The sequence below is a fragment of the Lampetra fluviatilis genome, chromosome 58, assembly GCF_964198595.1.
Source record: "Lampetra fluviatilis chromosome 58, kcLamFluv1.1, whole genome shotgun sequence".
Classification (NCBI taxonomy): Eukaryota; Metazoa; Chordata; class Hyperoartia; order Petromyzontiformes; family Petromyzontidae; genus Lampetra; species Lampetra fluviatilis.
This window is the reverse complement of record NC_136332.1, coordinates 4,402,269-4,462,022: the sequence shown is the minus strand read 5'-3', so window position 1 is coordinate 4,462,022 and position 59,754 is coordinate 4,402,269. Positions and strand designations below refer to the sequence as shown.

The 59,754-nt window shown below is 50.2% G+C and overlaps 1 protein-coding gene across 1 annotated transcript; it reads right to left on the bottom strand.

Moving 5' to 3' along the window:
• Positions 1–7,598: 7,598 nt before the first annotated feature.
• On the bottom strand, positions 7,599–55,899 carry LOC144950507 (heparan sulfate glucosamine 3-O-sulfotransferase 6-like). The gene is made up of 5 exons (XM_078880645.1): positions 55,854–55,899; positions 45,594–45,730; positions 44,766–44,876; positions 44,356–44,543; positions 7,599–8,741 (listed from the first exon to the last, which is right to left on the bottom strand). Exons 1-5 carry the CDS (start codon positions 55,897–55,899, stop codon positions 8,117–8,119), a joined length of 1,107 nt encoding a protein of 368 aa, XP_078736771.1. The 3' UTR covers positions 7,599–8,116.
• Positions 55,900–59,754: the final 3,855 nt, after the last annotated feature.

The window sequence follows — 59,754 nt, the reverse complement described above, 5'->3', positions numbered from 1 at the left end:
TACATCCTCCACCCCCCCCCCCACATCCTCCACCCCCCCCCCCACATCCTCCCCCCCCCCCCCCACATCCTCCACCCCCCCCCACATCCTCCACCCCCCCCCACATCCTCCACCCCCCCCCCCACATCCTCCCCCCCACCCCACCACATCCTCCACCCCGCCCCCCCACAGTCCTCCACCCCCCCCCCCACATCCTCCACCCCCCCCCACATCCTCCCCCCCCCCCTACATCCTCCACCCCCCCCCCCACATCCTCCACCCCCCCCCCCACATCCTCCCCCCCCCCCCACCAACATCCTCCACCCCCCCCCCACATCCTCCACCCCCCCCCCCCACATCCTCCACCCCCCCCTCCCACATCCTCCACCCCCCCCCCCACATCCTCCACCCCCACCCCCACATCCTCCACCCCCCCCCCCCTACATCCTCCACCCCCCCCCCCACATCCTCCACACCCCCCCCCCACATCCTCCACCCCCCCCCACATCCTCCACCCCCCCCCTACATCCTCCACCGTCCCCCCCCACATCCTCCATCACGTGACAGCCTCAAAGTGCACCTAGCCTGGCACGAGCGATGTTGCCGCTGCTGCTAAACAGCACCGCGGGTTCGATTCCCGCTCAACGGCTAATTAAACATATATTTGATGATTTTACATTTTGATTTAAAAGCTTTCGTGACTGCAGGGATTCATATTCTTGGTTCTTTCGGTGAAATCACGTGTTGCAGTCGAAACAGTCGTGAGAGTTTGTATAGTTTTGTATAATTTTATTATTTTATTTTATAATGTTTTATTTTTATTATTGTATTATTTCCCTTCTACGTGACTTTACCGTAAGAACCAAGAATATGAATATCGGTGATGATGATTCAATTATCGGCGATGATTACGTAAACCCAACCCTACCCGCCCCCCCCCCCTTGGAACCTAGATCGACTCCGCTCTTAAGTGACTCGGAGGTTCTTTAAAATAATAACGGGTGCAGGAAAACATCAGCATTTGGTGGAGACAAAGGCGGCCGGGCGTGATGCAGGGCCACCCACCCCCTCGTGTGCCACAGGCGATGCCGCTCTTAGCTCACAGCACTTGCCCCAACAGCCTTGTCGAGGCTACACGGGGGACCTTTGTCTTTGTGATGCTCGCTACCACACCCCCTCGTGTGCCACAGGCGATGCCGCGCCTCGCTCACAGCACCTTGCCCCAACTGCCTTGTCGAGGCTACACGGGGGACCTTTGTCTTTGTTATGCTGGCTGCCCACCCCCTCGTGTGCCACAGGCGATGCCGCGCCTCGCTCACAGCACTTGCCCCAACAGCCTTGTCGAGGCTACACGGGGGACCTTTGTCTTTGTAATGCTGGCTACCCACTCTCCTCCTCTGTGTGTGTCACCGTGGCGGTCTTCACAGATGATGGTGGTTGTGCTTATTGCGTGCAATCCCTTTTGTTGTTGTTGTTGTCATTGTTGTTGTCGTTGTTGTTGTTGTCGCCGTTGTTGTCGTTGCATTGACCTCGGCTGGGCATTCGGCTTTGGCAGTGCAATCAGAAATGGTGGGGGGGGGAGGGTGGAAATTTCGCACACAAAACCGAGTGGATGAAATCACACTGAATAACACGAATTGGTCTCGTCCTGTTGACGTGACGAACCTCTCTCAGTTGGCCGTGTCGGGTGGTGGCGGGTTTCAACGACACATTTATTACGGATGATATTGGTCGCGAAAAGCCCAGCCACACGTGGTGTCAAAACTGAAAAAAACTTGCCACACTTCGATGCTTGTTCCGCTCACTTGAATAGCAAATCGATGGGATTACACTGGTCAACACACTTTTTCTGGCATGAGGTATTCCAACGGTTTGGGGTGCTGATTCCAAATCTGGCATCAGTTTTTGTCTATCACATCAGGTTTTTGAGATATCAGATATTGCATTTTCAATAAAAACTGCAGAAGAAAAATATTAAGTAAATGTGGATATCTACATAAAATGATATTATAAACACACTGTCCTAAAAATACAGCACCATATTTTAACACTAAAGCAGTCACCGACTCGCAACAACTTGCAATCATAAGTGACAGAGTTCATTTCGGGTAAGATCAATGAAAATGGGGGTATGCCGATAGCATTAAAATGAGATGTGATGGAGCAAATCTGAGATCAGATTTTGAATCAGCACCCTGAAATTAGTCTAAAACAGCCTCAAAAGTCCAGGCCAGAATTTATATTTTTTTGTTGACAAGTGTTATCAACCACTTGAATTGGAGCTTCCGTGACTGCAGCAATTACTCGTTGGTAATAAATTAAATACGTGACTTTACCGAAAGAACCAAAAATGTAATGATCTGTTGATATGCAAATTCCTTTGTCAAGGCGCCCTTCCTCCCCTAACCCAGCAGCTTAAATATACGCTGCCAAGCTTGGTGGTGTTCATTCAGACGCTGTCTTTCCGACAGACCTGTTCTTCACCCGAGGGCGGCTGCTTGCGTTGTGGCCGAAACGTCGTGAGAATTGTATTTTATTATGTTTTATTTTTATTATTTTATTATTTCCCTTCTACGTGACTTTACCGAAAGAACCAAGAAGATGGAATGATCGTTCTGCCTTTTGACAGAGGGAGGGTTTTTTTTTTTTGGGGGGGGGGGTGTGATGCGGGTGGGATATAATTGCGTTGATAATTAAACAAGTATAACCCGTAATAACAAAGTTTTTCACTATAAATCCTTTATATGCGTGGCGGCTAGAGTCCTCTCGTCCTCTGGCTTGAGATGGCTGCCACCTATGGGTCAGATGATTGCATTGCACCATTAAGCAATTGGTAATTAAATATCATATTTTTGTCCTAAGAAGTGTAAAATTTTAGAAAAAAAATTTCACGAACATTCATTGTCACGCACAACGAGTCTGTGTGGAAAATGTCAGCTCGATTGGATCACGGGAAGTGGGTTAAAAAACGACCGAAAGATTTGCACGGTCCTAAGCAAGCAAGCAAGCGAACTTAATATAAAGGATTTAAAAATAACGCGAACAAACCAAGAAAAAAAATTGGCTGGGAATTTAAAAATGTCAATGACGGCCCCTTCCATCCACTGCCTCTCGCGGGTTCGATTCGTGCCGTTGTCATGCGTTCCACCTCTTCCTAAGTAGCGCTGCGCAGTCGACCACGAGGTTTTAAATTTCGATTTAAAGCTTTCGTGACTGCAGGGATTCATCTTCTTGGTTCTTTCGTGAAAGTCACGTAGAATGGAAATAATAAAATAATAAAAATAATACATAATAAAATAATTTTAAAGCTTTCGTGACTGCAGGGATTCATCTTCTTGGTTCTTTCGGTAAAGTCACGTAGAAGGGAAATAATACAATAATAAAAATAAAACATTATAAAATACAATTCTCACGACGTTTCGGCCACAACGCAAGCAGCCGTCCTCAGGTGAAGAACAGGTCTGTCGGTGGTGGTAGTGGTGGTGGCGATGGTGGTGGTTGTGGCGGTGGTTGTGGTTGTCGTGGTGATCGTGTTGGTTGTGCTGGTGCAGTGGTGGTGGAAGTGGGGGTGATGATGCTGTTGGTGGTAGTAGTGGCGGTGGTAGTGATGGTGTTTTTTTGTGCTGGTGCAGTGATGGTGATAGTGGTGATGGTGTTGGTTGTGCCGGTGCAGTGGTAGTGGTGGTAGTGGTGGTGATGATGACGGTGGTAGTGGTGGTGGCGATAGTGGTGGTGGCGGTGGTAGTGGTGGTGGCGATGGTGGTGGTGGCCGGATCGAGGGGGCTAAACAGGCGCGGCACGGGCTAGAGAAGAGATGGAGTGATGTGGTACAGGAGGACGTGGAGCTGAGTGGACTTGCCGATGACTGGTACCAGCGGTGTCAAGATCGGCCTCAGTGGAGGAGGCTCGTGAAGGACGCTGCTACTGGGCAGTTGGAGGCAGTCGCCCTCCAACAACAACGGAGGGCGGAGGAGCGACGCTCACAACAACGAGCGGAGCGCCGGGTGATAAAGCACAGCAAGTTGGCACAGTAGGGGGCACAGGTGGTGCATCAGCCAGTCATCTCAGTCGTCTCAGTCAGACGACCCATGGCACCTGCTGGGTCTGCCCCGTGACCTCCTGCCAGCGGGCGTTCGACATTTCACGTGCCCTCAAGGTGCACATGGCCTGGCACAAGCGTCGTGGTGACGTCACCGCCACTTAGTGGCGAATAGCGGTTGTTGGTGGCGGTGGTGGTGGCGGTGGTGGCGGTGGAAGTAGTGGTGGTGGATCGTGTTGATTGTGCTGGTGCAGTGGTGGTGGAAGTGGGGGTGATGATGCTGATGGTGGTAGTAGTGGCGATGGTAGTGATGATGTTGATTGTGCTGGTGGAGTGGTGGTGGTTGTAGTGGTGGTAGTGGTGGTGATGGTGTTGGTGGGGCTGGTGCAGTGATGGTGGTAGTGGTGGTGATGATGACGGTGGTGGTGGTAGAAGTGGTGGCGATGGTGGTGGTTGTGGCGGTGGTAGTGGTGGTGGCGATGGTGGTGGTGGCAGTGATGATGACGGTGGTGGTGGTGATGGTGGTGGCGATGGTGGTAGTGGCAGTGATGATGACGGTGGTGGTCGTGGTAGTGGTGATGGTGGTGATGGCGGTGGTGGTAGTGGTGGTGATGGTGGTAGTGGTGGTGGTTGTAATGGTGGTGTTGGTGGGGCTGGTGCAGTGGTGGTGGTAGTGGTGGTGGCGATGGTGGTGGCGGTGGTTGCTATGTATAGTGGTGTGCGTGTGTCACCCTTCTCACCACGAGTAGATTTCCGTCACTTCAACCACTCACGGTTCACTCTCTGTGTGTGCATCCTTTTCTTAAATAACTCACAAAAATAGCTTCTGTAACAAGAGCGATAATAACGACTTTACACATTTTATTTTGCCTTTTTAAGTGTCCCGTTTCATTCCGTCCATTATTTCCCCCCCCCCACGTCTTTGTTATCTTAAAAAATAGTGGTTTTGGGGGGTGGGGGTGGGGGGTGGTGGTGCAGGCGGTCACAATCTTCAGTCTCGCCAAGGTATTTACCGGCACGCTCACAACCAATGGGGGGGTGGGGGGGGGGGTGGTTGGGGGTGGGGGTAATGGGGGACCGGGGGGAAGGGGGGGCGAGCAATTAAGGGGGGGGGGTTCAATCGGTGATTGCGCAATCGCCCCTCCCATTACCCCCCCCCCCCCCACTTCCCCACCGCTCCGTGTCGCTCTCTCTCCCCGGGGACAATCGTCGGCCATGCGCCAGACGCGTGTGCACGTGACGAGGCGCGTATCACGTGACGACGACACGCGCACGTGACGACGCGCGTGCACGTGACGACACGCGCACGTGACGACACGCGCACGTGACGACACGCGCAAGTAATGACGCGCGCACACGTGACGACGCGCGCGCACGTGACGACACGCGCAAGTAATGACGACACGCAACACGTGACGACGCGCGTCCATGCTCCGAGGCTCGACTCGCGTGGCTCGCGTGACGACTCTGGCAGGCCGCGTGCTCGTTCGCTCGCTCGTTCGCTCGCTCGCTCAGTGCGCTCGGGGCGCAGCAGGACCCCCAGCGGAAGATGCAGACCGCCCCAAGCGGCCCAACAGGCCATTGTCCAGGCCCCCCCTGCCACCCCCAGCCACCCCCCCCCCCCTCCGGCTACCACGTGCTCTCCTCTCTCTTGCCAACCAACGATGGAGGAAAATATATTCCGCGTTCCCGGCGCATCGCGTTCCACCGTCCACCTCTTGCCGGGAGTCGAGCGCCACCTCTGCCTCCGGACTGTTGTTGTTCCGGCAGGGGTGGAGGCCCCTTCGTCGATTTTTCGACCGGAGCCCGCGTGGAAAAATAATGATAATGATGATGATCTGTCGATAACAAACCACCGGGGGAGCGGCCGTTTAAAGTCCAGGATTCTTACGACGGCGTGAAGGAGTTGATCTCCCTCTCTTTCCCTCTCGGGGTGAACTTGGGGGGTAGGGTGAGATATTGTTACTCTTAGGTTTTTTTCGGTAAAGTCACGTAGGTAAAAAATAAAATTAAAATCAATAAAAGTAAAGTAAAAACATCACGACGTGATTTAACTTTACCGAAAAAAAGAGTACGAATCCTTGCGGTCACGAAAGCTTCAAATCTAGAATGTGATGTTGTTGTTGCCGTGAAGAATCGCCGAGAGATGGACATTCGTAACTCAGCAGCGGGGAGGGGGGGGGGGGGACGTGAAGTCGCGTTTATCCCAAGCGTCTGGTCGCCAGGGGACAATGAATCCCGCCTCACCCACCCACCTACACCCCAATCCCAAGTCGCGCGGAAGTGGATACCCCAGAACTACTTTCGAGTAGCCTCCGCGGTCCATGCAGCAGGTAGGGGGTTGGTGTGTGGGGTGTGGGAGGAGTGTGTGGGGTGTGTGTGTGGGGGGGGGGGGGCACGGCACAAGAACAGAAAAGTGTCCCCGACGACCCCAGAGTTAGGTGAAAGCGGCGATGTCGCGCTGCCAGGATCAATCCGCTGCTGGACTGGAGCCTCCTCCGAGAGCAGCCGCGGCGTTTGCCGCTCCGTCTTCGCCTGGGGGGGCGAGCGAGCGCTGGGTGCGGTGCCACAATCCATTACTCGGCCGCCCCTCCGCAACTATTCCAGTCGGCCAATCGAACATCGGCCACGCGTCCATGCCGTGCACGACGTGTCCTGCCCAAAGCCCCGCTCACCCGCTCACCCATCCAGTCACTCACCCGCTCACCCAGTCTCCCACTCACCCATCCTCTCAATCACCAAACCACCCACTCACCCGCTCACCCATCCACTAACTCACCCGCTCACCCATCCACTAACTCACCCGCTCACCCAGTCTCTCACTCACCCATCCTCTCAATCACCAAATCACCCACTCACCCGCTCACCCATCCACTAACTCACCCGCTCACCCATCCACTAACTCACCCGCTCACCCATCCACTAACTCACCCGCTCACCCATCCACTAGCTCACCCGCTCACCCATCCACTAACTCACCCGCTCACCCATCCACTAACTCACCCGCTCACCCAGTCTCTCACTCACCCGCTCACCCATCCACTAACTCACCCGCTCACCCATCCACTAACTCACCCGCTCACCCATCCTCTCAATCACCAAATCACCCACTGACCCGCTCACCCATCCACTAACTCACCCGCTCACCCAGTCTCTCACTTACCCATCCTCTCAATCATCAAATCACCCACTCACCCGCTCACCCATCCACTAGCTCACCCGCTCACCCATCCACTAACTCACCCGCTCACCCATCCACTAACTCACCCGCTCACCCATCCACTAACTCACCCGCTCACCCATCCACTAACTCACCCGCTCACCCAGTCTCTCACTTACCCATCCTCTCAATCACCAAATCACCCACTCACCCACTCACCCATCCACTAACTCACCCGCTCACCCATCCACTAACTCACCCGCTCACCCAATCTTGCACTCACCCATCCTCTCAATCACCAAATCACCCACTCGCCCGCTCACCCATCCACTAACTCACCCGCTCACCCATCCACTAACTCACCCGCTCACCCATCCACTAACTCACCCGCTCACCCATCCACTAACTCACCCACTCACCCAACCACTATCTCACCCGCTCACCCATCCACTATCTCACCCGCTCACCCATCCACTAACTCACCCGCTCACCCAGTCTCTCACTTACCCAAGCTCGATCACCCACTCGCTCACTTGCCCACTCACTCATCCAATCACCTGCTCACCCAATCTCTAACTCACCCATTCACACGCTCACCTGCTCACCCAATCTCTCACTCACCCATCCTCTCGATCAACAAATCATACACTCAACCGCTCACCCAATCTCTCACTCAACCATCCTCTCGATCACCAAATCACACACTCACCCCCTCACCCAATCTCTCACCCATCCTCTCGATCACCCAATCACACACTCGCTCACTCACCCAATCCCTCACTCACCCATCCTCTCGATCACCCAATCACACACTCGCTCACTCACCCAATCCCTCACTCACCTAACCTCTCGATCACCCAATCACCCACTCGCTCACCCAATCACACACCCACCCAAATCACATTTTCGCCTCTGCTCCATTACCACCACCGCCGCTGCTACTCCCATCCGAAGTCCTCCCCCACCATCTGGTAGAACTTGAGGTTGAATGGTCGGTAGAAGTCGCGCAGGCGCACGAGGGCGCGCGCGTCGACGCGCGGGTGCGTGCGTCCCTTGGTCTTGCCTAGGCAGTGAGGCCTACCGCTGCCCTCGGCCTTCTTGAGGCACGGGAAGCCCTTGGTGGCGTTGAAGTAGAAGTGCTTGTCCGTGACGATCGTCTTGAGGCCCAGGAACCGCTGTGCGCGCCCGACCTCGCCCGCCGGGTCCGACACGAGCCTCTCCCCGCTCACGAAGAGCATCCGCTCGCGAGGGAAAGCCCTGAGCCACCTGGCCAGGTGGTCCGCGTAGAGGCCGATCCGCAGGGCGCTCCACTGCGGTTCGACGAGTCCCGACGAGCGGTTCCGGAAGGCGAGCGCTTCGAAGGAGGCGGTGCCCAGCGGGCGTTTGGAGAGCGTTTGGGTGTAGTCGGAGATGGCGCGGGTCACGGGGTCGCGCACCACCACGATGAGTCGCGTGCGCCCGCCGTCCATCGCGCGGATTCGCTCCGGGGCCTCTTTCGTGATGAAATAGCTGGGCGTCTTCTCCATCGTGATCTGCCCGTCCAGCGTCAGCGGCATGAGGCCCCTGCGTTCGGTGGGACGGGGGGGTTGAGAGAGAGATGGGGGAAAGCGAGCGATGGGAAATATTTGAGCTGAATTGGCGGTCGCTGTGTGGACGTGTGGGAGGACATCCCCCACACACTCCAAACGAGTCTTGGGGCGCGGTGGAACTTTGCACGATGAACGAGCTCATGCAACAACGACAACAACAACAACACATTTGATACGTGTAGTGAAAATTAAACATTGGTTGTTGTTTTGTTTCAGATGCGCCCACCGTCACGGCAAATGAAGTCCACCCTTCTCCGTTAGGGGCCGTCCATAAATGACGTCACGTGATTTTGGACGTGTTTTGACCCCCTCCCTCCCCTCATCGTCACACGGCGTCACAAAAATCAGACCCCCCCTCGAATATGACGTCACAAAGCTCTGCCCCCCCCCCAAAAAAAAAATTAAACATGCTTCAAATCGCTTTAAACTATTGTCATTGTAGTGCGTATTTAATGTGGCGCTGCACTCTGATGTTGTAGGAGAAAACATGTATTGCAAAGTCGAGGAGGCATCACGGTTGCTCTACGAAGTGAAGATAACTGGTGATTAACCGGAAGACGGAAGCTTGTGTTGCCTCCGAAACGTCGTGATTTTTATTTTATTTTACTTTTATTAATTTTAATGTTTTTACCTACGTGACTTTACCGAAAAAACTTAAGAATACGGTTGAATGCGCTTTGGTTTTAATGACATTACCTTTCATCTCGGCTTACGACGCATTAGCCCGCTTGCTTATTCTGTCAATGGTTGGTGCGACCCTGGGGATGGTGCTGGGTTTGGGGAGAGGTGGCACCCACACCTTACGGAGACATCTCAAGAGCAGCTACATCACGACTAAACTAGTATTTTATTTCTAGATTTGAAGCTTTCGTGACTGCAAGGATTCATATTCTTAGGTTGTTTTCGGTAAAGTCACGTAGGTTAAAAATAAAAATTAATTAAAGTAAAATAAAAAATAAAATAAAAATCACGACGTTTCGGAGACAACACAAGCTTCCGTCTTCAGGTGGAACCGTCACAGCACGATAGCTGTATCAAGTGAGAGAAATTCCAAGAAAACAGTCCTTGTATATATACTGGTTGAGGGTGGGAGGAGCCAAGGTAGGCCCTGAATATTATATTTTTGTGAGGTTCGGTGCGGCTGAAGCACGCTGTTAGGAAAGAGCCTTTGTTGTGTAAACTTGGTGCGGATGATGTAAAGGTGCGTGTATTTCTCTCACTTGATACAGCAATCGTGCTGTGACGGTTCCACCTGAAGACGGAAGCTTGTGTTGCCTCCGAAACGTCGTGATTTTTATTTTATTTTTTATTTTACTTTTATTAATTGAATTTTTTTACCTACGTGACTTGACCGAAAAAAACTAAGAATATTATTTTATTGTTTACCAGGTAAAGGCCCCACCAATGCTCTTTTTGTTCAGAAGCCACGTGGCCATCACAAATGAGAGCTCAACGGAGTGGCACGATCATGGTCGCCGTCGTGTGGACATTTATGGTTTGGTGCAGCGGCTGCGGTTTTTAGCAAGGGCGGACCGCGTGCAGCTCACGTGCAAAAGTCAAACAAAGACCCTCAGGGAGAATTCTGTGCCGAGTCTTGGACCACGACGTTGTAAGGGTCAACCAGCCCCAGGTCATCTACAGCGCTCGCAGGCGCGGAGGGCAATTAGAGACCCGAGCAGCATTTTAAACTCTCTTTCTCTCTCCTTTTTCTCTCTTTTTTTTACGATCAGACGAAACAAGAAGATGCTCGGTGTAGTCGGCACTTTGCTTCGTTCATAATTTCGTTTTTTTTGTTTTTCCAATGCTTTATGTCCCCCCCCCCTTCCCCTGTTTAATAGAAAAATGTCACGAAATATTTCACGCTCTTACCCCTCTCTCTCTCTCTACCCCCTCTCTCTCTACCCCCTCTCTCTCTACCCCCCTCTCTACCCCCCTCTCTCTCTCTCTACCCCCCTCTCTCTCTACCCCCCTCTCTCTCTACCCCCTCTCTCTACCCCCTCTCTCTCTACCCCTCTCTCTCTCTCTACCCCCTCTCTCTCTACCCCCTCTCTCTACCCCTCTTTCTCTCTCTACCCCCCCTCTCTCTCTCTACCCCCTATCTCTACTCCCCTCTCTCACTCTACCACTTCTCTCTACCCCCTCTCTCTCTACCCCCTCTCTACCCCCTCTCTCTCTACCCCCTCTCTCCCTACTCTCCCCTCTCCCCTCTCTCTCTCTATCAATCTCTCCATTGCAACAAAAATCCATCACCTCTGTCCGGCGCTACGTGACATAATTCATTCATACAGAGATTGTTATTTGTCCGTAATCATGTTTTTTTTTTTAGGAGGAGAGGGGGTGGTGGTGGTGAGATCGCGTAAATTTGAATGCGCGTCGTTAAAACCACCAGCCGACACAGCCAATTATTTGAGGTTTGTCACGTGAACAAATCGTGCCAAGGATGTCACATGATGTGCTCAAATGAGTTCATCCTCCAGCACCGACGGCCCGCGTGTTGACCGAGAGATTAAAGCCACAACATTTACGAATTCGAGTACTGAGAAAAGAGAAAAGCTGCTGCTGCTGCTGCTGACGATCGCTTGTGTTGTGATCGGAAGGTCGTCGTAGTTTTTGCTTTGATATATTCTTTCAAACTATCTACGTGGCTTTACCGACAGACCCAAAGAATATGGATGTTTTGTTGTTTTTTCACTTTTCTCTGTCAACAAAACTGAAACCTTTTTACGAGGATTCATGTCTGCATTAACCACAATACTTGCAGTCAAAATGCAAACAAAAAACACTATGATAATTTTCACTGCAAGTATTGTGGCTAATTTAGACATGAATCCTCGCAAAAAGGTTTCAGTTTTGTTGCCAGGAAAAAGGGGAAAAACCCCTATTATTACATTTTGGTACTGGCAAAGGAGGTCTAATGATGTTTTGTTGTTGTTGATGTTGTAAGGGCACCGTGTTATTTTCCTACTAACGTGCTGCGTTGTTGTTGTTGTTAAACACTCATCGTCAAATTGGACGACAACACCTTCCTATAATAGAGGATGGCAGAGCTTGGGGGAGGGAATCGTTCGTGACAGCGGCTCCTCACCAACCACCCACGGGGCCTGCCGAGCGACTTTCCATCATCATCATCATCTCAACACATTTGAAAGGGGCACCTTCTACCCGTGCTCCACAAGTGTAGCTTAGCCTCGGGCACCCCCAGTGGCAGCTACCCCTGTTCGACACGAGGGTGACTCGATCAGCATCGCCGCCGCCGCCGCCACCGCCACATTCGTCACTGGCCCACTGCCTTCTGCGCTGACGTACAAGTCACGTTGTAACCTCACCCCTGCGTAAACAATCACACAATATTTCGATTTAAAGCTTTCGTGACTGCAGGGATTCATCTTCTTGGTTCTTTAGGTAAAGTCATCACGTAGAATGGAAATAACAAAATAATAAAAATAAAACATAATAAAATATTCAGACTCTGTCTCCCCGACAGACCTGTTCTTCGCCTGAGGACGGCTGCTTGCGTTGTGGCCGAAACGTCGTGAGAATAATTGTATTATGTTTTATTTTTATTATTTGTTTTATTTCCATTCTACGTGACTTTACCGAAAGAACCAAGAAGATGAATCATACAATAGACAGCATTCATCTATCTGTTCCACCCCTTCATCATCATCATCCTCACAGCTACACTAGCGGTGGCCGCGGCTTTTGGCTAATCCATCGAACAAAAGCGGTGGTCACCGCATCGCGCGACGCTTTCAGATGCGCTACTGCGGCCGTCTGGAACGCTCTTCCACTCTCGTTGATGCTCCCGGCGTCGTATTATCAGCATCATTCATTCGGTGTAAGTCGAGCAATGCGACGAGCGGGCGAGCAGGATAGTAGGTTTCGTTTGGACCTTTAAAACTGGGAGAAGAAAAAAAACGATCAACTATTTTTATTTTTTATTTTAGCAGGGACATGGGTGGGAAAAAAACCCGATTTTTCCAGCGGCAGGCATCGGGTTTTTTCTTTAATACAATTAAACCCGTTTTCGGGGAATTAAAACCTGGTTTAATGAATACGAAGCTCTGATCCAAGGCTTAGGCTGCTTCCTCGTCGGTGCTGCTATCGTACTCGGGGGGCCGTCGGGCACGGGGCAGTCGTAGAATGCGGCGGGCAGGTTGGTCGTGATGAACACGAGGAGCTCCTCCACAATCGTGGGCACCGCCAGTGAGTTCATTAGCTTGGAATGTATGAAGCCCATCGTTGAGAATTGCGGCTCTGCTAATTAGAACAAATTAAACCGGATTTCTCCCAATCTCAGATGATCGGATTTAATATCAAACAAGTAAACCCGTAAAAACAAAGTTTTTCACTATAAATCCTTTATATGCGTGGCAGCTAGAGTCCTCTCGTCCTCTGGCTTGAGATGGCTGCCACCTATGGGTCAGATGATTGTCTGCCACCATTAAGCAATTGGTAATTAAATATTTAATTTGTTTTCCCTAAAAAGTGTAAAATTTTGGAATTTTCTTTTCACGAACATTCATTGTCACGCACAACGAGTCTGTGTGGAAAATGTCAGCTCGGTTGGATCACGGGAAGTGGGTTAAAAAACGACCGAAAGATTTGCACGGTCGTAAGCAAGCAAGCAAGCACGCAAGCACGCAGGCGAACTTAATATAAAGGATTTAAAAACAATTAAACCCGATTGTAAAAAAAACCCGACTGTGCCACCCTTGGCAGGTGATGACCATTGAGATGCGTAGCTCCTTCTCAGAAGCGACGTGGCCATCACGAACGAGAGCTCAATCGGAGTGGTGGCTCATCATCATCATCATCACGTGGGCATTTATAGCAGCGGGCATATAACTCTAAACACGTGACGTTGAGTCTAAATGTTGGAGGGAAAACCCGGAGGGTCCTGGAGAAAAATCCACGCGACCACGGGGAGAGAGAGAGAGAGAGAGACACCACGAAGTCTAAATATATAAGAGGCGTCAGGGACTGGGATCGAACCCATGACCCTTCTGTGTACCAGGCGAGGTAGTTAACATCTCGGAGGACCCAGAGAAAAATCCACGCGACCATGGGTGGAGAGAGAGCGAGCGAGAGAGTGAGCGAGAGAGAGAGTGAGCGAGAGAGCGAGCGAGAGGTGGGGGTTTACTTAAAGCAAAGTTTAAAAATGTAAAAAAAAATGTTTTACGAAGTGATGAACGAAGCAAAGTGCCGAATACACCGAGCATCTTCTTGTTTCCACTGATCGTAAAAAAAGAGAGAGAGACACGCAAACTCCAAATATACAGCAGGCGTCAGGGGTCGGGATCGAACCCACGACCTCCTGCACAACAGGCGAGGTAGTCAACATCTCCTAGCCACCGTGATGATGATGAGAGAGAGAGAGACACGCAGACTCCAAATATACAGCAGCAGTTGTCAGGGTCTGGATCGAACCCACGACCTCCTGTACACCAGGCGAGGTAGTTAACATCTCCTAGCCACCGTGATGATGATGAGAGAGAGAGAGACACGCAAACTCCAAATATACAGCAGCAGGCGTCAGGGTCGGGATGGAACCCACGACCTCCTGTACACCAGGCGAGGTAGTCAACATCTCTCCGAATATACAGCAGCAGGCGTCAGGGGTCGGGATCGAACCCACGACCTCCTGCACACCAGGCGAGGTAGTCAACATCTCCTAGCCACCGCGGATGGCCAGGAGTTTGAGCACGTGCCCCCATCACAGTGGCAGCTTCAGACACGCGATTGTCTCCTTCAATGCCACAGCAACGCGTTGTCTGGAGGTCAATTACGAAGCGAGAGAGAGAGAGCGAGCGAACGAGGGGGGGACGTGAGGGGGGAGGGATGGGGGGCGGAGATTACGTCACAACGAGCGGCGCCAATTTCCATGTAAGAGACACTGCCTCCCCCCCATCACCCCTAACCGCGCTAATTTATCCCGCTGTATTATCAAGTCCATTTTTTGTCAAATTCTTAAGAGTTACGTGGCTACAGAGAGAGAGCGAGCGAGTGAGCGAGAGAGTGAGCGAAAGAGTGAGCGAGAGAGTGAGCGAGAGAGTGAGCGAGAGAGTGAGCGAGAGAGTGAGCGAGTGAGCGAGCGAGTGAGCGAGCGAGCGAGAGAGCGAGCGAGAGAGCGAGAGAGTGGGCGAGTGAGCGAGCGAGAGAGCGGGCGAGAGAGCGAGCGAGAGAGCGAGAGAGTGAGCGAGAGAGTGAGCCAAGTAAAAAAAAATATTAAATTTTTTTTCTTACGAAATGATGAACGAAGCAAAGTGCCGAATACACCGAGCATCTTCTTGTTTCCACTGATCGTAAAAAAAAGAGAGAGGTGGGTGAGTGGGTGGGTGGTTGAGGTGGAGGGAATTAGCCCGAGCCCTTCCTGAGTGACAGTAATCGGCCCTTAATGTGGCCCGGCCAATTAAACTATTATACCCATAACATTACTGACTCGACTTTGCGCGATTACAATTTGCAAATTGAAAAATCGGAGGGTGGTTGCTGCGCGCGCGTGTGTGCGTGTGTGTGTGCGTGTGTGCGTGCGTGTGTGTGCGTTTATGCGTGTGTGTGTGCGTGTGTGTGTATGCGTGTTTGTGTGCGTGTGTGTGTGCGTGTGTGCGTGCGTGTGTGTGCGTTTATGTGTATGCGTGTGCGTGTGTGCGTGTGTGTCGACCCGTGGCACCTGCTGGGTCTGCCCCGTGACCTCCTGCCAGCGGGCGTTCGACACTTCACGTGGCCTCAAGGTGCACATGGCCTGGCACAAGCGTCGTGGTGACGTCACCGCCACTTAGTGGCGAATGGCGGTTGTTGTGTGTGTTTGTGTGCGTGCCGGCCTTCATAGGTGCTACTCGCTAACAGCACTTGTCCCAACAGTCTGTTAAGGCTACACGGGGGGTCTTTGTCTGTTTCTCACCCACGTGTCAATCCCACCTTGAGATGGTGCTCATAATCATTCATCCATTCTGCGTGGGACGTTCATTCATTCATTCATGCGTTCAATTATTCATTCGGGGTGAGACACCCATTCTTCCATTCATCAATTCATTCAGAGTGAGACATCCATTGCATTATTCGGAGCTAAGGATTTTTTTCATAAATTCATTCATCAATCCATCCATCCATTTCGGGGTGAGATATCCATTAATTCTTCAATTCATTCACCCACACAGCCATTCATTCATTCATTCGGAGTGAGACGTTTTTACTATATCTCACGCAAGGCCTGGTACACAATACTGACAATATTAGAACGATGTACGACTTTAGTTTACCCAGAGATGCCGCACTGAGTCTCATGAAAGCATAGAAGTGCAATTTTTGTTTCATTTTTTTTATATTTCACTTGCGCAAGTTGGTTCTACTCTGATTTCTATTCACTTCATTGCAGTACTTTGTAAAATATGAACGTGTATATATATATACCTTTAATTGTTGTCACTTTTAGTGACCAAGATGAGGGCAACTCCATCCTGGTCGCTACGGCCACACAAAATCCACACTCAGACTCACTCTTTCAAGCGAGACTGCATTCTGATCTGTAGAGGTCTCACCACTGCCACACAGAATCAACCTCAGACTCACTCTTGCAAGCGAGACTCAATCCTTGTCTCTAGAATTCTCACCACGTTCACATAAAATCAACCTCAGGACCACTCTTGCAAGTGAGACTCCATTATGGTCTCTATAAATCTCACCACGTTCACACAAAATCAACCTCAGGACCACTCTTGCAAGTGAGACTCAATCCTGGTCTCTAGAGGTCTTACCACGTTCACACAAAATCCACACCCAGAGTCACTGTTGCAAGTGAGACTCCATCCTGATCTCTAAAGATCTCACCACAGCCACACAAACTCCACACCCAGAGTCACTCTTGCGAGTGAAACTCCATTCTGGTCTCTAGAATTCTCACCGCGGTCACACAGAATCAACCTCAGACTCACTCTTGCAAGCGAGACTCAATCCTGGTTTGCAGAGGTCTCACCAGGGTCACACAAAATCCACACCCAGAGTCACTCTTGCGAGTGAAACTCCATTCTGGTCTCTAGAATTCTCACCGCGGTCACACAAACTCCACACCCAGAGTCACTCTTGCAAGTTAGACTCCATCCTGGTCTCTAGAATTCTCACCGCGGTCACACAGAATCAACCTCAGACTCACTCTTGCGAGCGAGACTCAATTCTGATCTCTAAAGATATCACTACGGTCACATAAACTCCACACCCAGAGTCACTCTTGCAGGTGAGACTCCATCCTGGTCTCTAGAATTCTAACCGCGGTCACACAGAATCAACCTCAGACTCACTCTTGCAAGCGAGACTCAATCCTGATCTCTAAAGATCTCACCACGGCCACACAAACTCCACACCCAGAGTCACTCTTGCAAGTGAGACTCCATCCTGGTCTCTAGAATTCTCACCGCGGTCACACACACACACAAAAACATTCACCTGCCTCTCATCTCTATCGACCAATGTACGTGCACGAACAACTCGTTACATCAAATACTCGCATCATCTGTTCCTTCTCTACGGGGGATTGAGTGTTGCTCCCTCGCACACGTGGTGCTTGTTTTTGTTTTCGTTGTCCTTCCCAGCTGCTCCTCTATCCTCCCGCACGCATAAAAACGCGCTCGTAAATTGTCCGAAAAACATCTTAATAAATATAGAGAGAAGGCCGGGCAGAGCTCGGGGGAAAATTGCTGACAGCGTCGGAAATCCCTCACCACTGCCAGGCCGCTGATGTCAACCTTTTCAGCTGTGAAACAAAACCAAAACGAGCTTCATAGCTCACCGGGAACACCTCCTGCCGTCTCAATAAATTGATTCCGATTCTGAGATCGTGTTCTATGGTTTGCACGCTGCCGCTACCGCTACCAAGAGGTCGCAACCGGGTACCCGATACCCGTACCCTACCCGATACCCGGCTACCCGTACCCGGCCGGGTACGGGTACCCGTTTGCGACCCTGGTGCGGCCGGGTACGGGTACGGGTAGGCCGTGAGTCACTGGTGAGTCACCGTTTGTCACTCATTTCCCAACGTCTTGTCTCTTCTCACAATTCAAGTTCCTAGAATCAACCCACCCGCGCCTGCGACATGGCTTCATCCCAGAGGTCGCAATCGGGTACCCGATACTCGTACCCTACCCGTACCCGGCCGGGTACGGTACGGGTACGGCCGGGTACGGGTACCCGTTTGCGACCCTGGTGCGGCCGGGTACGGGTAAGGAATCAAAACCCGTTTGCGACCTCTGCCGCTGCTTCTGCTGTGGATTAAAAGCGAGAAAGCCTTCAGCGGGACGCGGATCAGCTGAGCGAGGCACGGGTTAAACAGCCGCGGTGTCTCCATTGTGATCATACCGGGCCAGATTATTTACGGCACGGCTCCAAAGGGGCTCTAATCGGCTTAATTAGAGGCAATTAACTGAACGAAACTTTTCTTTTTCACGGGATGAGGACCTCACTGAGCTGCTACGTAGATATTTTTTTTCAGAAGCGACCCGGCTATCAGAAATGATAGCTGAACGAAGTGGGATTACCGTCACGTGGACATTGATAGCAGCCAAATACTCAACACGGGTGAGAGAGATGGTGAATGAATGGGCGAATGAGTGGGTGAATGAATGAGATGGTGAGTGGGTGAATGAGTGAGTGAATGGACGAGAGAGATTGTGAATGAATGGGCGAAATGAGTGGGTGAATGAGTGAGGTGGTGAGTGAATGGGTGAGAGAGATTCTGAATGAATGGGCGAATGAGTGGGTGGGTGAATGAGTGAGATGGTGAGGGAATGGGTGAGAGATTGTGCATGAATGGGTGAATGAGTGAGTGAATGAGTGAGATGGTGAGTGAATGGGTGAGAAAGATTGTGAATGAATGGGCGAATGAGTGAGTGAATGAGTGAGATGGTGAGTGAATGGGTGAGAGAGAATGTGAATGAATGGGCGAATGAGTGGGTGAATGAGTGAGATGGTGAGTGGGTGAATGAGTGAGTGAATGGACGAGAGAGATTGTGAATGAATGGGCGAAATGAGTGGGTGAATGAATGAGATGTAGAATGAATGGGTGAGAGAGATTGTGAATGAATGGGCGAATGAGTGGGTGAATGAATGAGATGGTGAGTGGGTGAATGAGTGAGTGAATGGACGAGAGAGATTGTGAATGAATGGGCGAAATGAGTGGGTGAATGAGTGAGGTGGTGAGTAAATGGGTGAGCGAGATTCTGAATGAATGGGCGAATGAGTGGGTGGGTGAATGAGTGAGATGGTGAGGGAATGGGTGAGAGATTGTGCATGAATGGGCGATTGAGTGGGTGAATGAGTGAGATGGTGAGTGAATGGGTGAGAAAGATTGTGAATGAATGGGCGAATGAGTGAGGGAATGAGTGAGATGGTGAGTGAATGGGTGAGAGAGATTGTGAATGAATGGGCGAATGAGTGGGTGAATGAGTGAGATGGTTAGTGGGTGAATGAGTGAGTGAATGGACGAGAGAGATTGTGAATGAATGGGCGAAATGAGTGGGTGAATGAATGAGATGTAGAGTGAATGGGTGAGAGAGATTGTGAATGAATGGGCGAATGAGTGGGTGAATGAATGAGATGGTGAGTGGGTGAATGAGTGAGTGAATGGACGAGAGAGATTGTGAATGCATGGGCGAAATCAGTGGGTGAATGAGTGAGGTGGTGAGTGAATGGGTGAGAGAGATTCTGAATGAATGGGCGAATGAGTGGGTGGGTGAATGAGTGAGATGGTGAGGGAATGGGTGAGAGATTGTGCATGAATGGGCGAATGAGTGGGTGAATGAGTGAGATGGTGAGTGAATGGGTGAGAAAGATTGTGAATGAATGGGCGAATGAGTGAGTGAATGAGTGAGATGGTGAGTGAATGGGTGAGAGAGATTGTGAATGAATGGGCGAATGAGTGGGTGAATGAGTGAGATGGTTAGTGCGTGAATGAGTGAGTGAATGGACGAGAGAGATTGTGAATGAATGGGCGAAATGAGTGGGTGAATGAATGAGATGTAGAGTGAATGGGTGAGAGAGATTGTGAATGAATGGGCGAATGAGTGGGTGAATGAATGAGATGGTGAGTGGGTGAATGAGTGAGTGAATGGACGAGAGAGATTGTGAATGCATGGGCGAAATGAGTAGGTGAATGAGTGAGGTGGTGAGTGAATGGGTGAGAGAGATTCTGAATGAATGGGCGAATGAGTGGGTGGGTGAATGAGTGAGATGGTGAGTGAATGCGTGAGGGAGATTGTGAATGAATGGGCGAATGAGTGGGTGAATGAGTGAGATGGTGAGTGAATGGGTGAGGGAGATTGTGAATGAATGGGCGAATGAGTGGGTGAATGAGTGAGATTGTGAGTGAATGGGTGAGAGAGATTCTGAATGAATGGGTGAATGAGTGGGTGAATGAGTGAGATGGTGAGTGAATGGGTGAGAGAGATTGTGAATGAATGGGCGAATGAGTGGGTGAATGGGTGAGAGAGATTGTGAATGGGTGAGAGAGATTGTGAATGAATGAGCGAATGAGTGGGTGAATGAGTGAGGTGGTGAGTGAATTGGTGAAAGAGATTGTGAATGAATGAGTGAGATGGTGAGTGAATGGGCGAGATAGAGTGTGCATGAATGGGCGAATAAGTGAGTGAATGAGTGAGATGGTGAGTGAATGGGTGAGAGAGATTGTGCATGAATGGGCAAATGAGTGAGTGAATGAGTGAGATGGTGAGTGAATGGGTGAGAGAGATTGTGCATGAATGGGCGAATGAGTGAGTGAATGAGTGAGATGGTGAGTGAATAGGTGAGAGAGATTGTGAATGAATGGGCGAATGAGTGGGTGAATGAGTGAGGTGGTGAGTGAATGGGTGAGAGAGATTCTGAATGAATGGGCGAATGAGTGGTTGAATGAGTGAGATGGTGAGTGAATGGGTGAAATAGAGTGTGAATGAATGGGTGAATGAGTGGGTGAATGAGTAAGATGGTGAGTGAATGGGTGAGAGAGATTGTGAATGAATGGGCGAATGAGTGGGTGAATGAGTGAGATGGTGAGTGAATGGGTGAGAGAGATTGTGAATGAATGGGCGAATGAGTGGGTGAATGAGTGAGGTGGTGAGTGAATGGGTGAGAGAGATTCTGAATGAATGGGCGAATGAGTGGTTGAATGAGTGAGATGGTGAGTGAATTGGTGAAAGAGAGTGTGAATGAATGGGTGAATGAGTGGGTGAATGAGTAAGATGGTGAGTGAATGGGTGAGAGAGATTGTGAATGAATGGGCGAATGAGTGGGTGAATGAGTGAGATGGTGAGTGAATGGGTGAGAGAGATTGTGAATGAATGGGCGAATGAGTGGGTGAATGAGTGAGATGGTGAGTGAATGGGTGAGAGAGATTGCGAGCGAGTGAGTGGTGAGCGAGTGAGTCGGTAAATAAGTGGGTGAGTGAGTGAGTGAGTAAGGTGGTGAGTGAATGGGTGAGGGAGATTGTGAGTGAACAAGTGAATGAGTGGGTGAGTGGGCATGTGAGTGAGACGTAGAGTGAACGGGTGAGAAATATTGTGAGTGAGTGAGTGAGAGGTGAGCGAGTGAGTGGGTAAATACGTGGGTGAGTGAGTGAGTGAGTAAAGTGGTGAGTGAATGGGCGAGGGAGTTTGGGAGTGAACGGGTGAATGAGTGGGTGAGTGAGTGAGATGGTGAGTAAATGGGTGCGAGAGATTGTGAATGAATGGGCGAATGAGTGGGTGAATGAGTGAGATGGTGAGTGAATGGTTGAGCGAGATTGTGAGTGAGTGCATTTGTGGTGAGCGAGTGAGTGGGTAACTAAGTGGGTGAGTGAGTAATGTGGTGAGTGAATGGGTGAGCGAGATTGTGAGTGAACAGGTGAATGAGTGGGTGAGTGGGTGAGTGGGCGTGTGAGTGAGACGTAGGGTGAACGGATGAGAGAGTTTGTGGTGAGCGAGTGAGTGGTGAGCGAGTGAGTGGGTAAATACGTGGGTGAGTGAGTAATGTGGTGAGTGAATGGGTGAGGGAAATTGTGAGTGAACAGGTGAATGAGTGGGTGAGTGGGCGTGTGAGTGAGACGTAGAGTGAACGGGTGAGAGAGTTTGCGAGTGAGTGCGTGGTGAGCGAGTGCGTGGGTAAATAAGTCGGTGGGTGAGCGAGTGACAATTTCATTTTAAAAAAATGCAAAATCAAAGGAGCTCGATGAAGCGCTCAAACCTTCGGAGGAGGGAGACCCCGTCCTAGCAATGGATTAGCTAAAGGTGGCGGACACTCGTTTCGTTCACGATCTTTGCTTCACCGTTGCTGCGGTGTTTGGCACGAGCCATTCCGTTGTGGTGCGGTGCAGTGTGGTTGTTTGGTTGACGAGGCAGGCCGAGAGACCGTGGGATGGAGGTCACGGAAGGTCACGGGAGAATGTCAGAATGTGTTGCCAAGGGTGAGGAGGCGCGTTGACCGGGGGCCGAGGGTTAAAGTGGCGTCTCCATCCGTGTCGGCCGGCTGACTGGGTCCACTTAAGGCTGGCACGGCATGTGTCACGCGTGGCTAGGAGATGTTAACTACCTCGCCTGGTGTACAGGAGGTCGTGGGTTCGATCGCGACCCTGACGCCTGCTGCTGTATATTTGGAGTTTGCGTGTCTCTCTCTCTCTCATCATCATCACGGTGGCTAGGAGATGTTAACTACCTCGCCTGGTGTACAGGAGGTCGTGGGTTCGATCGCGACACTGACGCCTGCTGTATATTTGGAGTTTGCGTATCTCTCTCTCATCATCATCACGGTGGCTAGGAGATGTTAACTACCTCGCCTGGTGTACAGGAGGTCGTGGGTTCGATCTCGACCCTGACAACTGCTGCTGTATATTTGGAGTTTGCGTGTCTCTCTCTCTCTCTCTCATCATCACGGTGGCTAGGAGATGTGAACTACCTCGCCTGGTGTGCAGGAGGTCGTGGGTTCGATCCCGACCCTGACGCCTGCTGTGTGTATTTGGCGTTTGCGTGTCTCTCTCTCTCCCCGTGGTCGCGTGGATTTTCCTCCGTGTTCCTCCGGTTTTTCCCTCCTACATTTAGAATCAACGTCACACATTGTTACACCTGGTGAAATAAAATGAAAAGCGTTGCGTTCTTATTCTTAGGCTCAATATAACGCGATGCACATTTCAGGCATATGGGATCTTAACTTGGGCACCCTTGCTGAAAAACAAAAATAATCCCCACCCCCCACCCCCTATATATTTTTGTTTAAAGTCCTTTAACAGGTGCTCATTTAAGCCGGTAAATTATTTACGAGTCTCTGCTACGACCCCAGTGGGGTCGGCCAGCCGTAGTACGTAGGCCCTCGCAGCGGGCGTTTAAATAAGCGCCGCATACATTATTGACAATCGTCACGCGAGGAATTGGAGTGGGGAGCTGGTGTCGGGCCAAGCAAAACTCTGTTGACACAGCGCAGGTGAGTGTGCTGTGCGTGTCCGCGGCGTATATGTGTTTGAACGCTGCATTGTTCGTGCGTTGCGTGCCGTGTGTGTTTGTGTGTGCGTTGGATGAATGGAGAGCGGTGGCGCAACGGTTAGCGCGCGATGCGCTACGAACCCGGCCACCCGAATTCGATTCCTGCCCACGGCCACCAACAGGTTATCTGAACGGGTCTTGGGCTTCCCCTAGGTCGACTCAGCCTCAAATGAGTACCTGGTGCGGTGTGTACAATCATCGCCACTGGGGAGACAAAGGCGGCCGGGCGTGGTGTTGGCCACCCACCCCCCTCGTGTGCCGTGCCGGCCTTCAAAGGTGCTCGCTAACAGCACTTGCCACTACAGTTTGTTGAGGCTATACGGGGTATCTTTGTTTGTATTATCTAAAGTACTGTGTGTATGTATGTGTTAGATAACAGACACCACAGACACACAAAGACAAAGATCCCCCGTATAGCCTCATCAAACTGTTGGGCCAAGTGCTGTAAGCGAGTAGCACCTGGGGCACGCGAGGGGGTGGGTGGCCAGCACCACGCCCGGCCGCCTTTGTCTCTCCAGCGGCGATTACTGTACACACCGCACCAGGCAGAGTTGTCATTTGAGGCTGAGTCTACCTAGGGGTTGGCCCAGCACCGTCACTGCTGGCTTAGCCGTGAGCGTCAATCGAACTCGGGACATCTACACACGTTCATAGGCAGTCACGGAGATGAAAATAAAATGTAATAAAAAAAATGTAAAATAAATCAATTTCTTTATTTCTTTTTATTTTCATCTAGGTTACTTTACCGAAAGAACCAAAAAGTATATATATATTTTTTTTTTTATTAAGCATAAACAACATCTTTGGTTTTTCGGTAAAGTCACGTAGGTAAGAAAAAAATTAAAACAAATACATTAAATCACGACGTTTCAGAAGCAACACAAGCATCCGTCATCAGCTGTGACTGCTCCAGCAAAATGACTGAAAGCGGTCACACCTGATGACGGATGCTTGTGTTGCTTCCGAAACGTCGTGATTGAATTTATTTCGGAAAAGTCACGTAAGAGGGAAATAATAAAATAATAAAAATAAAACATTTTTATTTGTCTTTATTTTTTTATTTGTATTACTTTATTATTTCCCTTCTACGTGACTTTACCGAAAGAACCAAGAAGATGAATCCCTGCAGTCACGAAAGCTTTAAATCGAAATATATGATTTTTATTTTTATTACTTTATTATTTCCCTTCTACGTGACTTTACTGAAAGAACCAAGAAGATGAATCCCTGCAGTCACGAAAGCTTTAAATCGAAATTTAATTTATTTGTTTTCATTGAAATTAATTTTATTTATTTATTATTATTTTCTACCCACGTGACTTTACCGAAAAAAACAAAGAGTATGAATCCTTGATGTCACGAAAACTTCAAATCTAAAACGACATTGTAGAAAGACAAATACACCCCGGGTAGGCTCAGCAGACGGCAGGGGAAAGTGCTACTGCTGCTGCTACTGCTGCTGCTACTGCTGCTACTGCCGCCGCTGCTGTTGCTGCTGCTACTGCTGCTGCTGCTACTGCTGCTGCTACTGCTGCTGCTACTGCTGCTACTGCTGCTGCTGCTACTGCTGCTGCTGCTACTGCTGCTGCTACTGCTGCTACTGCTGCTGCTGCTACTACTGCTTCTGCTACTGCTGCTGCTACTGCTGCTTCTGCTACTACTGCTGCTACTGCTGCTACTGCTGCTGCTGCTACCGGTTCGTCGTATTTTGCGCTCCGAAACCGGGGCCATTTGGGTTCCGATCCCCGGCCACGGCAATCATCCGTGGCGATTCATCTGAACCCGCACTGGCACTCCCCTAGGTCTACTCAGCCATAAACGAGTCATTACGGTAAACTTGGGTGGGTTAAGGCCACGACTAAAAATGCCGACGAACAGCGTGGCATTCAATAAAAAAGTAAAATCTGTATTTTATTAATGTTTTCTTGCGTAGCTTGCTGAAGTTAAATCGATCCGTCGACGCTCTCATCGTTTGGAAGACTGCCACGATCTCGATTTGACCAGCAGATGGCAGTACAGCAAATGGGTTTGATTATCCGGGACCCACGAAACGCGGATCACGACGGAAAGGACACCCAGAAGGGTGCACGCAGCACGAACACGGACTTCCCTGCAAGTTCCTGCCCGGGGGTGGAATGGTTCACTCTCTTTTTTTTACGATCAGTGGAAACAAGAAGATGCTCGGTGTAGTCGGCACTTTGTTTCATTTATCATTTCGTTTTTTTTTACTTTGCTTTATGTAAACCCCCACCTCTCGCTCACTCTCTCGCTCACTCTCTCGGTCACTCTCTCGGTCACTCTCTCGCTCACTCTCTCGCTCACTCTCTCGCTCACTCTCTCGCTCACTCACTCTCTCGGTCACTCTCTCGCTCACTCTCTCGCTCACTCTCTCGCTCACTCACTCGGTCACTCTCTCGGTCACTCTCTCGCTCACTCTCTCGCTCACTCTCTCGGTCACTCTCTCGCTCACTCTCTCGCTCACTCTCTCGCTCACTCACACGGTCACTCTCTCGCTCACTCTCTCGTTCACTCTCTCGCTCACTCTCTCGCTCACTCTCTCGCTCACTCTCTCGCTCACTCTCTCGCTCACTCTCTCGCTCACTCTCTCGGTCACTCTCTCGCTCACTCTCTCGCTCACTCTCTCGCTCACTCTCTCGCTCACTCTCTCGCTCACTCTCTCGCTCACTCTCTCGCTCACTCTCTCGCTCACTCTCTCGCTCACTCTCTCGGTCACTCTCTCGCTCACTCGCTCGCCCACTCTCTCGCTCTCTCTCTCGCTCACTCTCTCGCTCACTCTCTCGCTCACTCTCTCGCTCACTCTCTCGCTCACTCTCTCGCTCACTCTCTCGCTCACTCTCTCGCTCACTCTCTCGCTCACTCTCTCGCTCACTCTCTCGCTCTCTCTCTCGCTCACTCTCTCGCTCACTCTCTCGCTCTCTCTCTCGCTCTCTCTCTCGCTCACTCTCTCGCTCACTCTCTCGCTCACTCTCTCGGTCACTCTCTCTCGCTCACTCTCTCGGTCACTCTCTCGCTCACTATCTCGCTCACTCTCTCGCTCACTCTCTCGCTCACTCTCTCGCTCACTCTCTCACTCTCTCGCTCACTCTCTCGCTCTCTCTCTCGCTCACTCTCTCGCTCACTCTCTCGCTCACTCTCTCGCTCACTCTCTCGGTCACTCTCTCGCTCACTCTCTCGCTCACTCTCTCGCTCACTCTCTCGCTCACTCTCTCGCTCTCTCTCTCGCTCACTCTCTCGCTCACTCTCTCGCTCTGTCGCTCACTCTCTCGCTCACTCTCTCGCTCACTCTCTCGCTCACTCTCTCGCTCACTCTCTCGCTCACTCTCTCGCTCACTATCTCGCTCGCTATCTCGCTCGCTCTGTCGCTCACTCTCTCGGTCACTCTCTCGCTCACTCTCTCGGTCACTCACTCGCTCACTCTCTCGCTCACTATCTCGCTCGCTCTGTCGCTCACTCTCTCGCTCACTCTCTCGCTCACTCTCTCGCTCACTCTCTCGCTCTCTCTCTCGCTCTCTCTCTCGCTCACTCTCTCGCTCACTCTCTCGCTCGCTCTCTCGCTCGCTCTCTCGCTCGCTCTCTCGCTCACTCTCTCGCTCTCTCTCTCGCTCTCTCTCTCGCTCACTCTCTCGCTCACTCTCTCGCTCTCTCTCTCGCTCTCTCTCTCGCTCACTCTCTCGCTCACTCTCTCGCTCACTATCTCGCTCGCTCTCTCGCTCACTCTCTCGCTCACTCTCTCGCTCACTCTCTCGCTCTCTCTCTCGCTCTCTCTCTCGCTCTCTCTCTCGCTCTCTCTCTCGCTCACTCTCTCGGTCACTCTCTCGGTCACTCTCTCGCTCACTCTCTCGCTCACTCTCTCGCTCACTATCTCGCTCGCTCTGTCGCTCACTCTCTCGCTCACTCTCTCGCTCACTCTCGCTCACTCTCTCGCTCGCTCTGTCGCTCACTCTCTCGCTCTCTCTCTCGCTCTCTCTCTCGCTCTCTCTCTCGCTCACTCTCTCGCTCTCTCTCTCGCTCACTCTCTCGGTCACTCTCTCGGTCACTCTCTCGCTCACTCTCTCGCTCACTCTCTCGGTCACTCTCGCGCTCACTCTCTCGCTCACTCTCTCGGTCACTCTCTCGCTCACTCTCTCGGTCACTCTCTCGCTCACTCTCTCGCTCACTCTCTCGCTCACTCTCTCGCTCTCTCTCTCGCTCTCTCTCTCGCTCTCTCTCTCGCTCACTCTCTCGCTCTCTCTCTCGCTCACTCTCTCGGTCACTCTCTCGGTCACTCTCTCGGTCACTCTCTCGCTCACTCTCTCGCTCACTCTCTCGCTCACTCTCTCGCTCACTCTCTCGCTCACTCTCTCGCTCACTCTCTCGCTCACTCTCTCGCTCACTCTCTCGCTCACTCTCTCGCTCACTCTCTCGCTCACTCTCTCGGTCACTCTCTCGCTCACTCTCTCGCTCACTCTCTCGCTCACTCTGTCGCTCACTCTCTCGCTCACTCTCTCGCTCGCTCTCTCGCTCGCTCTCTCGCTCGCTCCCTCGCTCGCTCCCTCGCTCGCTCCCTCGCTCGCTCCCTCGCTCGCTCTCTCGCTCACTCTCTCGCTCACTCGCTCGCTCACTCTCTCGCTCGCTCTCTCGCTCGCTCCCTCGCTCGCTCCCTCGCTCGCTCCCTCGCTCGCTCCCTCGCTCGCTCTCTCGCTCACTCTCTCGCTCACTCGCTCGCTCACTCTCTCGCTCACTCCCTCGCTCACTCCCTCGCTCACTCTCTCGCTCACTCTCTCGCTCACTCTCTCGCTCACTCCCTCGCTCACTCTCTCGCTCACTCCCTCGCTCACTCCCTCGCTCACTCTCTCGCTCACTCTCTCGCTCACTCTCTCGCTCACTCCCTCGCTCACTCCCTCGCTCACTCTCTCGCTCACTCTCTCGCTCACTCTCTCGCTCACTCTCTCGCTCACTCTCTCGCTCACTCCCTCGCTCACTCCCTCGCTCACTCTCTCGCTCACTCTCTCGCTCACTCTCTCGCTCACTCCCTCGCTCACTCTCTCGCTCACTCTCTCGCTCACTCTCTCGCTCACTCTCTCGCTCACTCCCTCGCTCACTCTCTCGCTCACTCTCTCGCTCACTCTCTCGCTCACTCTCTCGGTCACTCTCTCGGTCACTCTCTCGCTCACTCTCTCGCCCACTCTCTCGCTCACTCTCTCGGTCACTCTCTCGGTCACTCTCTCGCTCACTCTCTCGCTCACTCTCTCGCCCACTCTCTCGCTCACTCTCTCGCTCACTCCCTCGCTCACTCCCTCGCTCACTCCCTCGCTCACTCTCTCGCTCACTCTCTCGCTCACTCTCTCGGTCACTCCCTCGCTCACTCTCTCGGTCACTCCCTCGCTCACTCTCTCGCTCACTCTCTCGCTCACTCTCTCGCTCACTCTCTCGCTCACTCTCTCGCTCACTCTCTCGCTCACTCCCTCGCTCACTCTCTCGCTCACTCTCTCGCTCACTCTCTCGCTCACTCCCTCGCTCACTCCCTCGCTCACTCTCTCGCTCACTCTCTCGCTCACTCTCTCGCTCACTCTCTCGGTCACTCTCTCGCTCACTCTCTCGCTCACTCTCTCGCTCACTCTCTCGCTCACTCTCTCGCTCACTCTCTCGCTCACTCTCTCGCTCACTCCCTCGCTCACTCTCTCGCTCACTCTCTCGCTCACTCCCTCGCTCACTCCCTCGCTCACTCTCTCGCTCACTCTCTCGCTCACTCTCTCGCTCACTCCCTCGCTCACTCTCTCGCTCACTCTCTCGCTCACTCTCTCGCTCACTCTCTCGCTCACTCCCTCGCTCACTCTCTCGCTCACTCTCTCGCTCACTCTCTCGCTCACTCTCTCGGTCACTCTCTCGGTCACTCTCTCGCTCACTCTCTCGCCCACTCTCTCGCCCACTCTCTCGGTCACTCTCTCGGTCACTCTCTCGCTCACTCTCTCGCTCACTCTCTCGCCCACTCTCTCGCTCACTCTCTCGCTCACTCCCTCGCTCACTCCCTCGCTCACTCCCTCGCTCACTCTCTCGCTCACTCTCTCGCTCACTCTCTCGGTCACTCCCTCGCTCACTCTCTCGGTCACTCCCTCGCTCACTCTCTCGCTCACTCTCTCGCTCACTCTCTCGCTCACTCTCTCGCTCACTCTCTCGCTCACTCTCTCGCTCACTCCCTCGCTCACTCTCTCGCTCACTCTCTCGCTCACTCTCTCGCTCACTCCCTCGCTCACTCCCTCGCTCACTCTCTCGCTCACTCTCTCGCTCACTCTCTCGCTCACTCTCTCGGTCACTCTCTCGCTCACTCTCTCGCTCACTCTCTCGCTCACTCTCTCGCTCACTCTCTCGCTCACTCTCTCGCTCACTCCCTCGCTCACTCTCTCGCTCACTCTCTCGCTCACTCTCTCGCTCACTCCCTCGCTCACTCCCTCGCTCACTCTCTCGCTCACTCTCTCGCTCACTCTCTCGCTCACTCTCTCGGTCACTCTCTCGGTCACTCTCTCGCTCACTCTCTCGCTCACTCTCTCGGTCACTCTCTCGCTCACTCTCTCGCTCACTCTCTCGCTCACTCTCTCGGTCACTCTCTCGCTCACTCTCTCGGTCACTCTCTCGCTCACTCTCTCGCTCACTCTCTCGCTCACTCTCTCGGTCACTCTCTCGCTCACTCTCTCGCTCACTCTCTCGCTCTCTCTCTCGCTCACTCTCTCGCTCACTCTCTCGCTCGCTCTCTCGCTCGCTCTCTCGCTCGCTCTCTCGCTCGCTCTCTCGCTCGCTCTCTCGCTCACTCTCTCGCTCACTCACTCTCTCGCTCACTCTCTCGCTCACTCTCTCGCTCACTCTCTCGCTCACTCTCTCGCTCACTATCTCGCTCACTCTGTCGCTCTCGTTCTACACGCAGCCCTTCTCTTTATTTTTTATTTTTTATTTTTTTTACGATCAGTGGAAACAAGAAGATGCTCGGTGTAGTCGGCACTTTGCTTCGTTCATCATTTCGTATCTTTTTTTTTTAATAATAACTTTGCTTTATGTAAACCCCCACCTCTCGCTCACTCTCTCGCTCACATGTTGGTGATGTGCACGTCTTCTTCGAACGCTGGGGAGCCGGACAAGCCCCTTTCTGCACCAGCGTGGACGGCACCCTCGTGGTGTTCACCTTCTGAAGCGCTCGCTCGTCACCGTGGCGTGCGCGATGACCACCACCACCACCACAACCACCACCACCACAACCACCACCACCACAACCACCACCACAACCACCACCACCACAACCACCACAACCACCACCACCACCACAACCACCACCACCACGTGGCTTTTATTTCGTGTTGTGCGTGGTGCTTTTAGCGCCACAGCGCGTGGATTTGCAGCGTTTATTTTCATTTGTTTGCTGGTGACTTTGCGTATTTCATATTGGAATCGCTTACGGTGCTTTTGCTGCTGGCGGCAATAAAAGTTGTTTAAAAGTCAAAAGCCTCTCCATCTCTCTCTCTCTCTCGAAACAAAGCACCGGCCAACCCCACAAACATTTCCAGTTTGCGAACTCCACCCCAGCTGGACAAACAGCAACATCTGAGAGCGAGATCGCATCAAGATCGCCAGCGATTTCTACTCACAACTTTTCGCCGCCGAAACCGTCACAAGCTGACGGGGGGGGGGGGGCTGTCCGGGGGCTACTGGACGGGGGCCCCTACTTTAGAAGTCCCCAAGAGGCATCGCTTGGACAGCCCCGTCACCCCGCAGCAGGAGCTCCACACCGCTGTCAAAGCGCTCGTAGCTGGTCAAGCCCCGGGGATTGACGGCCTGCCGGTTGAGTTTCACGCGGCCTTCTGGGATGAGCTTGTCCCTCCACTCCTACAACTGTTGACGGAGCAGCCTGCAGAAGGGTGAACTCCCACAGAGCTGCAGGAGAGCGGTGGTCTCACTGCTACCCAAGAAGGGGGACCTGCGCCTCGTTGAGAACTGTCCCTCCCTCTTTTGTGTGCCCAGACTACGAAATCTTCTCCAAGGTGCTGGCAAAAACCGTCTCAAGACAGCGCTGGGTCAGCTGATCTTGCCGGGAAACAGTCGTATTGCATCCCCGGCCGGTGCATATATACGACAACATCGGAAGCGCACAACATGGACTTAGGCCTCCTCTACTTAGATCAGGAGAAGGCCTTTGACAGGGTGAGCCACGAGTACCTGTGTAGTGGAGTAAAATGGGGACGTGACGTCAGGTGTGCCGTTCAGTGCGATGACGTCACGTCTCCTCGGGTACTTAAGGAGGAACCCCCGTGACGTAAGGGGTAGAGTAAGAAGGGTGAAGAGGGAACCAGTGGGTAGAGAGAGGGGATCGAGTGGTGAGTCTGGGGAGAAGCCGGTGGTAGCCGTAGAGGTTCAATCTTAATTTGGAGCTTTCGTGACTGCAGGAATTACTAGTTGGTTCTTTCGGTAAAGTCACGTAGAAGGGAAATAATAAAATAAAAAAATATAACAGAATTAAATAACATAATATTATGTTTTAGTATGTTTTATTTTTATTATTTTATTATTAAAATAATAAAAATAAACCAATAAAATAAAATAATATAATAATATTTTTTATCATTATTTTTTTTATTGTTTTATTAAAATAATAAAAAGAAAAGATAATAAAATAATAAAATAAAATAATAAGACATTTTCTTGTGTTTTATTTTTTTATTTTATTATTTCCCTTCTACGTGACTTTACTGAAAGAACCAAATGGTAGTAGCCGTAGATGTGCTTCTCTCTCTCTCCGCTTGGTGGAGTCGGCAGAGTCCCACGATCCGACACGAGAGAGAGAGAGACCGGAGCTAGCAGGCAGGGACCCGGACTCAGAGTAGGACCCCCTCTAGCCCCTGGGAGTTGTGTACCCTGCTGTGTGTAGTATTGTAACAGCTTTAATAAACCTTGGCGAAAGCCCTTAACTACTCAACACTTGCAACAACAAAAAAGAGTTCATATATAACGTTCGACGTTTCGGCCAATAGCCCTGAATAGAGAGGCCAGAGGGGTAGAGTCTACCTCTTCGGGTCTGCTGTGGCGAAGGCCCATGGCCCGAAACGTCAACTCTTATATATTTTTTGTCATTTGCAGGCTACACATTGTTGTTGACACGGAACGCTTTAAGTTGTTGTTGTTGTTGTTGAGCTTGCGTACCGTACCACGTCGTCGTCCACTCATTGACATGCTCATTTGTTTATCTGCCCCCTCCCTCTCTCCGCCCCGGCCCCCTCTCTATATTTAAGGCCTCGTCACAGAAACGACCTCTCTCTTTGTGCCGATACGTGTTCTCTCTTTCTCTGTGTGTCTTTGTGATGTCTGTCTGCTTGTGTGTCTGTCTATAGTTTTCTGGTTAGATTTTTGTTGCTATTTCTTTTATACCTGATGATGATGATTGCTTGTGTTGCAATCGAAATGTCGTAGTATGCTATTATTTCATTTATTATTTTATCTTTATACGTGACTTTACCGAAAGAACCAAAGAATAATTCCTGCAGTCACGAAAGCTCCGAAATTGAGATTAACGCTATACTTGTTGAAGATTGTGCGCCAACACAGCAGCAGCATCACCACCGAGATAACTTATTTACCAACCTGAAGGTTTCGTCCGCCGAGCGTGAAAGTAAAAGAAAACGAACGGGGAAAAAATTCGAGCGAGCGCGTGTGGATTCATTGCCGCTTCGTACGTTTGGAAGTTCGGGGCGGAAATCCTTTGATGAGTGTTGCGCGGATTTTAATTTTGGCTGAGCCCCCCCAAAAAAACATGAAATTTGCAGTCGTGAATGTGTACGTTCAAGTCCAAGTTCATGTATTAGGTATAGTCCTGTGAGCCATTCGGCTCTTGAATCGGGTGCAACCGCAACAAACAAAAAACTAAAACATGAACAAATAAACATCTTAAAGTGAATATGTGACTTAAGTGCAAACAGAAAATCCAAGAAAAGACAGCAAAATATTGCAGAAAAAGCAACGTACACCAACACTGTGTGCAAAAATCCCAGTGGGATGCAAGGCAAAACATCGCGAAGGGAGATGCGGGGGGAAGGGGGTGAGGAACGTAGCGAAGACTACGATGGCTGTACCACGTCTCTGAGAATGGAACAAAACCCAAGTGCCTGAAAGTGCCCTGAGATGGACAGAATGAGGACCATCCATTAATCAGAATATTTAATTATCCTGGAGGAATCCGATGAGCTAGGAAGCCCCTTCCAACACAGATGTCCAGTAGTTCACGGATGTCCCAACTCTGAACAGCCGGACATCACCACCTCCACCCGACGCAGACAATCAGTAAAGGGTTTGTCACGGGGACACATCGTGCCTGTTTACTAGGTCAGCACCACCGGTGTGTTTGAGTGTAAAAAAAATTAACCCGTAAAAACAAAAGTTTTTCACTATAAATCCTTTATATGCGTGGCGGCTAGAGTCCTCTCGTCCTCTGGCTTGAGATGGCTGCCACCTATGGGTCAAATGATTGCCTGCCACCATTAAGCAATTGGTAATTAAATATAATTATTTTTTTCCTAAAAAGTGTAAAATTTGGAAAAATAATTTCACGAAAATGCATTGTCACGCACAACGAGTCTGTGTGCAAAATGTCAGCTCGATTGGATCACGGGAAGTGGGTTAAAAAACGACCGAAAGATTTGCACGGTCGTAAGCGCGCAAGCAAGCAAGCAAGTGAACTTAATATAAAGGATTTTAAAAAAACATAACGTCAATAATTCGAGTAACGGTGACGTTTCGTCGGTAACTACGACAGCAACGACAACAGCAGAAGCAGCCAGGATTGTTATCGGGCGATAAGCCAGAATCGTGGAGACATCCACCTGCCGTTCCCGTCTTAAATAGACGGAGGGCAAAACACAAAAAATCAAAGAAGAAAAGCGGAGGAGGATGAAGTCACGTAGGTAAAAAAATTAAAATTAAAATTAATAAAATTAATTTAAATTTAAATTAAATTAAAATCAATTAAAGTAATTTTACTTTTATTTTTTTACCTACGTGACTTTACCGAAAAAACTTAAGAATATGAATCCTTGCAGTCACGAAAGCTTCAAATCTAGAAATAATCCCTGGTGGGCAGTGTGGAATTGTTGTTCCTACCTGTAATACGAATGGGTAGTGGAACAATCCTCTACCTGCATGTAGATTGCTTCACTACCGATTTATATTTTTCATGAATCTGGCATGTTTGTGTGTGTTCACCACAAGTCCTCTGTGTGGTTCAATGCCGATTTGATTCCATGCAAAAAGGTATCTCGTTTGGTGTTTGAACATCTTAACACAACTCCTGATGTTTGCCACGAAGGGGAAAACCTATTGTTATTTTTTATATTTTTGATTCGTATCGGATCAACTTACTAAGCTAAAAACTCTTAAAACGATCGGTATCTTACGAGGTAAGGCTCACTGAGCTATGTAGCGTTCTGCAGATGTAGATGCCACTGGTTCTTCACATTCTGCAGATGTAGATGCCACTGGTTCTTCACATTCTGCAGATGTAGATGCCACTGGTTCTTCATGTTCTGTAGATGTTAATGGCACTGATTCTTATTATTCTGCAGATGTAGATGCCACTGGTTCTTCACATTCTGCAGATGTAGATGCCACTGGTTCTTCATGTTCTGCAGATGTAGTGGCCACTGGTTCTTCATGTTCTGTAGATGTTAATGGCACTGATTCTTCACATTCTGCAGATGTAGATGCCACTGGTTCTTCATGTTCTGCAGATGTAGATGCCACTGGTTCTTCATGTTCTGCAGATGTAGATGCCACTGGTTCTTCACGTTCTGCAGATGCAGATGCCACTGGTTCTTCATGTTCTGCAGATGTAGATGCCACTGGTTCTTCACGTTCTGCAGATGTAGATGCCACTGGTTCTTCATGTTCTGTAGATGTTAATGGCACTGATTCTTCACATTCTGCAGATGTAGATGCCACTGGTTCTTCACATTCTGCAGATGTAGATGCCACTGGTTCTTCACATTCTGCAGATGTAGATGCCACTGGTTCTTCACATTCTGCAGATGTAGATGCCACTGGTTCTTCACATTCTGCAGATGTAGATGCCACTGGTTCTTCACATTCTGCAGATGTAGATGCCACTGGTTCTTCACATTCTGCAGATGTAGATGCCACTGGTTCTTCACGTTCTGCAGATGTAGATGCCACTGGTTCTTCACATTCTGCAGATGTAGATGCCACTGGTTCTTCATGTTCTGCAGATGTAGTGGCCACTGGTTCTTCATGTTCTGTAGATGTTAATGGCACTGATTCTTCACATTCTGCAGATGTAGATGCCAATGGTTCTTCATGTTCTGCAGATGTAGATGCCACTGGTTCTTCATGTTCTGCAGATGTAGATGCCACTGGTTCTTCACGTTCTGCAGATGCAGATGCCACTGGTTCTTCATGTTCTGCAGATGTAGATGCCACTGGTTCTTCACGTTCTGCAGATGTAGATGCCACTGGTTCTTCATGTTCTGTAGATGTTAATGGCACTGATTCTTCACATTCTGCAGATGTAGATGCCACTGGTTCTTCACATTCTGCAGATGTAGATGCCACTGGTTCTTCACATTCTGCAGATGTAGATGCCACTGGTTCTTCACATTCTGCAGATGTAGATGCCACTGGTTCTTCACATTCTGCAGATGTAGATGCCACTGGTTCTTCACATTCTGCAGATGTAGATGCCACTGGTTCTTCACATTCTGCAGATGTAGATGCCACTGGTTCTTCACGTTCTGCAGATGTAGATGCCACTGGTTCTTCACATTCTGCAGATGTAGATGCCACTGGTTGTTCACATTCTGCAGATGCAGATGCCACTGGTTCTTCATGTTCTGCAGATGTAGATGCCACTGGTTCTTCACGTTCTGCAGATGTAGATGCCACTGGTTCTTCATGTTCTGTAGATGTTAATGGCACTGATTCTTCACATTCTGCAGATGTAGATGCCACTGGTTCTTCACATTCTGCAGATGACACTGGTTCTTCATATTCTGCAGATGTAGATGCCACTGGTTCTTCATGTTCTGTAGATGTTAATGGCACTGATTCTTCACATTCTGCAGATGTAGATGCCACTGGTTCTTCACATTCTGCAGATGTAGATGCCACTGGTTCTTCACATTCTGCAGATGTAGATGCCACTGGTTCTTCACGTTCTGCAGATGTAGATGCCACTGGTTCTTCACATTCTGCAGATGTAGATGCCACTGGTTGTTCACATTCTGCAGATGTAGATGCCACTGGTTCTTCACGTTCTGCAGATGTAGATGCAACTGGTTCTTCACGTTCTGCAGATGTAGATGCCACTGGTTCTTCACACTCTGCAGATGTAGATGCCACTGGTTCTTCACGTTCTGCAGATGTAGATGCCACTGGTTCTTCACGTTCTGCAGATGTAGATGCCATCACCGTCGTCTACTTGCGCGGTGGTTGAACTCACGAAGATGAACTCACGTTTCTCGGTCCAAACGGGCAATCTGACATAGGGACGGGTTTGTTCGTATCTCTGAAAATGTCATAATCTTCCAGAACAGTTAATATTCTGCACTGCAATTCGCATGGCTCATCGAACACCCGCTCCTGCTGCTGCTGCACACTGCACATGGTTCCCATCTTATCTCGTGCAGATTTATATTTAAAATTACTAAATTGTACATGGGATGATAGCGGTTGAGAGTGGTGAGGTTGTTATTATTATTATTTAAAGTGGCGGTGACCGTTGAAAGAACAGGCAGTGGTTATGGAGTGTTTGGGATAATGATAGGGGTAGGGGTGGTGATAGTGATAGGGGTAGGGATAGTGATAGGGGTAGGGATAGTGGTAGGGGTGGTGATAGTGGTAAGGGTGGTGATAGTGGTAGGGGTGGTGGTAGTGGTAGGGGTTGAGAATAGTAGCAGGATAGGCGAGCGGAGAAGAGATGGATTTTAAGGGAGGATCGTAAGCAAGCCGGCCAATATCGTTAAGTTTAATTGGTCTAAGCAGACATGCAATGGTGGCAATTACGGGGGAGCGGTGGTGCAGCGGTTAGCGCAGTGCGCTACGAACCCAGCGACCTGAGTTTGATGACCTGGGCTACGGCTCACAAATCAGTGGCGAGTGACAGCTGAACGGGTCCAGGCTCATCGCTGCCACCCACTGCACTGACCGGCGTGGTGAAGTATGGTCAAACGATCCTCATGGCCGGTGTGGGGGGTCGGGGGGGGGGGGGAGAGTGATTGAGGGGTGGGGGGGTGGGGATGCCGTTCATCCAACAGTCGATTGACAGAGAGCCTACGAGCTCCACTCTGAAGTAGGGCCGTTGCCCGAAACGTCGTCATCCGAACTACGGTGCACACACATTCATTTTGTTTTCTCATATTCGACAAGGCAATCGTTTGTCATCCCTCCATCTGGCGAAATGTTGCGTGCCCCCGCCGCACGCGGGGCACGTGCTCACGACGGTACGTGCGCAGGAAGGCACGTGGTCACGAGGGCAAAAGACAAAATAGTTCACTACCTTAGCCCACCGGTGTGTTGAAGAGTGAAACCACAACATTTACAATTTTTGAGTTCTCAAAAATTGTAAATGTTGTGGTTTCACTTTTGAGTACTCAAAAAATGGTTATAAGTTGATTGGCATTTTATTGAGGGAAATAAGTATTTGACCCCCTCTGCAAAACATGACTTAGTACTTGGTGGCAAAACCCTTGTTGGCAATCACAGAGGTCAGACGTTTCTTGTAGTTGGCCACCAGGTTTGCACACATCTCAGGAGGGATTCTGTCCCACCACTCCTCTTTGCAGATCTTCTCCAAGTCATTCAGGTTTCGAGGCTGACGTTTGGCAACTGGAACCTTCAGCTCCCTCCACATATTTTTTTATGGGATTAAGGTCAGGAGACTGGCTAGGCCACTCCAGGACCTTAATGTGCTTCTTCTTGAGCCACTCCTTTGTTGCCTTGGCCGTGTGTTTTGGGTCATTGTCATGCTGGAATACCCATCCACGACAACATTTTCAATGCCCTGGCTGAGGGACGGAGGTTCTCACCCAAGATTTGACGGTACATGGCACGTGGTCACGAGGGCACGTGCTCACGAGGGCACGTGGTCACGAGGTCACGTGGTCACGAGGGCACGTGGTCACGAGGGCACGTGGTCACGAGGGCACGTGGTCACGAGGGCACGTGGTCACGAGGGCACGTGCACAGGTGCAAAATGGCCGTGCGGCCCACGTGATATGACCAGCAGGGGTTGGTGAGGTTCCGTGTAACGCCGCGTGAGCGCGGATTTGGGTAAGTTGGGGGTGTTCGCCTATAGGAGTGTAATATTTACATTGTATATATACAATAGTATATACTACAATTTATTACTATATAGAACTATACACTACTATATATTACTATGTTACTACTGTGTACTATTATACCCTACTACTATAATACTATTTACTACTTTGTTACTATTATAAACTACTACACACTACTATATATTACTATATACACTACTATTATACTACTATGTTACTATTATATACTACTACACACTACTATATATTACTATACACTACTATTATACTACTATGTTACTATTATATACTATTATACACTACTATATATTACTATACACTACTATTATACTACTATGCTACTATTATATACTATTATACAATACTATATATTACTATACACTACTATTATACTACCATGTTACTATTATATACTATTATACACTACTATATATTACTATACACTACTATTATACTACTATGATACTTGTAGATTTGAAGCTTTTGTGACTGCAAGGATTCATACTCTTTGGGGGTTTTTTCGGTAAAGTCACGTAGGTTAAAAAAATCTAATAAAATAAATGAAAACAACTAAATAAAATCGCGACGTTTCGGGCGCAACACAAGCGTCCTTCTTCAGCTGGGGACAACGTAGCGAAAGCACAACAACCGCTTCAGTGTTCCTAAGAGATGGCTGTGACAAGGAATTATTATATCATCGCGGGGGATGGAGGTAGAGGCATGGTGAATGTGTGGGCGGGCTGTGGACTGGGAGGCAACGATGTGAAGATAGTAAATGTTTCACTAATCATCGGAAGCATCCGGGTCAGGGAGAACACCAGATTATTAATAACCCTATCATTTTTCGATTTAAAGCTTTCGTGACTGCAGGGATTCATCTTCTTGGCTCTTTCGGTAAAGTCACGTAGAAGGGAAATAATAAAATAATAAAAATAAAAATAATATATTTCGATTTAAAGCTTTCGTGACTGCAGGGATTCATCTTCTTGGTTCTTTCGGTAAAGTCACGTAGAAGGGAAATAATAAAATAATAAAAATACAAATAATATATTTCGATTTAAAGCTTTCGTGACTGCAGGGATTCATCTTCTTGGTTCTTTCGGTAAAGTCACGTAAAAGGGAAGTAATAAAATAATACCTGCATTTCCCATATCCCCTCCCTTTGATGCTGCTAATCCTGCATAATGCACGGGCATAAGTAGTACTAATCACATACCTGCATTTCCCATAAATATGCTGAATTCCTCTTGATATGCAAATTATTTTGTCAAGGCGCCCTTTCTCCCCCTTCCAACCCAGCTTAAACATATGCTCCAAGCGTGGTGTTGTTTCATTCAGACGCTGTCGCCTCGACAGACCTGGTTTTCACCTGAGGACGGCTGCTTGCGTTGTGGCCGAAACGTCGTGAGAATTGTTTTATTATGTTTTATTTTTATTATTTTATTACTTCCCTTCTACGTGACTTTACCGAAAGAACCAAGAAGATAGATACACAACGTAACTGAAGGCCGCGTCCACGTGACGATCGCGCCGGGCGGTGAGGGGTGAACGACAAAGACAAAGATCCCCCGTGTAGCCTTAACAGGCTGTAGGGGCAAGTGCTGTTAGCGAGTAGCACCTATGAAGGCCGGCACGGCACACGAGGGGGTGGGTGGCCAGAACCACGCCCAGCCGCCTTTGTCTCCCCCAGTGGTGATGTTTTTACGCACCGCACCAGGTACTCATTTGAGGCCGAGTCGACCTAGAGGAGGCCCAGAACCGGTTCAGATAATCGACACCGGTGTTGGCCGTGAGCGGGAATCGAACCCGGGTCGCCAGGTTCGTAGCGCAGCGTAGCACTAACTGCTACACTAACGACACACACACAGTCACACGCAGACACACAGACACACACACAAAGACACGCACACAGACACACACACACAGACACACACACAGACACACACACAGACACACACACACAGACACACACAGACACACACACAGACACACACAGTCACAGACACACACACACACAGACACGCACACAGACACACACACACAGACACACACACAGACACACACACACAGTCACACACACACAGACACACACACACAGACACACACACACACACAGACACACACACAGACACACACAGTCACAGACACACACACACACAGACACACGCACACACACAGTCACACGGACACACACAGTCACACAGACACACACACAGACACACACACACAAACACACACAGACACACACACACAGTCACACGCACACACACAGTCACACGGACACACACAGACACACAGACACACAATCTAAAGGTTAATGCTACCCAGTGGGGTAAGAAACCCCAGCCACAAGTATGGATCATTGTAACGGTGACGCAAAAAAGCCCCTACGTTTTATAGAAGGAAGTCAAATTGAAATAAGCGTCACCTACTTAACAGATATATGTATGTATGTTTAAACATGTAAATGTTTAATATATATTACTGTTAAGGCCACGCATGCGCACACACGCGGTGTACTTATTGATACGGAAAGTGTTGAGTTGTTGTTGTTGTTGTTTGTGTACCGCTGCCAACGTAGCAGCAGCAGCCATCACCAGATAAATACTTTGTTTAAAACGACGAAACTCGGCTCCTATTCATTATTCGTGGTAAAGTTACGCAGATAGGAAATAAAAAGTAAAAAATAAATAAAATAATAAATGAAAATAATAAATTATTTCAATTCAAATGATTGAATTTGAATTTATTAAAATGTTTTCTTATTTTATTTGTCTTTTTTTTCTATCTACGTGACTTTACCGAAAGAACCACAGAGTTTGGTAGATACTTGTTTTTCAAAAAAAGCGATCTGGCCCATCGCCCACGGCAGCTCTACAACGGGAGCGAATCGCGTGGCGCATTTTCTCGCAGCTCAAATAACTCTGTGGACGCGTGGACGTTGATTCTAAATGTGTGGGGGGAGAGGGGGAAAACCGGCGGATCCCGGAGGGAAAATAAAATCCACGCGACCACGCGGGCAGAGAGAGAGAGACACGCAAACTCAAAAATAGGGCGTCAAGGTCGGGATCGAGCCCAAGACCTCCTGTAGACCAGGCGAGGTAGTTAACATCTCCTAGCCACAGTGATGATGATGAGAGAGAGAGACACGCAACATCCAAATATACAGCAGGCGTCAGGGTCGGGATCGAGCCCACGACTTCCTGTATACCCGGCGAGGTAGTTAACATCTCCTAGCCGCCGTGATGATGAGAGAGACACGCAGACTCAGAAATATACAGCGGGCATCAGGGTCGGGATCGATCCCTAGAACTCCTGTATACCGAGCGAGATAGTTAACATCTCCTAGCCACCGTGATGATGATGAGAGAGAGACACGCACACTCAGAAATATACAGCAGGTGTCAGGGTCTGGATCGAGCCCACGACCACCTGTACACCAGGCGAGGTAGTTAACATCTCCTAGCCACCGTGGTCATTGGATGATGATGATGACGATGTTGACAAATCTGCTTTGACTTTGACTATCACTGCTTTGGCTGCTGCTGCTGATGATGATGACAATGATGACGATCCGCACAACACGTTTAACGAACGCGTGTAACGACGCGTCTACCAACTTGCCTGATGGTGTACATGAGGCTGCTGCTGCTGCTCCTGATTGTGACTACCAGCGAAACGTCGGACCGCCAAGGCAGTCGCATGAACGCGCCGTGCGGGGCATCGCGCTCCGATGTCACCGGGGTGGTGACGATGGAGCGATGACTAAAAGTGGAACTTTCCGTTCGGCTCAAACGTCGGGTGGCGGAGGGGAGTACGACACACACACACGCACTTGAGTTTTGCCTTACGCAATCACACCTCCATCCCATCCCCTACCAAAAAAAATAAGAAAAAAAATTACGAATGAAAATTTCTGTCTGTCTCAAGAGAGAGACACTGAGAGAGAGAGAGAGCCTACACCTGTTCGACCACGAGAGAGAAATACAAACATAGAGAGAGACACAGAGAGAGACAGCGAGAGAGACACACAGACACACACACACAGTCACAGAGAGAGACACAGACAGAGAGACAGAGACACACAGAGAGACAGAGCCTACATCTGTTCGACCACGAGAGAGAAATAGAGACACACAGAGAGAGAGAGAGAGAGACACAGACACACACAGACAGAGAGAGAGACACACAGACACACACACAGTCACAAAGAGAGACAGAGACAGAGACACACAGAGAGAGCCTACACCTGTTCGACCACGAGAGAGAAATAGAGACACAGAGAGAGATAGACAAACACAGAGAGAGAGAGAGACAGAGACAGACAGAAAGAGACACAGAGACAGACAGAGAGAGAGACACAGACAGACAGAGAGAGGTAAACAGACACAGAGAGAGACACAGATAGAGACAGAGAGAGAGAGAGACACAGACACAGACAGAGACACACACACAGACACACAGAGAGACACAAACACACACACAGTCACAGAGAGAGAGACGCACACACATACATACACACAAGACAAATATAAAGACAAAGATAAAGATCCCCCGTATAGACTTAACAGACTGTAAGGGCAAGTGCTGTTAGCGAGCACCTACGAAGGCCAGAACGGTACACGAGGGGGTGGGTGGCCAACACCACGCCCGACCGCCTTTGTCTCCCCAGTGGCGATGTTTACACACCGCACCGGGTACTCATTTGAGGCTGAGTCGACCTAAGGGAGGCCCGGAACCGGTTCAGATAATCGGCACTGGTGTTGGCCGTGAGCGGGAATCGAACCCGAGTCGCCGGGTTCATAGCGCAGCGCGCTAACCGCTACACCACCGCTCCCCAAGACACACAGACACACACACAGACAGAGACACACACACACAGACAGAGACACACACACACAGACACACACACAGACACACAGTCGCAGAGAGAGGCAGAGAGAGACACAGAGACACACACAGAGACACACACACACAGACACACACACACACACACAGAGACACACACACACAGACACACACACACACACAGACACACACACACACAGACACAGACAAACAGACACACAGACACACACACAGACACACACAGAGACACACACACAGTCACATACACACACACACAGACACACAGACACACACAGACAGACACACAGATACACACACAGACAGACACACACACACAAACAGACACACACACACAGACACACACATATACACACACACACAGACACATACACACACACAGACACACACACACACATACACAGAGCGACATACAGAGACACACACAGACACACACACACACACCGAGACACACAGACACACACACAGTCACACACACACAGTCACAGACACACACACACAGACACACACACAGACACACACAGTCACAGCGAGACACACAGTCACACACACACAGTCACAGACACACACACACACAGACACACACACAGACACACACACATACACCGAGACACACAGACACACACACAGTCACAGACACACACACAGTCACAGACACACACACAGACACACACACACAGTCACACACACACAGACACACACACAGAGACACACACAGACACACACAGAGACACAGACACACACACACACAGTCACACACACACACACAGTCACACACACACAGACACACACACACAACACAAAGACACACACACAGTCACAGCGAGCGAGCTTAGAGAGTCCCCAACACTTTCGCTTGGCCACGACCCGCCGTTGCACCCCGCGCGCGGCCCCGTGCACTCACCGGTACCAGTCGAGACCGCGCTGGTAGTGGCGGTCGAAGAAATGCGGCTCCGATCCGACTGCGCGCACGTCGGGATGGAGCCTCAGGAACTCGAGCAGAGCCCGGGTGCCCCCCTTCTTCACGCCGATGATGATGGCCTGGGGCAGGCGCCTCTCGCCCGGACCGCTCGCCGTCGAAAGGTTTGCGCGCTCCGAAACATCGGGAGATGACTTCACCCGGTAGTCGTCACCACCTCCTCCTCCTCCTCCACCTCCTCCTCCACCTCCTCCACCTCCAACTGCTCCACCTCCTCCTCCAACTCCTCCTCCACCTCCAACTCCTCCACCACCTCCTCCAACTCCACCACCTCCTCCTCCACCTCCTCCAACTCCACCACCTCCTCCACCACCTCCACCTCCTCGCCGCGGCGCCGTCTGCTGGAGCAAGCGAGCGCCATCCCTCGGCCTCGAGTCGTCGTCATCCTCCTGCACCTCATCTCCCCCCTCCTCCACCTCCTCCTCGATCGCCGCCGTGTCCACAGCCTCAGCCGCCGCGAGTCGAACGACATCCACGTCAACCTGCTCCTGCTGCTGATCCTGCTGTTCCTGATCCTGCTGCTGCTGCTGATGCTGCTGCTGATGATGCTGATGCTGCTGCTGCTGATGCTGCTGCTGCTGATTCCTTCTTGATCTCCAAGTTGGCACCAGCCCGACAGAGTTCGACCTCGGAGCTGCGATGGCTCGCGTGAGATCGGCCAAAGAGCCTCCTCCACCACCACCTCCATCACCACCAGCACCACCACCATCATCATCATCATCACCACCACCATCATCCTGGTCCTCCTCAACCTCCTCGTTGTTGTAGTAGTAGTAGTTGTTGTAGTCGTAGTTGTTTTTCGAGCCGTCTCCCTCGTCACCGGCTTCATCATCGTCGTCGTCGTCGTCGTCCTTGTCGCTCCCTCCGACCCTGTTGTAGTAATAGTACGAGTAGTATTCCTGCGCTGCTGATGCTGCTGCTGCTGATGATGATATTGGCAAATCTGCTTTGCCTTTGACGATCGCTCCTTTGGCCGCTGCTGCTGCTGCTGCTGCTGATGATGATGATGACGACAACGACGAAACCCTTCCTGCCGATGCCACTGCTGCTGATGCTGCTGCTGATGCTGCTGCTGCTGCTGATGATGCTGCTGATGCTGCTGCTGCTGCCCTGTAGACGGGGCTGTGTTGACAACACGACTGCCCCGGCCGGTGTAGGCACACGTAGACGCAGAACAGCGCGACGCAGAACAGCGCGAACATCACGCGCCGAGTCGCCGGCCGCTGGGACGCTGCCCTGAGCAGGGGCAGTGAGTCGCCGCGGCCGCTAAAGGGCAGCATGGCTCGCCTGGAGAGGGCAGCTGCGGGAGCAGGGGCAGCGGCTCCGCATGACTGCGTGGAGAGCGAGCGAGCGATGGGGGGGGGGTGGTGGTGTTGGTGGTGGTTGTCGTGAGAGATAGTGTTGGGGGTATGGAGAATGGGCAGAGTGATGAGATGTGAGGATGGGGAGGAGGTGGGGGAGGAGGGGAGACGGGGAAAGATGCGAGAGAAGGGGGGGGAGAGAGAAGGGGGGGGGGGGAGAAGGGGGGGGAGAGAGGGGGGGAGAGAGAAGGGGGGGGGGAGAGAAGATGGGGGAGAGAGGGGGGGGGGGAGAGAGGGGGGGGGAGAAGGGGGGGGGGAGAGAGAAGGGGGGGGGGGGGGAGAAGGGGGGGGGAGAGAGGGGGGGGGGGAGAGGGGGGGGGAGAGAAGGGGGGGGAGAGAAGGGGGGGGGAGAGAAGATGGGGGAGAGAGGGGGGGGGGAGAGGGGGGGGAGAGAAGGGGGGGAGAGAAGGGGGGGGGGAGAGAAGGGGGGGAGAGAAGGGGGGGGGGAGAGAGAAGGGGGGGGGGGAGAGAGAAGGGGGGGGAGAGAAGGGGGGGGGGGAGAGAGAAGGGGGGGGGGGAGAGAGAAGGGGGGGGGGGAGAGAGAAGGGGGGGGAGAGAAGGGGGGGGGAGACAGAAGGGGGGGGGGGGAGAGAAGGGGGGGGGGAGAGAAGGGGGGGAGAGAAGGGGGGGGGGAGAGAAGGGGGGGAGAGAAGGGGGGGGGAGAAGGGGGGGAGAGAGAAGGGGGGGGGAGAGTAGTAGGAGTGATACGAGAGAGAAATGTGGTTGCGGTGTTGGTGGTGGTTGTCGTGAGAGAGAGAGTGTTGGTATGGAGAATGGGCAGAGTGATGAGAGACAGAGAGAGATGTGAGGATGTGGTGGGGTGGAGGAGGAGAGACGGGGAAAGATGAGAGAGAGAAGGGGGGGGTGGCGAGGGAGAGTAGTGGAGTGATACGAGAGAGATGTGTGACCGTGAGAGTGGTGAGAGAGATGCGGAGTGATGAGGTTTCGTGAGATGAGATGAGAGACGCCGGAGTGAACGACGTGGGGTGCAAGACACGAGAGTCGGGAGAGATGGGACGAGATGGGATAGAGTGAGGGACACGATATGCAATGGGTTCGAGAGAGGAGAGAGCAGAGGGCGAGTTGAGCGTTGAGTTCAGGGTGAAGAGAGCGGTCAGTTCAGGGTGAAGGGAGGGAGCGGTGTGAGCGGAGAAGATAGATGAGCAGAGAAAAAAGCCCAGAGAGAGAGAGAGAGACAGGAAGCCGAGTGGAGATAGCGAGAGATAAGGTAGAGTGGGGAAAGAGATAAATGATAGTAGAGTAGAGAAAGAAAGAGAGATGCGATTAGAGTGGAGAGAGCGCAGGAGGAGAGGTTAAGCTATAAAACAGAAAGAGAGGCGAACTGAATTGGGGCGCAGAGGGGGGAGAGCTGAGAGTTGAGTCAACGCAGAGCCGAGAGGAGAGGGGGGAGGCTGGGGAGATGGGGGTGAGAGGGGAGAGAGAGCGGAGAGAGATGGAGAGAGATGGGGGAGATGGGGAGAGATGGGGAGAGATGGGGAGAGTGGGAGAGGTGAGTTGGGGGAATTGTTACCGTGCAAGAAGGGTAGAGAGACGCACTCACTCACAGAGACTCACTCACACAATCACAGAGACTCACTCACTCACAGCAACTCAGAGAGACTCACTCACTCACAGAGACTTACTCACTTACAGAGACTCACGCACAGAGACTCACAAAGACTAACTCGCAGAGACTCACTCACTCACAGCAACTCAGAGAGACTCACTCACTCAGAGACTCACTCACAGAGACTCACTCACACACTCACAGAGACTCACTCACTCACAGCAACTCAGAGAGACTCACTCACTCACAGAGACTCACTCACAGAGACTCACTCACACACTCACAGAGACTCACTCACTCACAGCAACTCAGAGAGACTCACTCACAGAGACTCACTCACAGAGATTCACTCACACACTCACAGCAACTCAGAGAAACTCACTCACTCACAGAGACTCACTCACGCACAGAGACTCACAGAGACTCACTCACAGCAACTCAGAGAGACTCACTCACTCACAGAGACTCACTCACTCACTGCAACTCAGAGAGACTCACAGAGACTCACAGAGACTCACTCACTCACTCACAGAGACTCACGCACAGAGACTCACGCACAGAGACTCACGCACAGAGACTCGCGCACAGAGACTCACTCACTCACAGCAACTCAGAGAGACTCACTCACTCACAGAGACTCACTCACAGAGACTCACTCACTCACAGCAACTCAGAGAGACTCACTCACTCACTCACAGAGACTCACGCACAGAGACTCACGCACAGAGACTCACTCACTCACAGCAACTCAGAGAGACTCACTCACTCACTCACAGAGACTCACGCACAGAGACTCACGCACAGAGACTCACTCACTCACAGCAACTCAGAGAGACTCACTCACTCACTCACAGAGACTCACGCACAGAGACTCACGCACAGAGACTCACTCACAGCAACTCAGAGAGACTCACTCACTCACTCACAGAGACTCACTCACAGAGACTCACTCACACAATCACAGAGACTCACTCACTCACAGCAACTCAGAGAGACTCACTCACTCACAGAGACTTGCTCACTTACAGAGACTCACGCACAGAGACTCACAAAGACTAACTCACAGAGACTCACTCACTCACAGCAACTCAGAGAGACTCACTCACTCAGAGACTCACTCACAGAGACTCACTCACTCACAGCAACTCAGAGAGACTCACTCACTCACAGAGACTCACTCACAGAGACTCACTCACACACTCACAGAGACTCACTCACTCACAGCAACTCAGAGAGACTCACAGAGACTCACAGCGACTCACTCACTCACAGAGACTCACGCACAGAGACTCACTCACACACTCACAGAGACTCACTCACTCACAGCAACTCAGAGAGACTCACTCACTCACTCACAGAGACTCACGCACAGAGACTCACTCACTCATTGCGACTCACGTAGACTCACAGATTTGCTCCTGATATTCCCACGTTGCTGCTGATGATGATATTGCTGCTGCTGATGATGTTGTTGTTGAGCGTACAGAGGCTGTGGTGATGATGAATGTGGAGGTATGTCAACGATCATGATGATGATGCTGCTGATGATGATGCTGGGGCTTAGAGACAATGACCACGAGGAAAGGTGTGACGACGACGACAATGATGATGATGGAGTGAAGAGGCGCTGAAGATTGATGCTGATGATGCTGATGTTGATCCGGCTGATGCCGCTGCTGCTGATACTGCTTTTACTGCTGCTGATGCTTCTAATAATCCCGCTGTCGCTGATGATAATCCTGACGCTGCTGCTACTGCTGCTGCTGATGATGATTGTAGCTGCTGATGATTTTCGCTGCTTCGCTCGAACTATTATCCGTGTCTCTCTCTCTCTCGTTTGTTCCAAAATCTCTCGTCTTCCTCCTGCTGACGATGCTGCAGCTGCTGATGCTGCTGCTGCTGCTGATGCTGCTGCTGATGCTGCTGCTGCTGATGCTGCTGCTGCTGATGCTGCTGCTGCTGATGCTGCTGCTGATGCTGCTGATGCTGCTGCTGATGCTGCTGATGCTGCTGATGCTGCTGCTGCTTCTTCTTCTTTTAAATGCGCAGCGAAACCACGAAAATTGGCGTCACTCACCACCAACCACCACCACCAGCACCACCACCGCCACGTGCTTCGCCTTCATTACGGATCATCAGGATCCCGTCGGCACTGCCTCTCCGCACACCCCACCAGCAGCACCACCACTACCACCACCACCAGCAGTAGCAGCAGCACCACCACCACCACTACCACCAGCACCACCACCACCAGCAGCAGCAGCAGCAGCACCGCTGCCAGCACCGCACGCCGTGTTCTCGGCAGCGCCAAAGTTCCGTGTCGAACGCACGGACGCAACTGAGCTCGACTCGCTCGCTCGCTCTCTGTCTCTCCCACTCTCTCGCTCTCTCTCTCGCTCGCTCCTCCCCTCACCTCCCACCCCCCTCTCTCTATCCCCTCTCGCTCTCTCTCTCGCTCCCCCCTCTCTCTTCCCAACCCCCTCTCTCCTCTCTCCCTCTCGCCTCCGTCTCGCCCATTCATCGCATTCGCGTGCCTCCATCATCAGCAGCAGCAGCAGCAGCGATTTCATAGCCTACCCCTCCTCCTCTACATCCTCATCCTACTCTCCATCACCACCTCCTCCACCACCTCCTCCACCTCCTCCACCACCACCACCTCCTCCTCCTCCTCCTCCTCCTCCACTACCACCTCCACCACCACCACCACCTCCTCTACCATCACCACCTCCTCCACCACCACCACCACCTCCTCCACTACCACCACCACCACCTCCTCCTCCACCACTTCCACCACCATCTGATGATGATAATGATGATCGTAATCATGATGATCCACATCACCATCATGATGATCATCATCATCATGATCATCATGATGACCATGATGATGATGATGATCATTATTATCATCATCATCAGCATCATCAGGGAGAATATGAATAATGCGATGGGTACGTAGCAAGGATTGTGAGTCAAACAAGTTCATTCATTTTACACATCTCGTCAAAAGCACGCACGGCCATTCTAGGAGCGCGTAAAAAAACAACGAATGAAGCTTCGTTTTGTTCAAGGCCAGTAAAGTCTCCGATCGGGTTTTGACATTCAGTGGCTCATAATCATCAGCAACAGCAGCAGAGGTCAGGCTCGCACGAACCAAGGCTCGCATGATCCAACGCTCGCGAAACTGCCCATCTTGAGGCTTGTGTGTGTGTATAGATTTTTGTCTTCTTGGTTTTTTCGGTAAAGTCACGTAGAAGGGAAATAATAAAATGAATAAAAGAAAACAAAATAAAATACAATTCTCACGACGTTTCGGCCACAACACAAGCAGCCGTCCTCAGGTGAAGACAGAGTTGTCTGAAAGACAGCGCTCCAATGAATATTTCGTGAAGAGATACGGATATGTAAAAAAATGCACCGTTTAAATTTCGATTTGAAGCTTTCGTGACTGCAGGGATTCATCTTCTTGGTTCTTTCGGTGAAGTCACGTAGAAGGGAAATAATACAATAATAAAAATATAAAATAAAATAATTCTCACGACGTTTCGGCCACAACGCAAGCAGCCGTCCTCAGGTGAAGACCAGGTCTGTCTCATTCAGACGCTGTCTCCCCGACAAACGCCGAAACGTCGTGAGAATTATTTTATTATGTTTAATTTTTATTATTTTATTATTTCCCTTCTACGTGACTTTACCGAAAGAACCAAGAAGATGAATCCCTGCAGTCACGAAAGCTTTAAATTCTATTTTATTATGTTTTATTTTTATTATTTTATTATTTCCCTTCTACGTGACTTTACCGAAAGAACCAAGAAGATGAATCCCTGCAGTCACGAAAGCTTTAAATTCTATTTTATTATGTTTTATTTTTATTATTTTATTATTTCCCTTCTACGTGACTTTACCGAAAGAACCAAGAAGATGAATCCCTGCAGTCACGAAAGCTTTAAATTCTATTTTATTATGTTTTATTTTATTATTTTATTATTTCCCTTCTACGTGACTTTACCGAAAGAACCAAGAAGATGAATCCCTGCAGTCACGAAAGCTTTAAATTCTATTTTATTATGTTTTATTTTTATTATTTTATTATTTCCCTTCTACGTGACTTTACCGAAAGAACCAAGAAGATGAATCCCTGCAGTCACGAAAGAAGCTTTAAATCGAAAAAAAAAAATGTATTGCATGGACGGAGCGAGCGTCTCTCGCGAACGCCCGTTCATTCGTCTCAAACTTTTGTTTAAAGTAAGGGGTTCATTCAATCTTTATTTGAAGCTTTCGTGACTGCAGGAATCCATACTCTTTGGTTCTTTCGGTAAAGGCACGTGGGTAGAAAATAAATGAAAATAAATCACGACGTTTCGGGCACAACACAAGCTTCCGTCATCAGGTGGGAAAGCATTGATTTGCTGCTGATGCAGACTGTTTTTAAAAGGTTTGAAATGGGTGTAGCCTAATGGTCATGAAGAAGTGGCCGGGGCTAGTGATGTTAATGTGAGAGATTAGAGGGCACGGAAGTGGCTATGTTAATGTGAGAGATTAGGATGATTCTAGATTTGAAGCTTTCGTGACTGCAAGGATTCGTATTCTTGGGTTTTTTCGGTAAAGTCACGTGGGTAAAAAATTAAAATTAGTAAAAGTATAATAAAAAATAAAATAAAAATCACGACGTTTCGGAGGCAACACAAGCTTCCGTCTTGAGGTGGAACCGTCACAGCACGATTGCTGTATCAAGTAAAAAATTAAATAAATAAAAATAAAATAAAAATCACGACGTTTCGGAGGCAACACAAGCTTCCGTCTTCAGGTGGAACCGTCACAGCACGATTGCTGTATCAAGTAAAAAATTAAAATAAATAAAAATAAAATAAAAATCACGACGTTTCGGAGGCAACACAAGCTTCCGTCTTCAGGTGGAACCGTCACAGCCACGATTACTTGATACAGCAATCGTGCTGTGACGGTTCCACCTGAAGACGGAAGCTTGTGTTGCCTCCGAAACGTCGTGATTTTTATTTTATTTTTATTTTATTTTACTTTTATGAATTAAAAAATTTTGCCTACGTGACTTTACCGAAAAAACCTAAGAATATAGATTATGATGATGTTAACGTGAGAAATTAGAGGGCACGGAAGTGGCTATTTAAACTTTTTAAAACAGAAATTAACAAGCAAAGGAGAAAAAAAAACTTGTGTTGGAGGTTCATTCACCTGGACACGATTGATCTTCGTCATTTTCATCACTTTGAGTTGTGGAGCAACGAAGGCGATTACCCCTTCAGACCGCTAACCCAGCTTATTTTCTTTATTTACAAAAGAAAAGGTTTATTAAAAACATAAATCATCGTATGCAAAGCGTAACAAAAAATTACGTTGAGGGTTAATTAATCCGCCGCGGGGAGGGGGAGGGGTGGTCACAAGACATATTGACCACCCATGTACCGCTTAGACACACAGTTGTCAGCGAAGGTTTTTGTCCACGTCAACAAAACTCCGCAAACACAAAACCCGCGGTGATGCACTAAGGCCCCCCCCCCCCACTCGTCACACGACGTCACAAAAAGTCAGACCCCCCCCTCTCTCAAATATGACGTCACAAAGTTCTGACCCCCCCCCCAAAAAATAAAACATGCTTCAAATCGCTTTAAACTATTGTCATTGTAGTGCGTGTTTAATGTGGCGCTGCACTCTGATGCTGTAGGAGAAAACATTTATACAAAAGTCTATTTAATTAAATATACGCTCCAAGCATGGTGGTGTTTCATTCTTCACCTGATGACGGCTGCTTGCGTTGTGGCCGAAACGTCGTGAGAATTGTATTTTATAATGTTTTATTTTAATTATTTTATTACTTCCCTTCTACGTGACTTTACCGAAAGAACCAAGAAGATGAATCCCCGCGGTCACGAAAGAAGCTTTAAATCAAAATTTAAGTAGAACGAGTTGTCTATATTTATTTAAAGTTGCGCATTTTGATGTGACGTCACATTTCTCAACCCCACCCTCCCCCCTCGTCACACATCGTCACAAATGTCTGACACCCTCCCCCCATCCCCCCAGGTGCGTGACGTCATTTATGGACGGCCCCTAAAGTAACGAATTGTCCGACGCGTTTTTGCGTACGAGACAAACCCCTTCGCTAATAGTGGCGTGCGGTTTATATATAAACACGGCATCTCACCACCTCCCCCCCTCCAAAACAAACCCCACATGTTTCGATGTAAAGCTTCTTTCGTGACTGCAGGGATTCATCTTCTTGGTTCTTTCGGTAAAGTCACGTAGAAGGGAAATAATAAAATAATAAAAATAAACATATAATACAATACAATTATCACGACGTTTCGGCCACAACGCAAGCAGCCGTGCTCAGGTGAAGAACAGGTCTGTCATACAGACGCTGTCTTTCCGACAGACCTGTTCTTCACCCGAGGACGGCTGCTTGCGTTGTGGCCGAAACGTCGTGAGAATTATTTTATTATGTTTTATTTGTATTACTTTATTATTTCCCTTCTACGTGATGACTTTACCGAAAGAACCAAGAAGATGAACCCCCACATGTATTATGAACGATATTAGTAGCGAAAAGCCCTACTACGACTACTACTGCTACGTGTTTAACTAATTAGCTACAAAGTTCAGCGCTAACCGCGCGTGTGATCGTATGGATTGAATATTGGTCGGAGAAAGCCTGCGGTGTTTTTCCACGCGTGGGTCTTGTTGACTTTCGCAGCAATTGCAGGAGCGTCTCTTGAAATCACGCTCGCATCCACTAGGGGTGACAGAGCACTGCTAGTCAGAGGAGCGCTATACTGGTAGGCGCCTCCTGGTTACACCAGCCCACAGGGGATTGTTGTGTCCGTCCGTCGTGCAGGGAAGGGCTGGGTGGGGAGGGGAGGGTGGGGAAGGGCTGGGTGGGGAGGGTGGGGCTGGGTGGGGTGGGGAGGGGAGGGTGGGGAGGGGCTTGGTGGGGAGGGGCTGGGTGGGGAGGGGCTGGGTGGGGAGGGTGGGAAGGGGCTGGGTGGGGAGGGTGGGGATGGGCTGGGTGGGGAGAGTGAGGAGGGGCTGGGTGGGGAGGGGCTGGGTGGGGAGGGGCTGGGTGGGGAGGGGCTGGGTAGGGAGGGGCTGGGTGGGGAGGGTGTTGCTGGGTGGGGAGGGGAGGATGGGGACGGGCTGGGTGGGGAGAGTGGGGAGGGGCTGGGAGGGGCTTGGTGGGGAGGGGCTGGGTGGGGAGGGGCTGGGTGGGGAGAGTGGGGAGGGGCTGGGAGGGGCTGGGTGGGGAGGGTGGGGAGGAGCAGGGTGTGGAGCGTGGGGCTGGGTGAGGGGTGGGAGGGGTGGGGCTGGGTGGGGGGTGGGAGGGGTGGGGCTGGGTGGGGAGGGGCTGGTCACCCCGTGGTGCCCTTATAAAACTCAACGTTTAACCTACTCACGCCGGCTTGTGCCCGCCCTCACAGTCGGCCATATTTTCGGAATACACCACGCCGCCGTTGACCCTGGCCATTGACCGAGCAACCCAACCTTCCTACCAGCTCCCTCCGTGTGAATGTGTTCCCTCTTTCTTTTTTACGATCAGTGGAAACAAGAAGATGCTCGGTGTAGTCGGCACTTTGCTTCGTTCATCATGTCGTTTTTTTTTCAATGCTTTGCTTTATGTGTGTCTCTGTGTGAGTCTATGGGTCTCTGTGTGAGTCTATGGGTCTCTGTGTGAGTCTATGGGTCTCTGTGTGAGTCTATGTACGTGTGTGAGTCTATGAGTCTATGTGTGAGTCTATGGGTCTCTGTGTGAGTCTATGGTTCTCTGTGTGAGTCTATGGGTCTCTGTGTGAGTCGATGGGTACGTGTGTGAGTCTACGGGTCTCTGTGTGAGTCTATGGGTCTCTGTGTGAGTCTATGGTTCTCTGTGTGAGTCTATGAGTCTGTGTGTGAGTCTATGTACGTGTGTGAGTCTATGATTCTCTGTGTGAGTCTATGTACGTGTGTGAGTCTATGAGTCTGTGTGTGAGTCTATGTACGTGTGTGAGTCTATGAGTCTCTGTGTGAGTCTATGAGTCTCTGTGTGAGTCTATGAGTCTCTGTGTGAGTCTATGAGTCTCTGTGTGAGTCTATGTACGTGTGTGAGTCTATGTACGTGTGTGAGTCTATGTACGTGTGTGAGTCTATGAGTCTCTGTGTGAGTCTATGTACGTGTGTGAGTCTATGGGTCTCTGTGTGAGTCTATGAGTCTCTGTGTGAGTCTATGTGTCTCTGTGTGAGTCTATGAGTCTCTGTGTGAGTCTATGAGTCTCTGTGTGAGTCTATGTACGTGTGTGAGTCTATGAGTCTCTGTGTGAGTCTATGTACGTGTGTGAGTCTATGAGTCTCTGTGTGAGTCTATGTACGTGTGTGAGTCTATGAGTCTCTGTGTGAGTCTATGTACGTGTGTGAGTCTATGAGTCTCTGTGTGAGTCTATGTACGTGTGTATGTACGTAGAACTTCCTTCGCACCGTACGTAGCCGACCGTCCTCATCGGTGGTGCCACCGTCATCCCGAGGCAACCCGGTCATCCCGGGACCCACCTCACGTCTCCTCACGGTTCCCTTTGAACGATGAAGACGGCGCGACTCATCGATCAATCGCTCGGTCGGGCCAATCAGTCAGTCAGTCAGTCACAGGAGCTGGCGGTGAATAATTGACGATGCCAGAAGAAACACGGACCAATAAAGCCACGCTGCTCAATACGCTGAAGGAAAAAAAAACTCAACTCAACACACGTTTGTCAATAACGCGGTGGCGTTGAAATAATTAGTTTTAATTGCCGACGATTCAGGCAATGGGCCTTCTTCATGGCACATGTGCTGTGTTTAAAAATTTTATATTTGTACGCTGAACTTTTTTCGCACCGTAACGTATCCGGCCATGCTAATCGGGTGTGCCGGGTGAGGATAACAAACTAAACACAAAAGGCATTTCTGAAGAAATTAGTTTTTTTTATCTAGATTTAAAAGTGCATAGCTCCAGTGGCTACCAAATAAGGACAACAATTCGAACCGCTTTCTTCGCGTGCGTTGAGTTTTAATAGGAAGGCCATTGCATGTCGGCGTCACGGTCCAATCTTTTTTTGTTGTTGTTGTTGCCAAAAATTAGAAAACCGCAGCTCGTTAAATAACCCGGCTGGGATCTTGCGCACGAACGCAGCAATGGACAGATGCTGAGCCAACCTTGTGCCACACGGGGTATGCTGCCACTGGGGGTGCCCTAGGCAAGGCCACGCAGCAGCGAGCATTACCCACCCTACGAGCAGAATGATTCCAGCTTGAATGGCCGGGTGCTAAGTCAAACTTGTGCCACACAGGGAAAGCTGCCACTGGGGGTGCCCTAGGCAAGGCCACACAGCAGCGAGCATTACCCACCCTACGAGCAGAATGATTCCAGCTTGAATGGCCGGGTGCTGAGTCAAACTTATGCCACACGGGGAATGCTGCCACTGGGGGTGCCCTAGGCAAGGCCACACAGCAGCGAGCATTACCCACCCTACGAGCAGAATGATTCCAGCTTGAATGGCAGGGTGCTGAGTCAAACTTGTGCCACACGGGGAATGCTGCCACTGGGGGTGCCCTAGGCAAGGCCACACAGCAGCGAGCATTACCCACCCTACGAGCAGAATGATTCCAGCTTGAATGGCAGGGTGCTAAGTCAAACTTGTGCCACACAGGGAAAGCTGCCACTGGGGGTGCCCTAGGCAAGGCCACACAGCAGCGAGCATTACCCACCCTACGAGCAGAATGATGCCAGCTTGAATGGCCGGGTGCTAAGTCAAACTTATGCCACACGGGGAATGCTGCCACTGGGGGTGCCCTAGGCAAGGCCACACAACAGCGAGCATTACCCACCCTACGAGCAGAATGATTCCAGCTTGAATGGCAGGGTGCTAAGTTAAACTTGTGCCACACAGGGAAAGTTGCCACTGGGGGTGCCCTAGGCAAGGCCACACAGCAGCGAGCATTACCCACCCTACGAGCAGAATGATTCCAGCTTGAATGGCAGGGTGCTGAGTCAAACTTGTGCCACACGGGGAATGCTGCCACTGGGGGTGCCCTAGGCAAGGCCACACAGCAGCGAGCATTACCCACCCTACGAGCAGAATGATTCCAGCTTGAATGGCAGGGTGCTAAGTCAAACTTGTGCCACACAGGGAAAGCTGCCACTGGGGGTGCCCTAGGCTAGACCACACAGCAGCAGAGCTCGCAAATGGGTTTTGATTCCTTACCCGTACCCGGCCGCACCACGGTCGCAAACGGGTACCCGTACCTGTACCCGGCCGTACCCGTACCCTACCCGTACCCGGCCGGATACGGGTAGGGTACGGGTATCGGGTACCCGATTGCGACCTCTGGGATGAAGCCATGTTGCAGGCGCGGGTGGGTTGATTCTAGGAACTTGAATTGTGAGAAGAGACAAGACGTTGGGGAATGAGTGACAAACGGTTACTCACCAGTGACTCACGGCCTACCCGTACCTGGCCGCACCAGGGTCGCAAACGGCTACCCGTACCCGGCCGGGTACGGGTAGCCGGGTATCGGGTAGGGTACGGGTATCGGGTACCCGGTTGCGACCTCTGCACAGCAGCGATCATTGCCCACCCTACGAGCAGACTGATGCCAGCTTGATTGGCAGGGTTCTGAGTCAAACTTGTGCCACACAGGGAAAGCTGCCACTGGGGGTGCCCTTTCAAATGTGTCGAGATGACGACGCAACATGGAACCGTGACCATCATGTATTGCACGCGAAATACAGGAGGCATAAGTGCAATGTTGCGTGCATAATGTCCTTTGATTGACCGCGTGAATAACCCAGCCGGCAATGGATACCCATTGTCATTGATGTGAATTCCTTTATCATCACATCTATCCCCTCTATTTAGTGAACGAATCTGGCTGTCGCCTGATGAAGCTGGTTGTATTTACCGGCGAAACGTCGTACACTCAGATTGTAAATGTTGTGGCTTGGCTCTCCAACATACCGGTGTGCTGTACTAGTATACTACACTATACACTACACTATACACTACACTATACACTACACTACTATACACTACACTATACTACTATACACTCCACTATACACTACACTACACACTACACTACACTATACACTACACTATACACTACACTACACACTACACTACACTATACACTACACTATACACTACACTACAAACTACACTATACACTACTATACACTACACTACTATATACTACACTATACACTACTATACACTACACTACTATACGCTACACTGTACACTACACTACTATACACTACACTACACTACTATACACTATACACTACTATACACTACACTATACACTACACTATACACTACACTACTATACACTACACTATACACTACACTATACACTACACTATACACTACTATACACTACACTATACACTACTATACACTACACTATACACTACACTACCATACACTAAACTATACACTACTATACACTACACTACTATACACTACACTATACACTACTATACACTACACTACTATACACTACACTATACACTACACTACTATACACTACACTATACACTACTATACACTACACTACTATATACTACACTACTATACACTACACTATACACTACACTATACACTACACTACTATACACTACACAACTATACACTACACTATACACTACTATACACTACACTACTATATACTACACTACTATACACTACACTATACACTACACTACTATACACTACTATACACTACACTACTATACACTACACTACTATACACTACTATACACTATACACTACACTACACACTACACTATACACTACACTATACACTACACTACACTACACACTACACTATACACTACACTACACACTACACTATACACTACACTACACACTACACTATACACTACACTACACACTACACACTACACTATACACTACACTACACACTACACTATACACTACACTATACACTACACTATACACTACACACTAGTGCTGTACTAGTGACGAATTGGCCACGTTCTGTTTACGTGACAACCCTCACTAGTCGGCCGTGTCGGGTGGTGGCGGGTTTAACGACACAACATTTATATATTTACGCGATCTCACCCAAACACAAAACCCTCTATTATATTTTTGCATCTTTCGGTAAAGTCACGTAGAAGGGAAACAATAAAATAATAAAAACGTTAAACAATAAAATTCTCACGACGTTTCGACTGCGACACAAGCAATCGTCATCAGGTGTGAAATCCACGGCAAAAAAACATTTGAAAAAACTGTTTGTTTAATTCGCTTGTTTGTTACATAACGCACACGGGCTTATGTGCGTCGTTACACACTTTGGCGTGCACCTGGTTGTCCAGCGCTCACCACT

Bases quoted from the DNA above. Each gene is read 5' to 3' on its own strand.
- LOC144950507 (XM_078880645.1), bottom strand. From the start codon at position 55,899: ATGACCGGGTTGCCTCGGGATGACGGTGGCACCACCGATGAGGACG. The intron at 45,731-55,853 runs GTCGGCTACGTA...CTGCTCCCGCAG, and splicing joins TGGCACCACCGATGAGGACG to CTGCCCTCTCCAGGCGAGCC. The intron at 44,877-45,593 runs GTGTGCCTACAC...GCGGCGGCTGAG, and splicing joins TCGCGCTGTTCTGCGTCTAC to GCTGTGGACACGGCGGCGAT.